We start from the raw sequence: 72,089 nt of genomic DNA, 5'->3' as shown, positions 1-72,089 counted from the left end.
TTTCCTCCCACATATACCCTGGCTGCATCTGGAGAAGCTTACAAGAACACTGAACAGCTAATTACCACTAAGAAGATAATAAAGTCTGTGGCAGTTGGGGCCATAAGAAAAGCACTGCGTCGGTCTATACTGTATGTGGTGGAGGACATGAAATACTGTCTTAATTAGGTGTCAAGAGGATTTCTTGGCTGTAACAGTGACTGAAGTTGCTGCACCCTGAAGGATGCATTCCTATGTTGGAGTTACCCTAGATGCCACCTAAGTGGTCCCTCATCTTCAGAGGGTTTCGTCTGCTAAAGTGAATGTGAGGGACAATTGTGCAAGTGACGCACAGTATACTGAACCAGTACAATTAGAATACATCACCATTAATACAACTACTCTGCTCTGGTCCCAACACAACAGGATTTTTTATTTTTATAATAAAATAAGCTCTGTGGCAAACACAAGTTTATGATACATACACATTTGAATCAGCAAGATAATCTTCACAGAGGAAAACAAACAACATCATGGTTGCATGACTCCATGTCACCACCACTAAGCAAAAGGTTTAGGCGTGATGGCGTTTCATAGTCTCATTTAGCCAAATAGCAACCGCCTTTTAAGACTTAAAAATTCATGAGTGGCAAATTTACCATAGATATCATGGTAAATATGATTTAACAAATGGACGTAGTCACCGTGACTTCACACAGTTGTTTGTGGACTACAGATTTGAAGTTTCAAGTTCGTCGCCATCTTGCTTTTTGGCCATCTTCATCTTTTTTTTTCTGAACCAGAAGTGACAGGAGGGAGTGGAGTTCAGTACAACCGAACAATGAATAAGATATTTGTAAGCAACCAAAATTTCTTTCTTTAACCGAAAACGCACTGTAAAAAGGGTTACATTTGTAAGCACAGACCACTCCCAGACCATTCAACAGTGTAGTAGAGACCTGTCAATCACAAGGTAGCCCCGCCCTAAAGCATTCTCTGCTTTATGGTCTATTTGAGTCTAAATGGACCATAATTTACTAAATGAACATTGTGTATTGAAGAAGACTTGAAACTAGAGATTGAGACCATAAATTCATGTTTACAATGTTTACTGAGGGAATAAATCAAGAGAGAAGTAGAGTCATTTTCTCATAGACTTCTATACAACCAGAGGAGTCGCCCCCTGATGGACATTAGAGAGAATGCAGGTTGAAGGCTCTTCGGCATTGGCTTCACTTTTCAGATCCGGAGGTACAAAGTTGTAAGACGACAAAGAGGTCAAAACTTTTAAGCTGTGTATACCATAGACCTTATCCTTATTTTCCATCTAACCAAAGTTAATGTTAATATCCAATTAAAATAAAACCATAGACCTTAAGACGAAGTAACGGAATTGCAGTTCTTGGGACTCATACCTGCACCTCTCTATAACCCATGTGATTACAAGTTTTTTGTTATTCTGAAATGCTGAGAATTTTTCTCCAACATTGAACATCCTCTATGCAAGTAATTAGTGAAAGCCATCTGGTCACGGCATCATTTAGACTCAGCACATTGGAGTGCATGGCAGGATGTTCGGTCTAATGTGAAGAAGAGAAAAAGCATCCACAGTTTGCTGAAGTTGGGAAAAGTGGAGGTTATAGTATATTAGTCCATTTAATATCCCTTTCGTTCGAAAGATTCTTTGAAGTCAGATCAATCAAAGAATGGAAGTTTTCAACATCTTTAATTCTAGAACTTTTTAAATGTAATGCGGGATTGGATAACATAGTGGCAGTATTGCTTTAAGTTCACATAACTCATAAATGCTGGTCTCCTACACACAAATAAAATGATTGAAGATAAATATGTTGCACTACAGGGAATCTTTTCGGGAACAACGGTGGTGAGGTAAGGCATTCTTACTTCCTCTTTTAGTTTTGTGATTAAAACAGTGAATCGTTCATTTGTGGCATGCTAAAAATGTAGCAGTAGTACTTGGAGAAAGGGTTCATAAAGACAGTAAACTAATATCAGTTTCACAAATCCCTCTAAAGTCTTTATGCTAGTGGTCATACCAGACCAAGTAAGACTCTAGTAACAAAATCCCTGAATGTATTGAATTGAGGGCGGGAACATTTTATGACTCATGAATTTCACTCTTCATTTTTAGGTGGGTGAACCACTTCTGCTTTCAGAACATCACTTTCATAGTTCTGCTACGAATGAAACTAATAAAACAAACCTTGAGAATGTACTCTCGATGAAAACTTATGGCATTTCTCTGCCACAAACAGTTTCACAACAGAGTATGCTTTGTCCAAGTTCTTAAAAAAGAAGACGAAAGTATGCAACCCTAAAACTAACTTGACAACTTGGCGACTTCCTAATTGCTTAGGGCCTGAGAATCGTGAGACCTAAAGAAACAAGGTCAAGGGCCTGCAACACTTAAAGAGATCTTGCACAAGAGTGATGTGAAGTTCACGCATAGGTGAGGGCTTCAAGTGAATTGTGACTGTCAGGGCAATGTCAAGTTCCAACAGCTCTCAGGAACTGTGTGCAGTGAAACTGTATCACCTCGTGTCTTTAGTTTGGACTTGCACGTTACTGTAACTCTATCCGGTCGGACACTTTAAAATTTCCAAACATTGAGTTTATTTTGCGAAAAAAAATAGAGCGCGAGTCTCTGCTTGTTGCTCGATGACTAAGCTCAGTCTGCCGTCGGTTTTGACATTTTCCAATAACAAGCTCCTCCTCAGGTGTGCTGGTGAAAATATCATAATTAAAAAAAAAAAAAAGGTACACTTTACCGAAAGCTTATAGGTCTTAGAATTCTCAGAGGTGACTCACAAACCTGGGAACATGGCTTCCTGAGATCTTTGTTGACAGCAGCTAGAGACGGATGAGGACATCAAAGCACAGGTGGAGAGGTAGCAACATAGGGGCTGAGCAGGATGAAGGGATCACATCACCTGAGATAAAAGGGCAGGCATCACACACACACACACCAAAACAAGACCACCGTTATCACCCAGGCCCCAATATCTCTCACCTGTTACACAACGACCTTCAAAAGGTCTTGTTTTATCTTTGGTCTACAAAGTTCGGAGTGAGGAGGGATGTGTGCTTCCTGCCAGTGACTGTGTGTGTGTGTGAGTGTGCTCGGGCCCGGGTGTTACATGTGCAGATAAAACAAGAAACAGGAGAGCTAGCAGGCTTGTGTTCTCTCAGAATAATCGGCGGAAGGCTCTCGCTCGCTGTTTGTGCGTGTGTTGAAACCTTTGGCTCTCCCATGCTTCGTCTCTGAGGCTTTTCTCATCTCTCTCTCTCTCTGTTTAAGGTGACTCCACAGCTCAGAAGCCTTTGAGGCCAGACAAAAGCGGCCATCACACAGATGGGGATAAGCTCAGAGCCATGTGTAACCAGATTTGATCTTGCGGCATTGTCTGAGCTGCTCTACTTTACATAGCAGCCCGATCCGTGCAGTTCTTCTCACCTCTACCTTCCCCGACACTTTGTCTCGTGACTCTATCTGAGCACTTTGACGTTCCGACAAATACAGTTCCAAAATGTTCGGATCATTTGGAATTCTGAACCAGGCTTTTCATCAGTTCTTATTTTCTAACCCTCGCCAGCTCAATCTGGAAATGTATTAAAGTTAAAACCCAGCCTGGCAGGTTGATGAATTAATAATAATGTTCACATGAAGGTCTATTCAAAGTGTGTGGGGGGGTGGGGTGTAAAGAATCAAGGTATCCCTGCTGCTATCAATTTGGATTTGTGAGATGACTGTGAAGTGTCTGATTAAAATATTAACTTGGGAATGTTTAGCGTGGATCAATTTACTTATGTATAACTGGCTGGATTACATCAAACACGCATTACTTTGAATGTATTTTTGAAGTGTTTCAAATGTTATTTTCATTTGTTTGGAAGCATTCTGCTTTGATTCTGCTGTGTTTCAGTGGATCTTGTTCTCTAGCCATAGAAAAGTTCAAGCAGGGTCACTGCAAAAGGGGTTTTTATGTTGCAGAGTTTGAGCCATCTGGTGCTGTTTTTCATCGGCTCCGCATTACTTCCGCCAAAGAGGTTACAGTATGTTTTTTGCTCGGTTTGTTTGTCTGTTTGTCAGCAGGATTGTGGAAAAATACAGATCCAATTTGCATGAAAGTTGTTGGCAGTGTGTAACATAATTCAATTTTGTAGAGTCTGCGTCTCCACTGTTGGTCAGGACGGCTGTAACTGTGGTATGAGCGCAGTGCGGAGCAAGGGATGCACAGAGAAGCTCAGAATACAACACTCAAAGAGGGAGAGATACCTCATTCTCTGCTCAGGTAGATATTACTTCACTATATCTTTGCATAGACTATAGCTGTTAGCGACTAAATGAATGCTGATCGTCTTATTTAAAACCTTTGCAAGATTGCAAAAGGCATTTGGTGTTGGCGGAGATCTGTGCTCCCTATAGTTACAATATCTTCTCCAATCATAGGGCACATAATAGCTTTAATGTATGTGTAGTACGTCAGCACGTCAGCATTGATGCTGACGTGCTGACGTACTACGGTAAGCGTATTGCCTCACTTCCGGTTCCCAGCGTAGTTGATAGCGTACTTTTCGCAGCTCCAGCGAAAACTAGTCAATTGTGTGACATTCTTTATTATAGCGGCTAATTACCTGCTTTACATTTAAAACATTTGAACACTCATAGCTTACATCTTAATTCAGCGACTTTTCGCTTAAACCAACAGCTGTTTACACGTTGTTCAGTTCTGCTAGCCTCATTTAGCTTAGCAGCTAGCGATGGCTCTCCTCTCTCCTTCTCTCTCTCCTTCCCTCTCTCCTCCTCCCTCCTGCTCAGTGTGTCTCATGTTTAGCCATGCCTCTGCCTCCTTTACTGATAAGGGTACATGTAACAAATGTAGTTTGTTTGTTAGGTTGGAGGCGAGGCTCAGTGAGTTAGAGGCACGGTTCCGCACCATTGAAGCTCAGTCGTTAGCTACTGCAGTTAGCCAGCCCACCCACGTAGCCGGTGCGGGCCAACCAGACGTAGCTCCTGCTAGTCCCCGGTCCCCGAGCAGCCGGGAGGCTGGGTGACTGTCCGAAGGAAGCATAGTTCTATGTCGAAGCACACGGGTCACCACCAACCGCTTCACGTTTCTAACCGGTTTTCCCCGCTCAGCGACACACCCGCTGAGAAACCAGCTCTGGTGATCGGCAGCTCCATTCTGAGAAACGTGAAGTTAGCGAAGACAGGGGCCATAGTTAACTGCATCCCCGGGGCCAGAGCGGGCGACATAGAATCCCATTTGAAACTGCTGGCTAAGGCTAAACGTAAATACCGTACGATTGTTATTCACGTCGGCGGTAATGACACCCGATTACGTCGCTCGGAGGTCACTAAATTGAACGTGGAATCGGTGTGTTCGTACGCAAAGACGATGTCGGACTCCGTAGTATTCTCTGGCCCTCTCCCTAATCTGGTCAATGATGAGATGTATAGCCGCATGTCATCATTCCGCCGCTGGCTGTCGAGGTGGTGTCCTGCAAACAATGTGGGCTTCGTAGACAATTGGCATACTTTCTGGGGAAAACCTGGTCTGATTAGGAGAGACGGCATTCATCCTACTTTGGATGGAGCAGATCTCATATCTAGAAATCTGACCCAGTTCATTAGTGGACCTAATCCATGACCCAGAGTTCAGACCAGGAAGCAGAAGCAGAGTCGCAGTCTTTCACACTTCTCTGCGCTTCCTTTGGAGCAGTTACCCACCCAGTTACCCACCCAAAACCCTATAGAGACTGTGTCTGCCCCACGGCCACTTCAATTATTTAAAGTCAACAGAAGAGGAGTTATACAAAATAACTTAATAAAAGTTAAGGTAACCAATGCAACAGTGCATCAAAACAGGACAATTAAATGTGGACTAAACTTAAACTTAAATATCAGATCTCTGTCATCTAAGGGTGTACTTGTAAATGATTTAATATCAGATAATCATATTGATTTATTTTGTCTTACTGAAACCTGGCTGTCATGAAGAGTACGTTAGCCTTAATGAATCAACTCCCCCAAGTTATATTAATACTCATATTCCTCGAGGCACAGGCCGAGGAGGTGGAGTAGCAGCCATCTTTGAGAAACACCAGCACACCAGAATGTGTGCCTTCTCTTTTCTTTCTTTCTGATCTCTGGCCGGGAAAAAGACAGAATATTAAAGAAGCGTGAGGGCCCGAGGGCTTTTACAGGATATGACTTTGCCCAGCTGAAGTGCATCAACAGGGACGCCCTGCACAGTAAAGCCGTTGCCCTTCAACTTTGTGTCTTTCACATTTCCCACAAACTTGCGGTGAATCTATGGCGGACTCGCTCCCCCGCCCGGCTCCTCGGCAGCAATTCAGCTTCACAGCATTGCTCATCAGCAGGAACAGGAGACACAGGGTGTGTCTGCTAAACGGTGGGTGACCGACCGTAATGATGCTGCTTTCAGAAGCTCTGCATGCGGCATGGGCCCCACAGCTGCTACGGCCTGTCTCAGCATTTCTTCTCCATCTGTAGGAGGCGGTGCGACCTGCCGGGCTGTAAGACTGAGCTGGTTGAGATGAAGTAAGAAATGAAGGAGAGAAGCAATAAGAGACGGAGAACTGTTTATGTCCAAAGTTGGAGGATGGCTGCAGAAAGGATTTGTCAAGATCCTAACTAGTTGCACGTTTTTCAAGTACAACAGTGTTTTTTTTTCTTCTTCTTTTTCTCAGTTAGCATCCTAACAACGTTTTTTTTGTGTACTGTTGCTATTGCAACCGTCGTAGCGGACTAACTTCTTTTGACACTAAACCGACTCACTAAGTCACTGATTCACTGAGGTGAGGTTTTGCAGTAACAACTAAATGTGTAGTAGAGTAATAACGTTTGGAACCATAGAGAGCCAGAGTAAATGAGTAAAATGTGACGACGTGAAGGGATAGTTTGTGTTTTGAAGTGGGGTTGTATCAGGTACTCCTCCATTTTAGACAACTAAAAGGAAACAATATCAGTTTAAGTGTACGCTAAATTTAGAATATTTCAAAAATAAAATATAAAAATGTTAAACTGATATAGATCTTTATAGGTGGGCCTTTCTCTTAGGTGACTATAAAACCTTTTGCTGCTGCCCCACAGCACTGCATTGCTTTGGTCTTGTATCTGTAGGCCTACTGTGGTTCTCCAAACTGGGGGGCGTACCGACCGCCATCTACAATAGGTAATACCTTGAATATGGATAAGTACAACCCCTTCTTCAAAACCAAAACTACCCCTGTAATGCTTTATGGACAAACTCCTGTAACAGTGTAGGAAAGCACTTGGTTATCACCAGATACAGGGAAACTTTGTTTTACTAGTTAGCTAGCTAGCTTATTCCCCCATGCTTTAATGCTACACTGGTTACTTACAATGAGCTGAACAACAGCCTGGTGGTTAGCAGCCCCACTGATGTGTGTTGTCACCATAACAACTAAACGCAATCGCCATTTTGTTTTGTACCAGTCAAATAACCACAGAAAACTGTTCATGTAATGTTCGTTCTACTCCTATTATATCACGGTTACAAAGTCTCACTGAATAAGAACTTCTCTAAGTCTTGGCTCTCGAGAAAAAAAGTGGTTTACTTTTATTGGTATAGACTAGATTGTCTTAGACATTGAACATGTCATGCATTCCAATCCAGAAAGCAAAAGAATAAATACAAAAAGGACAATAGAATAATAAAAGCAAAAAATCAATTCAGAATTAAATGTGGCAGAATAAAGATATGTTAAAGATGCATTCTCAAAATGGGACAGCTGTCCCTTTTCATTTCTTTGGGAAAGTATGATCCATAAAGCAAATTTCAATAACAGTACAGCCGTTGTCTGAGTCGGAACGTTTGTCAATTATGTATGTACTGCAGAGAGAAACTATTTGAGACACACTGTTGTTCTACAAAAGGCTGACAGCTTTCAAAAACCTATTCCCACACTTTCATCTGGTAATAAGATGCCTGTGTGAACCAATACCTCAAGATGAAAAGAGTGAAATATATGTGTATTTTATTAATTTATCTAATAAAGACATGAAAATGGTCTGTAGAAAGTGACACATTACATAATAACTGTCTTGTCACTTTTCAAATCCTGCTGGTGATTATTTTACTAAATGATTTTGGTGATTTATCTTTGCAACTTAATTTGATCATTTGCTTTATCAGTAAAACAAGCTTTTCTGTGTTTTAAATTTTTCTTTTGTATTTGAAAGGTTAGTTTTGGAGAGTCACACAAATATTTCCAGTTGTTGTATTCTGTTAGAAAAGGGATCTGAATCAACACATGTGCAGAATTGTGTTTACGATGTAGAAAAATGTTCAATAATTGCTACTTTCACAGGAGCCTGACACTCGGACCTGTGTCATTTATCCTGTGTGTGTGTGTCTGTGGCATATCAGAAGTTCTTAAATTGTTTATCAGGGTACGAAAAGTGCAAAATGCTCAAAACAACTGGGAACAATGCGATGAGTGAGATAATAATGCACGAAAATCTGAAAGAAGACGCGAGTGTAGAGGATAAAACAGGAAGCTTGTAAAGCAGAGCCAAAGGCCTAAATAAACCAAAATAGGCTGCTTGTGGAGAGCCTCGTGCAGCCCTGCAATAAACAAAATTACAGAACAGCTTGGCTTCGTTCCACATTCTCTGGAACCGCGGACGCTGATTTCCTGTTTATCTAGATGGGAAGACGGGGGAGAGTTTAGACGTAACAAGAGGTTTTTCCTGACTTGAGGTTGGCGTGGTGACACACACACACACACACGGTCGGTCATATGACTCATTGGTGTGTCACGCTGGGTCAGGGGTCACGCTGTGTGCGTGATGTATGGTTGGATGTTTGTGGACATTTTTTAACACTGACATTCACGGTTTATGCGAGAATGTGCAGACAGGAAAAGCTGCGGGGCACTTTCTCATAGTTACCCCGATGAGCTCTGCTGTGAGTAAGATGGAGGAGAGTGATGGGAACAAAGGGGGAGCAGTTGTCAGGAGTCAGAGTGAAAGGAAATACACTGGTGAGAAGATAGGAGCCCTGATAGAAAACAAGCACTGTACTTAAGCACATCCAGATGAAATACTAATCAGAGCAGACGTGAACCTGTTGAGCAAGGTCAAGGCGACGATAACAACACGCTCAGTTTCAGCACAGATCCTCGACAACAATGGGGGTAGGGGGCCCAGAGAAGGACTTCATCACTTAGAGCGGCTATACAGTAACAGTACAGCCATTCACATCGCTGTGTTGTTTGCAACCCACGCTCATACTCGTCCTTGCTGCCGAATCAAATGTTTTCATCAGATCTTTAAAGTAAAAGTCTTGCAAACTGCTGCCTCGAGCTTGTCTTGCTCTAAAAAGAAAGCGACTGAAATTATCTGAATAACTTTAACTGTCCTCGTTGGATGCTTTCCAACCTCACAGGATGGGCTGTTGTGCAAGTACATGTTCTAAAGGCATAAATCATACGCGTGAACCTCATTAATTAGCACCGTGCGCCACAATATTCTTTAAATTGCAACCTTAGAGCTCATGTAAAAATAATCTGCCCGGGCAAAGTCAGAGTTAATTACAGTGTGCACGGCAGGACCTCACAGAGCTGCTTTTGTTGTGTGACAGAGGTTTACGTAATCAGTCAGAAATGCAAAAGGTGAGCGTCCCTCAGGCTGAGTCTTTGACAGCTTCAACTCTCACTGCTATCAAAATACATGGGCCTTTTCCTGAATGCCGGCCGACGGCTAAACACAAGGCAAAGTCACCCAGACTCCTGCGTGAAACATTATACAATAGCCAATAAATGTTGAACCTAAGCCTTGGCCTTAAAACCTTAACGCATAAATGTAAAACGACCTGACTTGTCCCTTTTAGCGCTGGCAGGATGGAGTGGGTGGGTGGGAAGGGTTGTTGAAGTCAATCAAATGGACTTGCTGAGGATTAGGCCTTTCCAAGGAGGACTACTTAGAGTTCATTAATAAGTGGGTCAGTCAGTCTTACGCCGTTATTTCTTAAAATATATTTCAACCATTTACCCATTATTTTAGCAAATTATTTTAACCATTTACCCATTCTTTTTACCTGATTATTTAACTATTCACCTATTACCTTTATCTGATTGCTTTTACCACCTATTTAACCATTTTATTTATTACTTTTAATATAACAATATAAAACTTTTACAATAATAACATATATAAAAACAATAATAACTTTTAGTCCTTACTTCTAGCTTGCTAACTAGCTTCTATATAATCTCTATGGCGGCAACATATTACTTTAAGGTGTTACATCTGACTCAGATCAGTAGGAGGTGTGTACTGTGCAGTCAACCTATTATAGCTGCTAGCTTACTGGTTATTATGACAAAATGCTTAAGATGTAGGATGTAATCTTATTTGGATGTTTACTTTTCTCCTTAATTCAAATTTAATGAAATCATGAATTCAATTTTTTCAAATGTGTTGAGCTACTCCACAACGTACCCCTGGTTTAGTACTTCCCTTACTAATCCATCCACCAACTGAGTAAACGGAATATGACTCTCAGCCTCACCCTCTGGGAAGATCAGTGAGCATCAAATCGCTTCATGCCACATGTTCCATGAACTTGACACCATTGATTGGTTTATTAGACACAGCCGTCTCTTAAGACTTTAATATGGGAGTAGTGCAGTTGTACACTGCCACAGGGCGACATTCTCTGTGTGAACAGCAACAATAAATCAGCTGGCCACTCTTCATCTCTGCGCTGCTGCAGTTAACAGGGTTGGAGGGTGACAGATTCCATGTGGCATAATTACATCATTCTGATTACAAATGATGCTAATCCTATTACAAAAGAGGCTACTTGAGTAAAATAGAGATACTTTACGACAGTCATTTGACATGGTTGAAGAGCTGAAGGCGTACTGATTGTGATGTTTACGGTTGCAGACTTTCAGATTCTAGTCTGAAAATGGGAAAACTGTAATGATAAATCTCTTTGCCTTTTTGGATAAAAAATTCATTCAAAATACCTGAACAAAAAAATAATAATACCATGCTCCTGAGCTGGAGTGATCCAACAATTGTTGGAATATTTCAGCAGGTAGTAGCGATGAGCTGCATTCTGAGAGTGACCTTGCCCCGTTTCAGCCCCACAGCTGCTCAGTCTGTCAGGCTTTTCTCCCTGTGCCACCGCGGCAGCTGAGGAGCCATTTCGGGGCCTGATGCATTCAACAGCTGGTGGTGCCAAGCCCAGGGTGGGCGTTGGAGGTGGAGGGGAGGAGGGGGCAGCGAGTTCGTCTGTCTTATCGGGCCGTGGAAACGTGGGACACGGAACATATCAGACATCGGGCGTGCAGCCAAATGGCAAGACGGTGTTTGCGGGGACAGTACTCTGCCGGCATCGCTCTTCACAGTGCTGACCTGAAATCACATTTAGACTCCCATCACACTCAAACTACTGTGTAATGCATAGCAGAATAACACTGTGTGGAACTCGCCCATATGCTGCATGTTTTAGGAAGGAGACTCGGAGCCGGCTTCGGTTCACTCCTCCGTTCCCGCTCTGGGCCAGGTGTGCATGTGTGCGGTGAGACGGTGCACCACTTGTGCCTTTCTGAGACATGAGCTTTACTTTACAACAGTGTGAAAAAAGAAAAAGAGGACAAAATCAAATTTTTCTTAAGATCCCAGGATGCGTTTACCTAAAATCAACCTCAGCAGTGCCAGGGGATGGAAAACTCTGTGCCGGGTGGAATGTCTGCAGACACTAGAGGACATGAGAGAGGGAATGGTTTCCCAGATGACCTTTGTCTTGAAATATCTCAAACCTCTCCCTGCTTTTCATAGCGACTATACTGTAATGACGATACTCATCCACAGCCAGATGTTGTAAACCCCCCCTTTCCGGTGCTGTTTGGAGTGTTGCGGTGTGCACAGAGGATTGGTTTGGTTAAACTGAAGTAGAGAGTGCGCCACATGAAGATGGAGTTTCCTGTAAAGTTGTTTTTCTCACATGTAAATCGACCTGCGTCTCTGCTGTGTGTGTTTGATATTCCCCATCTCCTCACACATCATGCGCTCTGTGTACTCTCTGTGCTGTCTATGTGTGTGTGTGTGTGTGTGTGTGTGTGTGTGTGTGTGTGTGTGTGTGTGTGTGTGAAAGGAGAATCTGCATGCAGAGATGTCAAGACAGCTGAGTAAATGAAGAAAGAGATAAACATTTGGACAGGACGCACCAGGTGGACGGTGAGTGGTATCCAGACAGCACTGGGACTAATCCGACTGAGACATTGAAACAGTTTGATGAGAGTTTCTCAGTATTGTTTGCATTAGACTCTATGCAAGAACGTAGAGGAAAATGTTGGAAAGGGTATTCGATTTTTTTTAAAAAAATGTTTAAGTTTAATAAGACCACGTATATTTCAATAAAATGCACATGCATGCCGTGGTTGTATCGCACACATCTTTTCGAGTGATTATCTGGGGCCAAAGCCCGATCAATAATTAAGCTGATAATGTCAATACACAAACCAACCTCCAAATAAAACACACATAAATGTATTTAAAATCCAGATCAGTGACTGCTGAGCACCTCCATATAAATCATCTGTTGCATTACTTCTTTTTACATGTTTTTCATGCTCCGTGCTAAAAAAACTAAACTTAAATATTTTACATTGGCGTTGCCAAAGGTTGAGGGGGACATATAACGACTGAGGGATTACTATGTACTAGCAGCACACTAAGACCCATGATTCTTCTGTATATTTGTGTGTGCCTTAATATAATGCTAACTGGAAAAACATTGAATTATAAATATCATGTAGACCTGTATGGTCTTTTGTTGGGCTGCCCATCTAGTATAAAATACTTCAATGGGTTTGTTTTTCTCTAGGTATATGGTTAGACTTTGTTAAGAAGCTTCAGATCCAAAAAGAGATATGTGATAATTGACTTAGGTAGCCAGCATGCGACCAAAACTTTGAAGCAGCATTCAAGATTTGAGATATACATTGAATATATCATGGGATCACATTAACTAGTCAAATTCCAGTCTATGGCACTTTAATGTAAAAGAGGGGGAGAACATCTGGGAACTGTGAGTATATCATTGATGAAGAACAACTCAACAGACTACACAAAGCAAAAGATGGAAAGAAAGCTGGTGGATTCTCTCATCATCCACACCCAGATGACAACTAAAAGCTCAAAGTTGGACAGACTTTTGCCATAAAAACTGGGTTAGATTTCACAAAATATTAAAAAAGAAAAATTCCACGACAAGTAATATTTACCCATACGTTATTGTACATAAACTAGGTTTTTATTCAACACATTCTCACTCCCAATTCATCAATTCACTTTATTTTGTAAAGCCCAAAATCACAAATTACAAATTTGCCTCAGAGGGCTTTACCGTCTGTACACATGCGACATCCTCTGTCCTTCCCTCACATCGGCACAGGAAAAACGTGACAAAGAAGGGATCCTTCTCCCCGGATGGACAGAATGCAATAGATGTCATGTGTACAGAATGGACAGCATAACAGAGATTCAACACATTCAATGTATATGACATTCACAGTATTAAGGAGTAAAGAAGGAAAAATTAAGAATACTTATAAAAGCAGCAATAACTATAGTGGAATTAAAGTAATGATATAGGGAATAGTATTAGTAATGTAACTAATAATAATAATCGAAGTAGCAGTGGGTGTCAGTCGGCTCACAGCAGGAGGCACGACTACGGTCCAGGTACCACAACGATTCGTGGAAACCTGCGACGCGAGAAAGCAAAAGGGCTTCAGGGTGGAAGCAAACCTAATATGCGTAATGGTACAGGTAATAGTAATAGTAATGTGACTAGTAATAATAATAATGGTGGTAGCAGTCGGTGTCAGCAGGGCCGTAGCAGGAGGCACGACCACAGTCCAGGTGCAGCCACGATTTATGGAAACCTGCGAGGCGAGAAAGCACAAAGACTCCAGGGTAGAAGCAAAGTCAATAAGCGTAATGGTACAGGGAATAATAATAGTAATGTGACTAATAACAATAGTGGTAGTAGCAGTGAGTGTCAGCAGGGCCTCAGCAGGTGGCACGATGACAGTCCAAATATAACCCCGATTCCTGGGAACCTGCGAGGAAGAAGCAAAATCAGTCATCACCTACCTCTCCTTGGTCAGCCGCTCTACAGATCAAACTATGATGCTCTAGGTTCCCCTCTAGTGTCTCTAGTCTTGGACGTGTCAGGGACAGCCTGTCAACTTCCCGCTCATTACATGCATGTCTTTTTAAACTAAACTTCTGTGTTCACAGGAAACATACATTTTTTGCTCATTACTTGCTTACAATCTTACAACAGTTCCAAAGTAGGTTTACTTAGTTTTTATGTTTACTACGCAACAAAACTACTTTTTAGGAACAGATAGTGGTTTGGGTTAAATTACTACATTTTTCCAACGTTAAATAAGTATGTGACATATCTTGCGTTATTAAAGTACAGAAGTTACATGAAAAAAACTAAAACAAAGTAAGTCATTGTTGACTTGGTTTCACACTGGACACAAACAGTTGTCTCTTTGGTGTCCTGTGTTTGTTTGACCCATCCATCTTCCTACGAGGACTTACTCACCATTAATACTGCTTGACTTGCTCAGACCATTTAATGCTGGTGCAGACAGGTTTTATATTGGAGTTGGTTGAAAGCGTGGTGGGTCTCATACAGACTCTATAGGATGCCTCGTGTGTCGGTATCAGAAGCTGAAGGGAACTGGACAAGATGTGGTACTTGACGTTTTTGGAGTGAGAACAGGTTGGTTTTATTATAGTCTCTTTCAAATGTAGTTTGAATTAAAAAGATAAGATGATCTAAATACAACAGATAAGGGGAAAATAATGAGAACAGGAGAAGCCAGTCAGAGTTACGGTCTGCTCCACATCCAATCAGTACCAACCGTTTTGTTAGCAAATACAGTACCTATTTGTATACATGCTTTGTGTTTGTATGAACCATCACATTACCCCTCAAAGCATCATTGAATCAACAAAAAGCTGTGAAAAGCGTGTCTCTAAATTTGCAGCTTGATCAAATCCCTGTGTATTTTCTCCATGACAGATGACTCAGTGGAGGCTCTGTTTTATGATGGTATTCTGCGATTAGCCTGCATTTCCACGAACGCTGCTGCCCCATATCCTTATTTGACACACTATACGCCTCCTCTGGGGCACCCAAGGTGTGCCAATGAATATTTCAGCGAGTCAAAATGGATATTACTCCTGAGTCAGACGTGCTGGCACAGGCAACGGTGCTACAGGTGGGGCATTAGTGCCAGGCATGCTCTGAGCTCAGGGTAATGCATCGATACATTACTGGCCCGGGTCACTTCAGGTCCCGTTTCTGTTCTGATCAGAGAAGGTCACACAAGGGAGAGCCAGGTGCAGTTAAAGGGGACTTCAGAAGGATGACAGCTTCCTGCTCAGCTGCCACAAGCATCTTTGTTTTGTTTCCATCATTTCATGTTTGCTTAAGTTTCTAATGAACTCAGATTTAGACTCTATAAACTTTAGGATAACGTTAGCACAGTTTTGCTTTGCATTTACTAGCATGTGTGTTCCCCTCCTAAGGCTGGTGCAGACCTCTGTTGCTTCATGGTAATATGGGTTGTCCTCGTTTCACTAAGCACTCGAAATCCCATCCTTCCGCCCACCTGCTTGTGTATGATTAAAATATGGTGTAGCCAGCGCTGACGCCGACTTGAAGCTAGACGGAAGGTTACTCATATTGTAGCTCCAGCTGCTTGTGTGTCACCCAGAGGGTTTCAGGCAATAGAGTCCTCACAAGGCTCATCAAAAGATAAGCTCCTCTTTCAATTCCTGTATTCCAGCTGAGACCTCCCTTCCCACAATTAGAAAGCGGAACACAGAAATTGACTTGAACCAGTTGCTGTGCAAATACTTGTACGTAAACCACGCATGAAAGAGCTTACTTCTTCCCCCGGCAGTATTTCTTTAAAAAAAAAGGAAACGTGACACTGTGCTTTTGTATAAATCTCTGAAATCAACGCAGGCTTAACAAGTGAGAACACTGGACTTGGTAAACTGTGTAGCCGTGATCTTATATGGATGTGCAAAGCATAGGAGCCATTATTTGGACATTAGAGGCACGACATCCTTGGCTACAAGCCCCGCTCAGGGTTTTACACATCCCTTTCACTCTCATTCATAACAATATGTCTTATCGTCGGGTATCCATCTCTCTTTCTGTCTCTCCTCGGGGACCCAACCGGCATCGTGAGTAATATGCCAGGCATCAATTGTGGTTCTGCCCATTTATTTTCCATAAGACCATCTCAGTCAGGCTCAGAAGTAATAAGCCAGCGCCGCCGGTAGAGACATCTGCAAAGTAAATAAGGGCTCCTTTCTGACACCGCAAACGTACGCCTGTGACTGCTGTCGCCATGGTATCACCCGTCGTCATTATTGTCGCCGGTGTCGTCATGGCAGTGTGGGCTGATGTTAATCTTTTCTGCGGGTGTGACAGTTTGTGGTCGGGCAGAGTGGGGACTCCAGCGGAGGGGGGGTTGGGGCTCGTGGTAAACGTAAATGTCAGCTACTGTTTAGGCAGAGGACCAGGACAGAGTCAGGATGGATACTTGAAAAAAATCTGATTTTAGACTTGTAAAGTTAAACTTTCATTCACTAACTGAATTTCTTCTTCTGCAGAAGTCCAAGTCAGTCCTCTCCCACTCATGACTCAAACCCGTTGTTTACCTGTGTCCCTCTCAACAAACACTAACGCCAGCAGCCTGTAATCCCCTTCCTTTAGTTTCACTTCCTGCAATTGGGTCGTATTATGATCTCACTGCAATCTGACATCAGTAGGGTTCACTTAGAAACCAGAACTAAAGTAACCAATTGGACACCGCTAGCGAGAGGAACCACCAAGTTAAAATGGACAAAATGTCGGCTTGTGAAAGCGCCTTTAGTCCTGTAGGAGCCTTGAACTAATGTGATTCATCCACTCCCTTGTAAAGCATTGATAGTGGTCAGTTGGTGTTGTGTAAGAGCAGAATATGAAAGCTGTCTTTCTTTTCTCCACCTCGCTGTTTGTTCACTTTGGTCGGTTTCTCTCTCCTCTGGAACCAGACCTGAGCATGGGACACATCTGGGACTGGACAGCCATGTCTGGACTGGTCTGTGTGTGTGTGTGTGTGTGTGTGTGTGTGTGTGTGTGTGTGTGTGTGTGTGTGTGTGTGTGTTGGATGAGGGGCACCTACTGTAGTGTGGACTGGGTGCTGGAGAGAATCATGACTGTTTTCTTTTTCAGTAGCGTGCCCAGAGCAGGTTTATGTTGTAGCCGTGCCATATGCTTTGTCGGAAATGGGCTTTATTAATATGTTTAAGAGCACGTCGGGCTCCGTTGACTTATGGGCAAAGTAAGCCGATGTGAAGGTGCATTGTCGGCAACCTTTCACAAATAAAGCTGGGGTAAATGGGGGAGAAAAAAATAAGAGATGGAAAGAAAAACATTCTCTAGGGGCCTCTGTGGAGCCGGGGTGGGGGGGGGAGGAGGGGTACTGGTTCCAGGCCTGCCACGGTGTGGGAGAGGGACCGGTTCAGCTGAGCCGCCGCGTTCCAGGTGTTGCTTTTTAATTGGCAATTCCGCGAGCAATAAAGTATTTTGCGTACTTTTGCTTGTAAAGTGCTTTCATTCCGTCTCCAAATGATGTAATTACCCTGGCGTCCCGGGTGAGAGGGCAGCAGGAGAGGGGAGGCGTCTGCTCTCGGTGCGGCTCGCTCACTCAGCGAGGAGCCTGGTGAAGGGTTTTCCTCAAGTGTGTTTTCATTCAGGAGGCCAGACACCATGAAGTCAGCTAGTTGTGTGCACAATAAACGTGCACTTTCATATCACTCCCCTGCTCTTTGTGTGTGTCTAATATTTATGAAAACAAAAAAATATATATATTTTTTTTATATATATTTAAAGGTTCACCTTGATATATGAAGTGCGGCGGGGTTGTTTATTTTTTGTTCTTGATAATGTTGAGAGATGAGATGATATTTACTTTTTTTTGTCCAACATTAATTACCTTTTCCTGGTTTTCATAAAGCTTTGAGATGCTTTTAGAATTTTTGCCGTCATTGCGGCTTGTTCACAACATCTCTAGCTGATCCAGTGCCAATGCAAATCATTTTCAAAACCTCACTGCCCTTCACCCTTTAAAGGACCGTTATTTTTTTATAAGTCAAGGAAGGGAGGTTTACAATTACAAGTATGCTAATGAAGTCAGCTAAAGCATAGAGTGATGTTATCATTTGAATTTCTCTGGAAAGGGGATATTTAAAAAAAAAAAGTATTTTCCTGTTTAGTCAGCGTGGAATTCCCTCTGAGACGCGGGGGGTAAAAAACAAAGCCAAGTGTCTGTCGGCCCGAGCGTGCGGAGACGTGTAACACTAACCCAAAGTCATTCGACTAAAACGGATCTCGTGATCCACCTGAGGATTGTGAACCCCCGAGAACAAGTTCAGCCTGTCAGCTTGTGGCATTGAAACCTAAACTCCACTTGATCAACATCTCCCACAGATAGGTGCATTCCTCTGGAGCTGTAGGACCAAATAGCTCAGTGTGAATGAAACAACAAGGGGAGAGTCAAGGAAACATTCTTTTCACATAAAGTCTACCTGGCAAATGTTTTTGCATATCAGACCTCCCCAGTGCCTGTCAGTATTCCAGCAGTGGCAACATTGCCAAAAAACACAAAAAACAAGCTGTTCGCTATCACCGCCGTTCCCATGGGAACAGGCCCGCAGAGGGTGTGCCCGCTCTGACACTCATCTGCACAAACAGTACGCCACCCGATTCCCCAGTATGATGCACAAACCAGGAGGGGTGTAAACAGAGGAGTGGTGGGGGAGGTGGGGGGAGGCCTCCACCACAGCCGGCCTCTTTCTCAGAGAACTGGGGGCCTCATGCAGAACCCTGCTATCAGTGTAAGCGATTAGCTGGCCCCGCTTGTGAAAAGTACCACGAGGGGAAAAAAGGATCAAGATTCCTGAGATGTTGGGCCTGCAGTGCTCATTCGCACACTTCCTCTCCTTAATAAAGACCACACATCGCCAGCGGCTGGAGCCGAAGCGGGCCGGAGCTGGAGGAGAAGAGGGGGAAAGTAAACAGCAGGAAGTCGAACGGCTCGACGGTTGACAAATAAATGCCAGGCCACTTGGACCGGCCACGGTAACTTTGGTAAATCTGCGGGTTGAGAGAGAGAAAGTCAGTTTGACATTGGTGTCTTCAAAGATATTACTTCGTTGTCTGCCTTTTTTGGGGAATTGGCTTGATCGTCAAGTTTGCCATCAGTGGGATTAGCAGCGCTCCTCACACCTGCTACACCGCCACAGGTGGCACGGACACCATATAATTAGTCTAGAGTGAACCTGCAAATAGTTTTGCAACGCTTTATGGAAGACAAAAAAATAACACCACATAGGTGTAAGTGAAAGGTAACAGTTAAGCATATACATAACATACATAAGAATCCACAGCTCCAAATGAACCTTTATGGTCAAAAGTTCACAGCTATTCCTAAAAAAATGAATGCACTGTAATTTGTAGATATCCTACAAAATAAATTAATATGTAATCCATGCAATCATGAACCAGGTTGTAAAAAAGGGCACAGAAACCCCCAGAGGACAGGTTGGACTGGAGAACAGGTCGAACAAAACCAGATCTTTCACCCAGGAGACCACGTTCATGCCCCACGGGAAACAAGAAGTCACTGTAGATTTAAGTGTTACATAACTTCAATACTTTAGTAATGCCATAATAATAATTCTGTAGTTATTTGAAATCAAACAATGATCTTTTTTTAAACCTAACTAAATTGTTTCCTGTGAAGACGGAAGTTTCGATTGTAAATTGAACTTTTGTGGGAAAACGCACCAAAAATTGTAGTAAAGTTTTTCGCATGATATCATATGAAATTGTATGAGGACACGTTGCTGAGGGACCAGTCCAGCCCAGGGCCCATTGCTGCACGTCCTCCCCTGCCTCTCCTGTCTGTCTCTCTCACTATCAAATGAAGCAGAAATGCCAAAAGAATCATTTGGAACTTTAGTTCACAACACAGAAACTGCCTGCTTAAAGTTGGTGGCATTGCTTTAACAAGATTGATTAAAGACAATAACATGTGGATGTCAGCCTTGGAATATGAAACAATGACTATAGAAAACACATATTGTGAGAAGCAGTGTTTCCCAACACTTGTTTACCGGAGACACACTTTATGAAAAAGACAAACGAGGCCCAATTCACAATGAATGGCTGCTGTAGAATGTTAGCACAAATACCTTACAATATGACACAGTCCTAAGAAACACGTGAGCCAAGTGCCACTGTCCCCCTGTACAAACAACAGAGCACACTGTCAGCAGTGTCCATTGAAGGTAGATTACCAAAGAAATAGTCCCTTTTTGAAATTGTTTACAGTGTGGTTAACCTACAGTCACAACATACACTCTCTCGCCAGTTTATTAGGTCCACCTAGCTAAGATTAATACACGGAAGTCCTGCATTAAATCCTGCCTTTATAACTAACTAACTAGCTCAGTTGGCTTGTTAGCTTGTTTATTATTCAGAAAGCAGCTACTGGGTGATTCAGAGGTGTCTTTGGTGCGCTTCCTAATGGGAAACATGGATGCACAATGTCTTGGTAATTTTTTACCCAGCAGGCAACCTTTTTTTGCTTTATGCGCCACTGAGCAGCTTTCATAGGAAAAAAGCGGGGGCCCCGCCTGCACCGCTGTATCCAGTTCTCTTTATACATCCATGGTTTAGAACCACCAAGAAAATCTCTGTGTTCCTTCAAGGTACTTTTACTGTCGTCCTTGACACATTCTTGCTTTTACTAGGGACCTATTTGTCTCTCTTTTATAATTGCATTTTATCTAATTATCCATTTCACTGCAGTTTTATCGTTATTGCAAAGCACCTTGTAACTCTGTGCTAAATGTGCTCCATGCTAACAGCAGTATAATTATGCCTGTGATCGTGTTTACCCTCTGTAGTTATGTACCCTCTGACTGCTAAAATGTGAAAACTCCACCAAAGAAAAAGAAAGATTTTCTCCCAGAAGGAAAACACCCCGCTCTCTAAGTGAGCAATAAATCTGGCACTTAGGAGAGATTGTGTGTGTGTGTGTCTTTGAGCGTGCAAATGTACTCCATGTCCTCAAGTCCATAGCCTCCAGAGCTGTCAAATGTTGCCTGGCCCTGAAACATCCGTAACCCGTGACCCCCGTGACTCCTGTTTTGTTCTCAGCACTCCGGGCCCCTCAGATACCCCTTCCACTGGAACTCCCCCAAATGACAGACGCTCCTCTCCTCTGTGTTCCTCCACACTACCCCGGTAGCCTTTGACCTCCCAGGCACCTCTGCATCTCCGCGTGGCTGCCCTCGCATTCCAGCGAAGGAGCTGAAACCTGAGCCCCGCAGTGAGCTCATCGGCTGGGCCGCCGAATCAAGAGTTAAATGATACCAAAAAAACTGAGAGGGGTAAGAGAAAACTGAGAGAGAAGGGGGGGGCAGCCGTTGGTGCAGGACAGGTCTGGAACTGGTTCTGTGTGTCTGCTTGCCGGCTCTCCTCAGGGGGGTTAAGTTACACCAGAGAGAGCGAGGAGGAAGAGGAAAGAAGAAACTGCTGGCGTCTTTGATTCCTCTCCGCCTTTTGTCTTCCTCGCTTTCCTCCTCGCGCTGCGTTCGGCGGCCTGACTGGTGCCTGCAGTTTCCTCTCGACACACTCCGACAAGCGCGCTGACGCCCCTCCACCCGCGCTTTTTTAAGTTAACGAGCCCCGTCGGCCTCGTCCTCGTGTCCGGGAGCCGGGATGGAAGTGTAATGCCCTGAGGTTGTGCTCTCTGTCTCTGTTCTTCTCTGACACTACCATGACCACCAAGCGTCCAAAGACGGTGAGTGTCCCTCTTTAAATTGTCAGTCAGAGTGTGTGTGTGTGTGTGTATGTGTGAGAATTTTTTGTGTGGCTATATCTGTGTTAAAATGTCAGTAAAAAAAAAGGACTGCTTGAGAAAAAAAAAAGTTTTCCAAAGCTGTAGCTGAAATGACACATCACAAAATCATTATAATTCACATCTCATATTGTGATGAGTACCATTAAGATGCTTAATCACTGCAAACATAATTAAACCAATCAGTGTCTCTCTCTCAAGCTGAGTTTGGAGGATGACTGCAGTCAGTTAGGGAGGGGGGCTTTTAAACCAAGAGCATCTCCAGCTGGAAGCAAAGATCAACTTTTAAAGTTTAACAGTGCCATTAGATAAACCTTTTAACCATGCATTATTCATGAACGCCATGTTTCTTTCTAGGTCACTGCCTGTTGTTTGCCGTGTCTCTCTCTGACCTCGTGCACTTGTCTTGTCAACCTTTGGGGTTACAAATCCCTCTGAAGCACAGTTTCAAACAGGGTGAGGATTTTAATGGGCGGCCTACAGCAGACACAAAACAAAAGGTTGAGTACACATTATCATTTAAAAAAATAATAATGTGAGAGTGCGGCGTTGTTTTAAAAATTCTGGACGGTGTAAGTGCCAGTTTACAATCTGAAATCTGCCACAATGTCCCTTTTTTGGGGGCAGAAAGCATACAAAATAATTCTGAGCGTTTCCACCAATAACTTTGAAAATGTCTGAGGTGAAATAGAAACAATTATTTCTAACACCTTTTGCAACGGTCTCATTATATAAATGGCTGTGAAGTGCTCTCTTGCTCTTCACAGGTAAACACACCGTGCTTCTTTGGAAATAATGGATTCTCTATGATCAAAAGCTTTAAGGAAAAATACTGCCAGGGAACAGTGCCCTGAATGCAGCCTCAATTTACAAAGCTGGTTCATTCACACGTGTTATTAACACACTGCCAGAACACAGAACCCAACACTAGGACTGCCAATGTATGGAATAATGAGTAAACATTTTAAATCAATGAGAACAAATACAGTTATTAATATTCTGTATTTTCGGGGCTTTAAGTTTTTTTTCCCCACAGCCACATGCAAAAAACAGGATTACAGATTTGATTTCAATTTCAAAAGTACAAAGTACAAATCTCTATGGCAACATAAGACTTTAATGTGCTTCAAATTTACTGAAGATCAGCATCAGTCCCGAGCAGATCAGATCCTTTTCTTACTTAAAAGTAACAATACAACAATTTTAACTCATTTAACCTCCAGTAAAATTCCTGCATTCAAAGAATTTAAAGAAAGCGTTATCAGCTATATCTGTTCTATCATTGTAAACCGTATGTCTTTGGGGTTTTGGACCTTTGGTCAGATGAAACTAGACATTTGAACACATAACTGTTGTCTCAGGGAAAATGTGCTGGACCTTTTCACTGATCTAGGTTGTTTGATAGATCAAACAATTAATAAGTTAAATAAGAAAATGATTCACTAACAAGGAATAGACTTGGTTGTAACTATAATGTATCACATTTTGGGGATAGAATCTCAGATAAATGTACTTCAGTGCAGTATTTCTTTTTTAAATGCAACTGAGTAGAAGTCTGAATTATGAGGCAAACTGAGGAGACGTTCCCAAATCTGTCATGTCAATTTCATGCATTATCATTCGGGCATCAATTCTGAAAATATGCCACTAATGTGTCAGTGAGGGCGACAGCTCAACATGCACCTTTTTGGAGTGTAGGGATTAAAGTGCTGAAAGTGAGCTCGACCACGTCTAATTGCTTTAGGGGACAGGCAGGTAGTCAGAAACAGTTTTATATAGAAGTACAAGAATGAACGTATGTGACAGCTGGAATGTGTTTTTGTACAGCGCTGTGGGGAAGAAAGAGGCACAGACTCAAGCCTCCGCTCCAGACTGTCCATTTTCAGACATTTAAAAGCGTGAAAGAAAGTCCTTTTTTGACTCACTATGTCTGAATGTATTAGAAATAAATTCAAAAGATCGTTTTTTAGGATACCGTGTTAATAAATTATTCTTATTTATGCACGCTTACAGTCCACTGGAATTGATCAGCATCCTAGAAGGATATTGAATCAATCCTTTAACGAGCCAAATCCTATAGTACTAAATAGTCAGCTGACCGCAGCAGCCAACTGAAGGCATGAATCAGACGTTGTCTGACGCTGGACACCGCCCGGGGCCAGAGCTCCTACATGAGCAGAAGGAGATGGTGAAACAGAGAGGGTGAGGAGAGCGTTGAGAAAGATCTGAGGGGGAGGAGGGGGAGACGCAGAAAGAGAGAGAGAGAGAGAGTAGACCAAAGACTGGTTCTCTGGCCAACTGGGAGATCCAGCACAAGGAGAAGCTTGTTCCTGCACTGCCTCGCCGTTTTCTGGGCGTGTAGCAGGAGGACACGGCCTCTCTCGGATGAAAGAAAAATAGACTCAAATGCCAGAGGATAATGTGATTACAGGCAAATAGGAGAATGAAGGTTAATTGGAGTTAAGTGTCTATAAAAAAAAATGACCCTATATATATACATCTGCACGTCAACCTACATTCTGCCAATAGTGCTTGGATTCTTACTCCCTCCTGTAAAATAAACACAGTCAATAGTTCAGGAGGAATGCTGCCAATGTATATTTTCTAAGGATAATACCTGGACATTTGGAGTCCAATCATTATCAGATTATATTCAACGGCAAGGACATGTGAATAGAAAAACATTAAGACTGATGTGAAAAACATTGAGCTGCAGCAGTGACCTCGCTACAAGTACCTCATGTCTGGAGGTAAAATGAAGCCGGTCAGCGCCACCCATGACAAATCTCAGCATAGTTGTTTTCATCAAACACTTTGTTCCCTTTCGACATGAATTAACGGTTCCACTCCCGGATCCCACCGGATATCTGAGCTCCTCACCCTGTCTCTAAGGCTGAGCCAAGCCACCCTACATAGGAAGCTCATTTCTGCCGCTTGTATGCACAATCTCATTCCTTCTGTCACTACCAAAAGCTCACGACCATAGGTGAGGAGCAGAGATCTCCATCTCACACTTCATTTTAAACAAGTTAAACAAGACCCAGAGATACTAGATCTCCCTCGCTTGGGGCAGTAACTCACCCTTGACCTGGACAGTCAATCCATCATTTTCCATGTCCTCAGATTTGGAGGTACTGACTTTCATCCCGACTGCTTCACATTAATGCTGCAAGCTACCCCAATGCATGCTGAAGGTCACATTTCAAAGGAGCCAACAGAATCACACCATTTGCAAAAAGCAGAGATGCAGTTCTGAGGTTCAACACCCACTGCAAACATGTCTTACTTTGTGCCAAATACATGGACACAGCTCACAGAGAGCGAGAGAGAGAGCTTGTTTGGTGTCAGCGCACCAGTAGAAAACAGGTTATTCAATCCAATCAATCTGATTACCACACAATGAGCACCAGGAGAAAGAAAACAAAGATGTCTAAATATATAAGGGCTGTACCAAGTGACATTTTTTGTACTGAAGCTTCAACTTAAGTTTTCAAATTAAGCTTTGAATGTTTGTCGTCATATTTTATGATCACCCTGAAGAATGTGAAAAATATGATCTTTTAGTTATTTGTGTTCTATAAATATAATTTATGATAGTGTTAAGTTGCTATAAGACACTTTTTCTGACTGTGGTAAAACTGTCGTTTTTGAAAGGCTAAATTCCCCCAAAAATCGAATATTTCGTCAGATAAAAAACACGTTTTGAATTTTGGATGTGAATACAGCAACGATGATTGGGCGCCTGTCGCTCGCTGTGTATGTGTGTGTGTGTGTGTGTGTGAGAGAGAGAGAGAGAGGGAGAAAGAGGGTGCAAGAGAAGGTGGAAGCTACTATTGCAAATAATGTTTCTGTAAGTTATTAACAACGATAATTTGAATAACAATGATATTGATGAAGCTTCTAATTATTCGATACAGCCCTACTTAGTAAATATGAACATATTTTCAGATTTTTTTAAAGGCACTTACTTTGATTGTAGACAAAGTCCATGCACAGATCACTCTGGACCAAAAATGCCGATGACTTTATTGTAAAAGTCCTCTTTGTGTAGTCCTCAGTTTCATAAGTCTCTTTTTAATGAAAATATGAGCCAAGGATGTAAGCCTGTTCTTTTCCATTCTGGTACAGCTGTAGGTGTTAACACTGGAAAGGTCTTCTCCACAGGTGGTAGAAGGTAAAGTTAAGACCAGCTTAGGGTACAGTCTCCTGCAGATCATTAGCAGTTGTTTGGGTAGGCTCTTTAATTTGGTCTCATCAAATGTGGCTGACATCTCGGCAAATTCCTTTTGTTCAACAAAGACAAAATCACTCTCTTCCAGACGGTGATGTTGTCAGGAATATTTTAGAATATTCTTGTCCTCTCATCTGTGACATGGGTATGCTGTCTCATTATCCGTTTTAGTTCACTACTCTTGTACTGTTCAAAACAATCATAAAAACTGTAGAACTGCTCTGCTGATTGTTCTTGGCACACATGGTGCCTCTGAGGTGTACAGACCATATGTCCATAGCCTTGGTTGGGAGATGACCAAACAGCGCATCTGTCAGGTTAAAGATGCCATCACATGACATCAGGAGAAAACAGGTGGATGCTTTTGAGAGCCAAAGATCAGATCCTGAGGCACTAGCAATGGTCTCGCCAACCCAGCCATCTGAGTTTTCTATCATCTTCTGCCGAGGATCCAGTGTTGGAGGAAAGTCTGTACCAACCTGAGAAATGATGTAAGAAAAAAACGTGGGAAAATGGTAAAACACTGGCAGCAACTCATCCAGATATGACTGTAATCTTAAATTATTATTTGTGAATATTCAGACATTCATTGTTTTATGGAAGAATCTGTACAAAAAATTATATTATTTTAATATATATATTTTAATGTATGATTTTTTTCCCCCAATGTTTCACAACTTCATTCTAGTAAATGTGTGCGTTTTGAAGACGTTTTGAATTCTGAGAGCCCTTAAACAGCCTTGAAAAAAAAATTAAGAATCTGGAATGAATTTAGCTGATTGTGAACTCACCAAATTTCAATGTTTGCGCATATCAATGCATAATTATGGCTTCAGGCTGTTTTAGCCTGTACCCAATAAGCTCTGATGCCATCACTGCAGCTACATCATATGTCTGAGCAATCAACTTTATCCACACAACTCTACTTTTGTTATCCAATATATACTCTGATATTACCTTTGCACTTTGGACATCAAATCCCAAAAAGCATTCTTTTACCTCACTTGAGCTCTGGTCATATCTCAACACCAGTTCTATTTGTGCCCTGTTCGTCCCTGGTCCCCTGGTCTCATCCACTTCCACTGCAACAAAGGATGCTGCTTGTACTCCTGCTAGTCTCTGCAAGGATTCAATTGAATCTCTGAGTCCGATTAAATGTGCTTGTTAACATAGTGTTGAGTTTAAATCTGTAGCTTACTTGCAACTGTTCAATACACTTCCATGACTGGTAGCACTACTGCTCTTATTGTTTCCCCGACAAAAGCTAGCTCTTACTTTGCAAGCAACCGGTCACATCAATGGTGCTTTTTAATATTTCCCTGTTTTCTTTTGCTTTTGCATTGTGCGCCTTGATGGAGCCTGTGCCGCTCACCCGGGGCCTTGTCACTGTGGTTTTTTAACGCTTTAGCGGAGCTCTTGGTCATTTTTTTTAGATCACAGTATCACCCTGTTATCCACAAGCTGTCGCTGCTGCAGGAGGAGAGTAACGTTAGGCTCGAAAAGAAAACAGGCTTGCTAGGCTGACTGCAGCGGTCAGCCAGTGCTTCCACTCTGTTAGAAAAGTCCGTGTGACCTTTAGCCCCTCGCTGGGCAGCATCCTGCAGGTCAGGTGTTGGTTCACCATCAGCAACCACAGCTCATTAATCTTCATAACACAGGTGATAATCTTTTTAAATGAGAAATATCCATGTTGGTCACAGCCTCTAGCTTTATTCTAAAGCTCATTCACATGGACAGAAAAAAACTCTGGGTTCAACTATAAATGCAGTTTAGAAATGTAAGGACCTAATGGTTTAAATAATGCTTTTTCATGTGTGTTTGTACTGGAAAGTTGGTTTACCTCAAAATATCAGCTAAGTTACAGGCATCTCTCTCCCAATGTAAGTCTTTTTGAAAAATATTTTTGGTACCCATTACATCACTCGATGGACCCGTAAAATAAAGTTAACTTACAATCATTATGAATATGAAGAAATGATCAATAAATACAACTGATGCAATCTCAATATTTCTTTTTAGCTCTGGTGATGTACTGCCTATTCGTACCCGACATCACTGCTCCCTTGATATCTATATTATTTTTGACAAGTACCTTGACGTTCATGGCACTTTGATTGGTGTAGTAACAATATTATGAAAAAGACCTGCAATTCAGAACACAAAGAAGCCCAGAAAATCATTTGAAACAGCCATTAAATTCTGGCTCGCCAAGGAATCAGACAATACAGTGAATACATTGGCATGGTACATTGAGAATGTTAACTCCTCTCACTTGAAAAGAGTCAGCAGTGTTTCTCAGTGACTCTACATTCATGTAGCTGTGTATCTCTGGACTGACTGTGTTCAATGAGCTGAGGATGGCAGCAGCAAATTCAGACGACAGAAACACGAATGTGATGATTTTCACTATTTTGTAATTTAATCACTTTTTTTAAGATACTTAAAAGTCTCAAAATTCACCAAAGGAATATTTACTTACCTATTTCATAACAAAGAACAAAACGTTCAAATCTCTTCAGCTTGTGTTAACCACAGACCTTACTTCTACATCGACATCTAACATCTAACCTAAAACACACATTTAAAAACCCATAGACTTTGAGAAGAGAGAACTGAAAGCGTGCAAATGCTGACTATTCTAGGTTTAAGGACTCATTCCTGCAGCACTCGGTATAAAATGTTCATTTTAGTTTTTTTTACTTTCATTTTTTTTTATCTTGTGATTATTATTATACCTTTCAGGTTTCTACTTTCCAAGTGATTTAATGGGATGATGCATGTTTCCACACGTTTTAATATAATGTCGTCAATGGCAGCCAACACTGTGGGCTGTTAAAGGGGGAAACTCGTCCTGTATCCATCCTCATAGGCTATACAGGGCTATGACGCACCACATATCATATACATATGGAGGATTAGTCACTGTAGCCAAAGTTTCAGTACAGTTTAAAAATGAGACTTTATTGTTTGACTTTATAGAAAATTTGAGAAATTCTGAAAATGTTTTTAAAAGTTCCTCATCATAATTTTAAATCACTTTAATATTTGGCAAGAGCTTGATAAGAAAATGTAAAAAAAAAAAAAAACTTTCTGCCATTTTGTGGCGTTAGCGCTGTGCATGGTTGTGTGGGCTGACGCTCCAGTTTGACGGCCTGTAAGCAGGACCCTTGTTGTTTGCTTTGGAGCCTTCTGAAAGCAGCCAAAAAAGACTGGGGAATGAAAGGCAGAGCGGCTGCCAGCGGGCGTACAGCACACAACACACAGCCCGCTCCTTGATCCTCTGCTCCAACCACACTGAACTTTAAGGAGGTTTCATGCTGCTGACGCATGCTGGACCCGACCGTCCCCCACCCCTTCCCTCTTTCCCCTTTAGCTTACATTTTATGTTCACACCTCATAAAAACTCAATTTGTCTCTTAAGTCTAGTCTCTGGGACACAACTCTTTTTTCGTTGTCATTTACAAGCGATGTTGCAGTTTGTGTTCAGGAATTGAGATTAGTTTTTGTGACAATGAAGCTGCTGCACGTACTGTTACTCATGGAGCATTTTCCTAGAATGAAGAGATGTGCAGCCATACTTCCTGTGGCAGTAGAGGAGGAAAGAACTCAACTCAACTCTTTTACTCAAGAACTGTACCGTGAATGTGTACTTGAGTGTCTACTTCTAGTCCACCATTACACTTTTCATCAACCACATGTATGGGAATGATAAAGTTGCTTTTCAGGTTCCCAGATTGCATTTCGGCAAACACATTCCGTCTCTTTTGATCCGTTTAATCGGCATGTAACTAAATCCTGCTCAAACATGATTGGTCAATAGTAATCGGACAACAAACGCAAACCAGAACGTTCCAGTAGCAAAATCTTCCTACAGATTCTGTATTCAAATGCAGATATCTGTTTATAGAGAATAGTGCTCTATTGATCCAAAACCCAAATACAATATTAAAACAAGTGAATATTTAAATGATCTCACGATCCCTCAGACATTTCTTCTGATCTTTGGGAAGGTGTGCAATCCTTAGGTTGGGAACCACTTCAATAAACAACCTGACAATATGTAAAGTAGTTCAAATTAGGTCCACCTCGACCAGATACAACAGTAAATTATCAGTATTAAAAACCCAATAATGTCATACTGTAATTATGTATCATTCATTTTTCTGCAGTCTATAACATTTTGACACTGAGTATATTTTGCTGATTAAACTTGTTTGTACTGTTATTGACTGAAAGTAGGTTTTTGAATGCTAGACTTGTAGCGGAGCAGTTCTACATTGCTGAACTGGCACTTTTGCTTGCGATTTACCGTCGGAACCTTTTCCAGCGCTGCACAGCGGTGAAAGCCAGGTGTGATGTCACCATCATGTGTTCCGTGTTATGCTCGGCGAGTGACGTAAAGAACAGTCTGAGATCTGATCAGAGCGGCTCGGCTGAGACGTTTCAAATTAGATTTGAGTCAGATTTCAAACCACCTACAGAACCACTTCTACGTGTTTCTTGCCAAGCTCACTTGATAAAAGCAATCTGATTCCAATCTGGATATGCACAGAAATGATATGCCAGTCTGAACATATTCTTTGTTCCTCTCCGTCTTCACTCTTTTCCTGCTTTGTCTCTCACCACACACTGTGACATCATCCTTCAGTTTTGTTGTTGCAATACCAAAGCTTGTGACTTTTGATGCAGGCTGGATCAAAATTCTAGTCTAGTCAACACAAAACAGCAGCTACCGCTTCCAAACCAAAAAAAACACACAGACATGATGCAACTCCCTGGACTTCCAGTTATTGCTCAATGTAAAAGTCTTCCTCGATCAGACTTTCTCACAGCCCGATAACATGAAATGAAATAATCCTTTCATATGAGAACGAGGCTGTTCTCAGTCAGATCAGCTTGTTGACGCAATCAGCATATTTCAAGCTCATCCTTTAAGAAACAAATCTATTAAAGAAATTCACTAGTTGTTCCATCACTAGTGACTGATTTCTAACATTAAGATTGTCTGAATGTAACATGGATATATGTTAAACTCTGCTGCAGACTGACCTGACCAAACCCCATCACTGTGATGGATTTCAAAGGCTTTGACAGGAGAGTGTGTGCATGTCCGCCTCTCGTAGGATATGTCGGTTTGTTTATGTAAGTTCCCTTCGCCTGTCTACACAAATAGTTTTTTTTACCATCGTTGTGCTGCCTTCTTTTTCTTGTGTATTGGATGTCCCTGTGTCGTATGGATGATCTTCTCTTCTGGCACTCTACACCATTATTTTCTTATTTTGCATGTCGCTTGCAGAGTTAGCTCCTGCTGTCAGCTGCCTGCTGAGTGATCCATTCGCCTCCATCTAAAAAGCATTGCAGTAATTGCTAGGTAATTGTTTGTCCAGTAAAATGCGGCGCGCAAATGCCCATCTCTTATTTTGTCTGTTGAATTTTGTCGAACCGATACTCTTGTCAAAGAAAAAGAAGAGATCTCTGCCTTGTGAGTAGACTCTGTCACATTCCATTCCCAATTATTCAAATAACCCGGAGTGTATTGAAACACGGAGGAATAATCTCTCCCAGGTGGCGTACAGTTTTCACTGTGTTTTAAGAAAAATAAGCTTTCTTGACTCAAAAGAGCCTCTGGCAAGCATCCAGCTCAGCCGCATTCCACTTTCACATGACCTCCTCACAGACCTGGCCTGGAGCGGGAGCGGCTCGGTCCGTCCCCAAACACACCTCTGTTTGACTGGCCCAGATAATTCAAGACATGCTTATCTTTTCTTCTTCCTCCTACGCCTCCTTCTCCTCCTCCTACTCAGTGTTTACAAGTTTGACTCGACTCCAGAGAAGCAATTGGCTTGTAAATTTCATTTATGTGTATTTACAGTTTTATTTAACGAGGACAGATGCATCCCCGTTCAAACGCTGGAAGCCTTTGAAATCCATCACAGTGACGGGGTTTTGTCAGGTCTGTCTGCAGCAGAGTTGAACATATATCCATGTTACGTTCAGACAATCTTAATGTTAGAAAGCAGTCAATAGAGCTGGAACAACTAGAGATTTCTATTAATTGATTTGTTTCTTAAAGGAATAAGCTTGAAATATGCTGATTAGGTTTTTGCTGAGGGTTGGATGAGAAGATTAAAACTTGTCTGTCTCTTCTGCCCTGTCTCCTAAAAATGACTGTTCCAGAGAACACAACTGCATCGTCAGTGTAACACACTATCTATCGGTTATGTTTGTTTTCACAATGTTTCTAATCATAGTCCTTGGAGGTTAGCGTGGAGGGGTCAGTCAAACTAGCTTTCACCCAGGAGACAGCAATTTGTGTCCTAAACTGTGGCCTCTTTTATTTTAATCTTTAACTTAAATAACGTAAAAACTCTAAGCCCAACCATGCTGTTTTTACTAAACCTACCTACATTTTGTTGGGTTCCTTTTTTGTTTTGTTTTAAATCTACACTAACCACGTGTTTAAAACAGTTTTTCATCCTGGAGGAAATAGGTTCCCCTTGAAAAACATGTATGGGGACCTAATTTTGTAGAGACAGGGTTAGTCTCTTATTAATCAATCTACCACCTGCAGTTGGTAAGCTGGTTAGCCGGGCTCCATTCAAAGGTAACAACCACCACCTTAAAAACTCACTCATGAACACATCATATCTTTTTTCTTCTTAACAACATTCAGTGATTTCAGCTCCCTTACATATGAGGCTTTTCAGCTTCTCTCTTTGAAAAATAAATACTTTATTGTTTTGGATCTGAAGTTGTCACCTTTTCTCTGGGATCTTGACATTTTATAGATTCAATAATTTAGCGGAAACATCATCAATAGGCTGCTATGTAATGGACATGAAAGTGATTATTATATTTTCAACCGCACAATTTAACTGCACCAGCAAGCCTCCGTCTGATCTCATGCTCCCCGACTGACTTTTTATTTACTTTCTAAATAACAGAGGGGAGCTGTGAAGCTAGCTTCTCAAACAGGAAATGGAATTGGCTCTTGCAAATGTTGGTGTGTTTGTGTGTGTGTTTGCATTAAGGAGTCAGAGAGACAGAGCTTTAATATCCCCAATAACGTTGGAGAGACGGGGCATCTGTTTGAGAATCCCACATCAAACGAGACGGCACGTCAGCGGAGGGTTATGCATATATTTCCCTTGTTCTTCCCATCCGTCAGGAAGAGGCAGCATACGGGGAGAGCGGAGGACTGGAAGGAGATACTGTTTTGATCAAGACTAGAAAGAGAGGAGAGTAGAAACCAAACAGAGAGAATTCTTGAGTAAATACATAGATGCAGTCAAAACAACTAAAGGAGAAACTCGCAAATCAATTATGTTATCAAGGGTTGGTGTTGTGTTCTTGTTCTGTGGCGGCGCTGGCGGGGACGTTGTTTTCCCTGCGAGGGGCATCTGGAGGAGATTAGGGTCCAACCTGACACTGCAGCCCCAGTGAAACATGACTCAGGGATACAGGGAGGCTCTTAGCCCGGTGTCTGTCTTCCCACACGTTGTCCTGCTATTCTTTATTTGTCCGTCACTCAATAAAACATGCGTGCCGTTATCTGATACCCGCATGCTCGCAGAGCAAACAAGCTCCCACCGATCCCGATCTTGTTTGTTTTTTTAAACAGGCCTTTATTGGCGCTTTTCTCGTCAGATATATATATATATATATTTTTTTTATCATGCCTCGGAAAAACAAGACGTCATTGGAGATATTATTAATTTCAAATCAGCTGTCTGCGCAGACTGTACATCATTGTAAGAGAATGTAATTTGTAAGGTCAGCAGATGTCTGTTTTTTCTCAAGATGGAGCGGAGAATAGGAGGCAGCGTGAGGGAATGTAACAGAATAGCACGACTTTAGGCCCGGCTGAGGCCGAATTACCTGAAAGAAGAAGTCCGTGTTCGCAGTGCGTGTTTTGATACAGTCTGCGTTGGTTGGTCTCTTATTAGATCAGGCCTGCGTTTCCACTTTTCCCTCAGACGAGGCCCTCCGACAGCCTCTATCCAGTTACGTCTGGGCCCGGCGCTCCGGGGAGCTCACGTTTGCTCCTCTGTGATGGACTAATGCATGTCACTGATGCCTCCTGCTGTTAGAACAAACCGGTCCAACTCAGCTGGGCACAAAGGCAGCAGAAACAAAGGGGACGTTAGAGCATTTTATATATATATATATATATATATATATATATATGTATCTATCTATATATATATATATATTTCAACATTGAAAGGACTTCCCATGGCTGTTTTGTGCTGCAGTTAGACTTTCATATATCTGTGAAAGCTGTTTTGTTGCCTCCATAATTGCCAGACTAGATTGTGCTGCTGCCAATTGTATTTTTGCTTTTTATTGAGGGAAAATGTGCGAGTCAAGGTAGCGAGTTGACATGTTAATGCCGAGGTGTTTTGTTGGTTTGCCTGCTCAGAATTACAAACATTTTCTGTGGCCCTGAGGATGTGTGTGTGTGTTTGAGTGTGTGTTAGAGAGAGAGAGATTCAGGAATCGTACATTGTTTCCACTTCTTCAGCTAGTCAAAGGCAAGACTGTGTGGCGCTGTTCTCTTTGAGAGCATGCCACCGTCTCTGCATGGGTTTAAATTTCATCCACCTCAGCACATCAGCGACGCAATTGCTTCCTACTGCAATTTATTACGGGCAAATTGAGAGATTCCAAGGTGTGAGTCAGTTTGTGTTGGCTGCGAATGTGCAGGCCGGTTACTCACGCCGCTCTCCTCCGTCTCTTTACGCAGCCAGAGCTCCGGCTCGGCCCCCATCTGGGTTTGTGAGAGCTGTAGTTATTGTAACCAAGAAGAGAAAGAGAGAGAGAGAAAAAAATATTTTCCAAGCAAAGAGGGAGGATGGCAGTGGTCCCATTAGTTGACCCCCCAGGCGAGCTCTCTGGAGGCATATAGGCTTACCGGCATCAAAGCATAAGAATATGCAATGGGCAGCATCAAAGCACAGCACCGGGGCAGCAGATAGCTTGTGGTGATATTGTGCTGTGGGACAGAGCACTCTCCACCATCATTGTCCCTCACTTCGTCTATTTATAATCAATTTTCCATTCTCACACATGGCGTCGAGGACAGAAAGAGACGGGGGGACAAAGAGGAGGAGCGGGGTTGAGCGGGGAGCCGGTGGAGCACCGAGGAGCGGCACATAAACGGACCCAGACGTGTGAAACTCAGAGGAGATTTAGCGAAGGCCGTTTTCTTTAAAAACCAGAGCTCTGTTCGAGACATAAAAACATTCAGTTCCTGCGGGGTCATACTTCAGAGCGCCCCCTTTAAAATTAGCCAATAAACTGTTTAAAGCCGCATCGTTATTCCCAACAGAACGGACTCATTTACAGGCACACATATAAGCAGCCAGTCAGTGAGGGAGTATCGTTCCGTGGCTTCTATTCTTACCGCATTTATCATCAGTGGGGCTTTTTACACTCTGATTACTCACCGTGGTATAGTTTTACACTTTTGTGTGTGTGTTGAAAATGCACTCATGAGTGGAATTTGTTTTGATTTGGTCAAATGTCGAAGGAGCCACACCGTCAAGGGAAGAAAGCTGCTGAGACATCCACATCTTTGTCTGCCCAGATGAAAAGTAGAAATGTAGCTATGTGGGAATGTGTGTGTGTGTGTGTGTGTGTGTGTGTGTGTGTCGACTCCCTTCCTGAAAGCATTCTTGATGGAGGTGATGAACCCGTGTTGCAATGACATTCTGTCTGAGTGTGTGTTTCTGCGTGCCTGTGGTGTTATGTTTAGTCTTTGACACACTGATGTGCTACAGGAAGTGAAATCCAGCTCATGACTGTGACAGGGAGATATGACCAAACACAGAGACAATAGGGGTCAAGTACCCCCCTCTGCATCCTAATACCTAACGCTCCTTCAGGGACACATGGATGGGGCCCGTGGCCTTGCGGTGCCACTTTCTTTACACCCACATCCCTGCGGCGGGAGTAATAAGTCACACAAAGTGGCGTTGCCGTGCCCTCCGAGTCAGGCTGCGATCAATTAATGATAAACTAATAATCTGTGACATTTGCTGGTAATCTGCTGCTCTGTTTTGAATAGAACAGGAGCTTTCTCTGATTTAAACACAGTATGACAAGGTCTGATTCTGGTGCACAACATCACCAACAGCAGGTAGGAACTAATGTTATGTAGGCAAACTGATGAGGAAAAATTTGTAGTAATCGATTGGTCTATTTTCGATAGATTCATTTATAATTTTAGCCATATTTCAAAAAAATATGCAAACATTTTCACCACTCACTTTATGATTTCCTTGTGTTATATAAAAGTTGAATGACTATTTTTGTGTTTGGGCTGTTGGTTGGAAATGACAATCGTTTGGCTTTCAAATTATGACTGATGATTGAGCTCTAATGAGAGTTAAATAGCTTCAAATGGTGAAGAAAAAAATAACAATTTAAGTTATTGCTAGTGTTCACTAGAAGGTGTACTTGCTGACAAAAAATGTGCAGATGTAAGATTTGAAAGAAAGTCAAAATCAAATTACAGAAGCTGAGATGGCAGTTAAAGTGCAAGTGCAGGGAGAAGCAGCATTTTCAGTTTAACTGTAAGCACTAAACGAAGTTGAAGTGTCAGTTTAAATGAAAGTTATCAATTGAAGTAAAAGTGTATAAAGTGAAAGACGTCATTTAATGTATCAACACTGAGAGCAGTTGGACTGAATTTTGTATAGTGTGATACAAAATAAAAACTGAGGTCATAATAACAAATTCTGCAAGTAATATGGGTGACATAAAATACTTATTTACCACATGTATTGTACAGTTCAATTACACAATATAAATAGGTGGAGATAAACCCAAAATGGAATAGATTCAGTGTACACTTTGAACTGCCTAGTTAACAGTAGTAATGATTACATCTATGTCATATAAAAAAGACTCAAAAGTCAAGAACAGAAATAAAAGGCACAAAAGACGTCAGAGTATTGGACACATTTGATTGACTGACAGGTAATCTCAGGGGAATTGCAGGGTAAAAACAGCAGCTCTTTAAAGTAATTACAAAAATAAAACACAACAACAAATATAAAGAATATTATTATTATTATTTCAAAAATTGTGACAGTACTGTCAATGAAGTCCATCATCTACAACTGGGCATGATAGCTGTTACTTCTGGAAAGTCTAGAGACCAAAGCAAACCTAAATCTAAGTAGACATTTAAACACTGAAAAAATGAATGAGTGAAGACGTCTGCTCTGTTAACCTCACCGGCAATTTAAAGAGCCGAGGGGTTTGTAACAAAGCAAAGTTAGAAAGCACAAAACCTTCCTAAAGTTGTTGAAAACATTTAATTAAAACAGAAACTAACAAATTTACAATAAATGTTTCTATGTTTGGGGAGTATTATTATCGAAGAGAAATGCAGAAAAACATTTGAAGAAAAAATTCACGTATGTGTAAATCTACTAAATGCTGAAGATTAGTAGAAATATTAAATCTTCTCTTGAAAGTTCATGACTGAACCTGGCAGTTAGAGAGAATTAAGAAATCCACATTGCTTTACTTCACTGAAAAACAATTAGAAAGCTTTCATGTGACTTAATACAGATTCACCACAAATTACTCAGTTATAGGGGATCATTAATATTTTTGACACGGCACTTATTATTCATGGTTTACATTTGCATTAGCAAGGAAGAAGCTTGAGAAAGACATTTTCCTTGGAATCTCTCGATCAGGACATTGCAGGTTTTAGTACAAAATGTTCAAATAATAATGATAATCAATAAAAAAGCCAGCTGAGACTTTTCACAGGAATGAGTTTGAGTGTAAGAGGAGCAAAAGAAAGCATCAAATCAGCATGGACTCCATCTGCTAACACTCGTCGTGGCCTGGCTTCCTGGACTCTGAGGCCCCTCACGCTCTGCCTATACTATAGAATTATGTGACTGGTTGATGAGTAGTGGTGTCGAGTCGGAGGGTCCTTGGCAAGAGGCCTTGGGCACCAGAGGAAGACTATCAGAGTGCAGAGTCATTAGAAATCCCTCATTCCCGCTGCGCTGTGTAAACGGCCCGGCGTCCTCCATCTGAACATACCCCGAGGAAGGATCACCTCCGTCGGGCTGAAATTGGATCGTGCACAGAGGAGGGGAGCTGGGACCTGAGCAGGGGGGAAAGTTATGTGTTCCTATTTATTGACTTGGCTGCAGAGATCACTAAACTGTTTCAAGGGAGAATGAAAGTTTGGGGAGTTTTTCCCATGAGCACTGTGGGCATTAGGGGAGTGAAAAGTTGCTTTCACAAGAGCCCTAAATGACTATTGAGAGGAGAACTCTTGGATATGTACTTAAACCAACATCAGCTTGACTGTTTATTACGTTTGCTTATTTTTGCCTTTGATAGTAGCATTTAATCCCAGCACAGCATGTCCCTGAACACAACTGTAATGAAACCATACTGTTGTAATAAAGTTTTCTTTAGTGTATTTAAAAAAAAAAATCAGAATGTCCAGAATAAATTCAATTTAATATCAGAGCTGCAGCAAATGTACTACAGACTCTGTACTTTATATTCACAGTAAAAGTTTGGGAATAAAAACAAAGATATTAAACCATGATTATTTGAGCCCTTGTGTTTCCCTGAATCAATCCTCTCCAGTCTTTAAGTATATCCTCCAAATTATTATAATAATGAAAATGATGTCATATTCCTCAAGGCAATTCTACATTACTACATTAACAAGAAACCCTTCATTGGCAGTAAAGAGCAAAAAAGGTAAGGAAAAGTCTGGACTGAAAAATATTCTGTACCTCTGCAAAATAATTTAATTTATTAAAATCTTTACTCAAACTTGGTAGCTTGACACTTACATAAATATTACAGTATTGAATTTTTTTATTTATTAACTTAATAACTTTAAACAACTCTGTAGCCTCCACATGTAGAAATATAAAAGCAGACATTACAGTTTAACAAACAGCCAGCTGAACGTGTCCAGGTCCTTACTGAACACCGTTAGCTTAGCCCCGGTGATAGCACTCCAGGAGTTATGATGACACACACCCTCCAACTCTGAATAAACCTAGCTGATAAAAAAACTAACTGTAGGCTTACCAGTGGCTAACGTTAGCAAAACAGCTCAAAGTGGTGAGTGGCTAACGTTAGCTAGGCAGCTGAAAGTAGCCAGTGGTTAAGATTTGCAAACCAGTGGCCAGTGGTTAACGATGATAATAGTTATGATAATGATTATAACATCATGATTGTGCCTTTCAGGGGACCAAAGACACTCTACACAAACTGATAACAAAGACAAAAGAACTAATAACAGAGAATAGCAATACAAACCAATTAAAAGTCTTCTGTGGCTAATGTTAGCAAACCAACTTAAAGACACAACCCGTACACATGATAACCTTTGTCACTTGGCAAAAAAATGTATGTGGGCAACAACGAGCATTGTCCCAGTGTGATGAGAGACTTTGTTGCCATGGTAGAAGTCTAGGCTTGACATAAACGGGGCAGGCAAAATAAGGAGTTGCCTGTTGTCACCTGAACGACTTGTCCACATAGATATGAAGCTGTACACTTGATATTCATTTGTATGCTCTTCCATAATTGAAAACAGCCGCCTTGTGAGAGTGTTTTGCTGTGTGATCAATCCATTTAATTTATCTGCTTTTCTATTGACTGTTGGCGAGGGAAAATGTGGACATTTATATGACAAATATCATCTTTTGTTTAGATATCAAGTGACCAACAGTAGCACACCACTGTATTATCTCAGTTAAAACCATAATGTCAGTTGTACGTCCTCCCAAAGAACAGGCTCAGGCTCAGAAACTGATACTGTTGCAATGAATGTCTTATTTAATCCATCATTTACAGTCACACAACTACTTACGTGACTTTATGATTCCACAATTACTGCGCTTCATCAAACCCACGTCCATGCCGCAACAAAAGAACTTGAACTGGAATGTGCAGACATTGCGTGTAATTGCCTCCCACTTTATTTTTCGTTTTACCTCTTCACTGGAAGAATGTATGTATCGTAAAAGTGCTCAGTAATGGCATAAGTGAAAATAGTACTTGTTAAACACGATAATGAGCTGTATGATTAAGTCACATGAGGGGGAAAAATACAATACATGTCTTGTTTAAAAATGATGGAGTGTGTTAGTCAAGTCAGCTGTATGCTATATATTCCGCAAGCTGTTTCTAATGGATTTCTGAAAACAACAGGATCTTGTGACTTCCAGGATTGAAGGCGAAAAGCAGGAGCAGAACAGACAGTGGAAGCTTCCAACTGTGGCAGAGCTTTTAGACTTTTCCAGCAATGATAGCATGTTGGAGTAAAAAACTTTGTTCGGTTAGTGACATGTAGAGGGTGCGTAATGCAGCACTTGGCCTTGGTACTACTCCAAAGTGGAAGCTCTATTTCACACATACTGTATAGCTGGGCTGCTCTGTGTGTGTGCAGCGGGCCGAGCTAGAAACAAACCGAGGCTTTTTGTTGGCATGAGTGGAGGAGGCTAATTGCAGTGGAAGAGGAAGTGTGAGGTCTGCAGTGAAGAAAGCAAGAGAGACAGACAGAGAGACAAGAGAGAGAGACAAGTACCAACACGGTTTGCTAAATTACATTCTGCCAAAAAGCCTTTTCATTCAGGAAGGCCATGTTGAGAGTTTAGCGAGGCAGTGTTTGCTCTTCTTCACCCCCATAGCAGCAGCCAATGAGGTGACAGAGCTCTCCTCCTTAACTTCAATAAACCATTACGCTCCCAATCATCGTGTACGCTATGTAAGCTTAATACTTTGTAATAAATATACCACTGACCAATGAGCTTTAGGGAATTTGTGCAGCATTCATGCACTGTCGGAAAATTAGTTTCCGAACATATTCCACGGCTCACCTGATCGGTTTCCTTCGCTCTCCATGGTCACGCAACTACTGGAAATAGCTCTGAAGGTGTAGTTTAAATGCTCTGAGCAGTAAAATTCAACACATCTTCTTTGTAGCGTCCATGCTGTTTAAGCTCACGACAACTTCCAAACTCTGGTAATGGGACCATCAGAGGAGAACATGAATGCACCATTAACCTGCCGTGTCTCGACTCGAGTCCGATTCAGTCGGACCTCGCTCGTTCATTCAGTGAGCAATACCGATCGGGAGAAATCAGGTGATTCATGAGCACTCGGTCCGTTTGACAGGCTGACCTTAAACATACCAGACACTAAAAAGTAGTTTTATAGATATGTTTGTTCATTTTTGTACATCACCACTCCTTAAGGTCCTAAAATGGCATCAAGCCTCGTGAGAAGGCTTGTTATACATATATATATATATATATATATATATGTATGTATGTATTATTATTATTATTATTATTATATATATAATATATATATATATATATAATATGTATGTATATATATAAGGGAAGAATGATCCCCTGACTATGCATTTTCCCATTAACCAGATTAGAGCCAGATACTTCCAGAAAATAGTTGGTGTACACTAAAGACCTAAAGATTGGGCTTGTTGTATTTCCCCAAAGTAGAAGATTTTTTTTTTTAAATATAGGTTTGAGTCGAGCAAAACTACTAGAGGTAAAATTGGTATTACAGGTCCAATCAAACTGTTTTTTATAAGTTTTACAGCGGCCCAACTGGGTAGACAGTCTTCTGCATCCTGTGAGCTTGGTGGAGTGAATGAATGGGTAGCTAGCTAACTTGCACACATACACCTACTATTATGAAGCAAACAAACCAAAGCACTTTATTAGACTTTAATAAGGACTCTGACACAGACGACAGGCACAAGCTGAAGCTAGACCTCCAGAAGCAGACTATGAGATGATGTAATGTTAGTTGGTCGGGGCGGAGCTTCACTCAGATCACTGCTGATCTCCACAGGTGCTGAGATTCTAGTTCTCTTAGCAAGCAAGTCCATCCTCTGTGCTGTGGTCTGCTAAAACTAGCGGAGGGCAGATCAATACCTAGATTTAAAGCACCTGAATCAAAAGCAAAAACAATGCATCAGTCTAATGTTGGATGTGGTCTGTGCACATGGGCACGTGCGCTGTTTGCTTCTCTATCACATCATTATTTCAGAGAAGATACACCTTAAGCATTCTATACCCACCTAACAAGACACCATCACACCACTGGTACACTCCCATATCTACACACACACACACACACACACACACACACACACACACACACACACACAGACAGACAGACAGACACACACATCTCCCTCTCATTTCCCATCTTTTTTGTGTAAATCCTGCCAGTTGAAAGATTTTGTGTCTTCTTACTAAAAATAATAACAAGCGGGCGGTGTGTGTGTGTGTGTGTGTGTGTGTGTGTGTGTGTGTGTGTGTGTGTGTGTGTGCGTGTGTGTATGAGGTGCTGCGATGAGGATCTGGAGGTGCATTCCTGATGTCAGCGCTGCCTTTGTGTGTCCTTCTGTCCATCTTTGTGTGTGTGTGTGTGTGTGTGTGTGTGTGTGTGTGTGTGTGTATGTGTGTGTTTATTGGTCTCTTAGACTGGTTTATGTGTCCGTGTGTCTGTTTGTCTGTGAGCATACTGGTCACTGTGTGTGTTTGTCTGTTTGGCAACTGTGTGTAGACGTGTGTCTGTCTGTGATTTTATTAAAATCTTTGATGTTTGCATGTCTGTGTCTGTCTCTAGTCTGTTGATGTTTTAGTGTGTGTTTGGTGTGTGTGTGTGTGTGTGTGTGTGTGTGTGTGTACAGCAGGAATAAAGCAACCCATTGATAAGAACAAGTTCTTCTTGTTAACGTATCAGCAGAGCTGGCCCTGAGCCAGCACTGAAGTCCCAGGGGCGTATTTCTACACAACCCCCGCTATGACACGGCAGTTACTACTCTGCGGTCCCAGACTCACACATAAACACGCACACACACACACACACGCAGGGCCAGATAGCCCGGGAACACAACATGTGTTAACGCTCTCATTCCAAGAGATACATTGGCGAGGACGTTGAGCAATGTTTCGCCTTACATCTCTCCAGCGGCCCGCCTGCTCTGCAGCCATCTAAAACACTTCCATGTGCAGTCTCTGCATTCCAACTACCTTTCTAAGGCATTTCAAGACTCTCTCCAAAGATACCCGATACCCAGGGGAAAGCAGATAGTCATGAGAAATACCTGCTAGCTCTAAACAGTTTTAAATAACAGGAGGGGGATTTTTTTTTCTTTGCCATCTTCTTGGTCTTCTGTTTTTGCACATGTGCCAGGCATTGTTTCCCTCCTCTTATACACCAAGGAGATGGAGCCAAGGCTGTTTAATGACAGTCATAATCACCTCCCCAGCGGCTGCGTACGGACATCAGCTCCTATCGGCTGTTGCACCTCGTTGTCAAATAAAAGTGTCTGGATGAAGGTCGGGTGGGAGAACAAAGAGGTTCAGTGTGCGGAATGAGCACCTACAAACCGCACCGCTCCGGCTTGTGCACGCTCTGCCCCCTCGTCCACTTGTTTAACCACTGCAAACCAACCCATTTGGTGTTGCACCACTCTCTTTGACAGCAGGGACTATCACAGTAAATCCGTGCAGCGCAACAACAATTAATCAGTGGGTCAAAGGAGTGGTTTCGGCTTGACAAATGCATGTGGGCAGTGCATGCTGGGAGCCCAAACACAGCATTTAGTGTGAGAGTTACATATATCAAGAATGTATTTAACATAAAGCCAAGAAAACAGTCGACGCGTTTAAGGCTCATGAAGGGCCGTGTTGTTAGCATCTGTTTTTGTAGATAGATGAGGAAATGTGAGGGCGTTTGGGGATGAACACAACCACAATGACAGACGAGGGTTTAGTTTGCTGCATCTAAATTTAACGCCACCGTCCTGAGACGGTTTGAAGTGCAATAGCATAGAACATTTGCATGAAGTGATTCACTAACTTGCCCCCTCAACACAGGATGTAATGTGGAAATTCAAGAAAGGGGATTTAAAGAGCACGGAGGTGCTTTTTTTTAAAGACAAGCTGGGATTTTTATTTTCCAGATGGCTTTGATATAGATCACAGCCGTGTCACCACCAAAGCATGCTTTTCATTATTACGATTGTTTCAAGCCTTACCTCTTAAAGCAAATGCAAAGTGACAAATCCAGAAGGGTTCTGACAAAGAAGGGGGTGGGTCTTACAAATGGAATTGTCCCTATGGGCAAACCACACAATAGTCATATCAAACCTGATACATCCACCACTTGAATTTCTAACCATGCAATCAGGGGCTCTGCCAAGTCCGCCAATACACTCTGATCAGTCTGATGATAAGAAGGGACCAACGAGGCACTGTGGCTTTGTGAAAGACCGTGTTCTTGTTAGCTATCAGTAATCTGGAGTCATAGCCTGGGTTTGCAGAGCTCCAAAATCTCATTTAAAAGGCACAAAATAATCCCACGAGTGTTGCAAAGTCCACTGAGCTTTTGGTTTAATGGTCTCGTTACATGTTGGAGGAGCAAATGTGCAGCTATAAAATCTTGCTGAAAGATCACCTTTCAGGTGGCTTGCTCCAGGCATGTTAGTGGCAGAAAATTAGCTCTTAGCTTAGCATGTCTATGGTCGGAGTTTACTGAGAGAATTATATTTTTATTACCTATTCTACTGACATGGCTCCATGGATGGCAATGTTGGTCTGTTGGTTGGTAAACCACTTTGGTCCAGACTGAAATAATTCAACATCTATAATTTGTACACACATTCATGGTCCCCAGAGGATGAATCCTACTGACATTGGCGAGCCCCCTGACTTTTTCTCTAGCGCCACCACCAGGTTGACATTTGTGGCTTTGAGTGAAACTATTGGACGAACTGACGTGAAATTTGATGAACACATACATTTCCCCTCAGGATGAATGACCCCTTCACTTTTCCTTAAGCACTGCCATCCTGTCAAACTAACAATGTGTCCTTTAGTTTGGTTTAAGACCAAATACCTGATAAGCTAATGACATCCCCATCATCCTGAGCAATATATAAATGCTAGTATGCTAACATGCTCAGCTATTAAGGTGAACATGGTTAACATTATAGCTGCTTTACATCAGCATGTGAGCATGTTGGCATGATAATGATAGCATTTGGCTTAACACATTGCTGCTTTGACGTTAAAAACATAATCCGAACAGAATTGTGTAAATTTCAATTTACTAAATTAGTTTTACTTTCATTGGTATAGAAAGTATACAAATATTATATCAGTATGATTTTTCAGATGGATTATTAAAAATACACTGACTAATCACTAATCAGTCTGTGTTTAGAATACCATAAAGAAAAGATCTAGCTCTGATCATCTACAAAGAGTACACTTCTTATTAGATTACTTTTTTCTATTTTGATATGACTATTACTCATTTTATCTAACATAAAAACTATAAATATATATACACATAAAAAATATGTTTTTCTTCTCTTCTATTTTATACATAATTATTTTAATTCAATTCTGAAAAATGTATGCAGGTTGTTGTTGTAGTTTTACTCTGAAATGCTGGTATCATAATTACACTACCACTGTAGGATCAACTGAAAAAACTGTAATTGATTTTATTTTGGTGTTGGCCCCTTGATGAACTAAGTGCAAAAATGAAATGCAAAAAAAATAATTCCATGGCTTTTCTGTCCTACACTCTCCTCCTCCTGTTCTGCACACACTGCTTCATGAATGCATGATGTAAACATGACAACCATGCTGTGTCGACATGACAACCCTGTTGTTAATGTCACTTTGGCCAACATTTATCACTCTTTCTTTCCTCTTACTTCCTCGTGAGCCAAAAGCGCTGTTCCCGACTGCTCAGTCTGTCCCTTCTTTTAGTGCTGTTATTCTGGGCAGTGGGTCTTATAAATAACTAATAAAGACCAGAGCTATGACACATTCATCTTAATGCTAGGTGGCATCGGGGACAGGTGCGCTGGCTCATTCCCACCTTTTCTACGACAGCGCAATTAATCTGCTTTGTGCCGAGTTAAGAGCAGAGAGTGGACTGTGGAAAGAGACAAATGAAAAAACCAAAAGGGGAAGTCATGAATTTTACAGTGAACTCAAAGCGATGAGCTCCTGACCTTGACTACCTTTACACTTTCCTCTTCCTCCTCTCGCTCTTTTTTTTTGTTTGTTGAGCAGTACTCCCTTCAAAATAAGCAGAAAACAGTGAAGTTGTCTGTTCCCGGAATAGAATACAAACGATGATAGGTGGTGCTAGCATGTGCTGGAGAAGGGGAAGTGTGTGTGTGTGTGTGGGGGGGGTATTGGCCATATGTGATCCATTTACAACAGCATGCTTCAATTAATCTGGGCAGGGTGGCAGGCGCCGGGGTTGGGCCCCATGCCACCTGAGCGAGGGAGGACGAGCGATCCGCTGCTCCGTGAGGGATGAGCATGAAAACAGATCCCTCCGGATCGATAGGCCTTACACTATCACTCACACCTACCTACCTCATCCCCACCAGCTTCTCTCCTCTCTACCTCCGAGCCTCTTTTTTCTCCTCCTTTGTGGGACTTAAAGATGAGCACCCGAGCACCCTGACATTCTCATGTAGGCGTCCACCTAGTTCTGTGAGACTCCTCTCAAACTGGGTCGGCATGCTGCGGCAATGAGTGAAAGCAAAGAGGGGTGAGTGGGGATGGGGGCGAACTGGCGAGGGGCTAAAACCACAGTGACCAGATGGAACCGCAGATTGTTTAAAAGGGGCTACTGCCTCAGCAAAAACCATACGGGGCTAAAACTGCTATTTAGTGGAATCTCATTTATGTTTTTCACGACATGGTGAGCAGCACCGGAGGATCTTGTAAACTAAAGATAAAGTACTATTGCTGTCAACATGTGATGAGGGGGAGAAAAAAAGGAAAATAAAATCCAGCATCTGCATCTGTGTATCTCCGGGCCATGTTAGTGAGAGGAGTTTCATTTCAACTTGTGAGCAATATTCCAAAAATAAGAGCAAATGAACACTTGCCAGGCTTTAATAGCATTACGCATTAGGTTGCAGCAGTGCTTGCCAAGGCTAATACTGTGATTGTTGCTCAAATAAATAATATAAAAAATAAGCTCATGGTGATGAATTAACCAGAGGAGAGAAATGTATTTGAAGACACGGTATGAGAATATTAAATTATGCCGTTTGATAGGAGAAGACAAGAAATGGCATCATATGGCAAAGGATCAAACACTGTAGCTGAACAGTGTCTGACAGTGGCGTTGTATTTTCAGCTGTCTGGGATGTAAGCGGTTTCACCTGCCTTCTGATGTAATCTGGAGTTATCCAGATTACTGCCTCATGCATCAGGGGGGATTTCTTCCACGTAAAGACAAGGGGAGGGCTGAAAGAGACGATACAAGTTTTTCAAACATCCGTTGCTATGTACGCTTTCGGCCATGCTGCAAGCTAAAATGTCTCTTTGCTTCCCAGGCAATTAAAACTTTGCATGAGGAATAAAGATTGGCGTAGTATTTAATCTGAAAGTGAAGACACAGGAGTATAGAAGTAGAGCGAGAACGAAGAAGCCCCCCCCCCCCCCCTCAACCTCAGAGTCTGCTCTGGATAATCTAACTCGCTAAATTAAAGACTGATGATAATAATAATGATGATAATAATAATCGTCTCTTTAATTTATTCAGCATTAAAGCAAACAAGCAGGAATAATACTCCATATGCAACTACATTCAATGTACTATATTGTAATTACCTCTAATTAGAATTTAGCAATTAATATGTGTCTTAGGTCATGTGAGTGTAAATTGTTGTGAGACATTCTCCACTCCAGCACTAATTTGAAACGGTGCAATAATAAATCAGCTGTAGGGAGAGGCTGTCAGAAGGAGAGGGTTCAGGGGACCGTGGTGTTGTGGTGTTTCAGGACTTAGCTAATTAGTTGGAAGGAAAGCTGAAGATAAACACAGATTGTCATCCAGGCTCGGGCTGAGCCTTTAAACAGCTGTCCACAGCTGTAAGGGCTGATCAGACCAAGGTGGCCGTCACACTGGACTTTTCAGTATACATATTAATATTCTAAGAAAAGAAGTAATTGATTTTTTAATAACATTCTTTAGCTTTTTAAACAAATTAATATGCCTTTCAATTGTTTGTTCAAAGTCATCTGTTCTCTCATGTGTGTCTTCCTTTGTTTGTGTTTTTTTAACTGTAAAGCACTAAAATTAATTAATGTCTAAATATCTACACTGAAACTTTCATTTAAAATTCTTAGAAAGCAAACAAAGAGATTAAAACTAGATATTAAATTATAAAAATCCAAAATGCACATAGCAATACAAACATTTGAAAGTGTAAATAAATTAAAACATTTTAAAGAAACATTTCATGTTAATTCTTTATCTAAAACATGTAAAATTACATTTTGGCTGTTCTAATCTAGTTTGTTTGTTTTAACTAAAAAGTTTGTAATGCCAGGCATCTGTTATAAGTCATAGTCTTCAAGCCCAAACAGAGAGAACTCTTTATTTTCTACAACAAGAAAGTTGGACGAGTAGTAATTTTCTTGACAAGTAATATTTAGTAGTAATTTTCTTGACAAGTAATATTTCTTCTTCTTACTTATGTAGACCACTTTTTATCTTCATTGTAAAACATGTATGTAAATGTGTTTCAGCAATTTGATCAAAATTCATAGTTTTTAGCAAATGGCCTAGAGCAGTGGTTCTCCACTTTATTCTTTTTTTTTTTTTTTTGCTTGTGAACCCCTTATTTCAAAGCAATGTAACCAATGAGGTTTTTGTTTCACACTGATAATTGGACATGTTTCCAGGTCTGAAGAGGTGAAACAAGTGAAAGAAAAGGTTTGGAAGCCTCTTGACTAAAGCTTATGTAGAAGTCAATGTTAAAATATTACCACTGTGGTACAGCTAGTCATGTCTGAGGTGCAGTGATAACTCGTAATGTTTAGAGTTGAGATTTATAATAATTATTTTACTATCAACATTTGACGTCTGTGCCATCCTAGCAGTCATCACAGGTCCACCAGGGTCTGGATGTAGGTTTGCACAACCCCTGGTTTAGTGACTCATGGACATACAGTGTGTACAGTTTAGCCTGGGAGGCAGGAGCGGCTCTCAGCCCCCTTCCACCCACCCAGAAGACTTCCTCTTTGCTCAAGTCAGAAGGGGAAATGTAGCCCAGATGTGACTTCAAACAAAATAAAAGCTGCAGGGATTGGAGGTGGGATCAGGCCCATCTTTCGCGTGACCCCGAGACCTGCTCCTTCCTGGGATCTGTCTATTTCTCTCCTCTTCTCTTCTTTCACTGGTGATCTCTTGTAAGTTCCTGTCTCGCGGGTGCTTTTACTTTTACTCTCCAACAGCACGGCTGTTTTTCACAAATCAGGGAACTCTTACGTACTTTGGCTGTGTAGTTTTCCAATAACATGTATCAAACGATAAGTAGACCCTGTGTAGCAGAACATTTACACCAAATAGGGTGAAACTTCTCAGAACACATACGCTGAGCTGTTTATAGCTAAAACCAACCGTACAAGAAGTGCTTTTTTAACTTTCTCATAAATGTAGACGTGTTGACACAACACATTTTCAGGAAATTCTTCAGTGGCGATAAAGCTGAAAAATCTTTAGCTATTAAACAGCAGTGGTAATCAAACAAAAGGTTTTGGAGATAACACCACACAATTAAAGATACAAGGGCTTCTTTCTAGTCTTATAACACAGGAAGAAACATATTTGCATTTTTTTTTTTTGAAATACAAACCTTAAGGATCTTAAGCAGGCATGTCAGGACGTTGTTCTGTTGCCACTCTTAGTTTTTTACTCAACTACATAAACCCATATAGGTACAAGAAACTGTCGCCCCAGGAAATGGAGGAAATGACTTAAATGAAGAGTAAGTGCAGATGTTGATTACCAGTAAAAATGACAGAACTTGAGCCAGCCCGTCCGGTTCCAACGCAGTCAAAGACAATGCTTTGTTCTGGCAGGGTAGACAAAGGTCTGTCCAAAGAGTTGAAATGTATAAATATTAGTTGATTTGGGAGCCAATTAAACCAAGACAGTGACAGTAGTAACAAAAGAATGCCAATTTAATTTTTTTGTCCGACCGACCCCCACAGCCTGCGGCTCCTCGCAGCTCTTAAAATGTTGCCATTGAAATGATGACCTGATGGTGGTGCTAGAGGTAAAGTCAGGTGATTAATGAAGATATTGAAATTCATCCTGAGGGGAACATGAATGTCTCTACCAAATTACAAGGCAACCAATCAAGTCCATGTCGAGATATTTCACTGAAAAGGTACAAACTTGACCTTTTGGTGGCGCTACAGGAAAAGTGAGGGGATCAAAAACATGGTTAGGGTTCATCCTCTGGACACCGGGGATATACACTATGTGCAATATTTCATGGTAAGCAATCCAATGGTTGCCACATGTCACTAAAAAACACAAATGTCAACCTGCTACTGGTAACAGAGCAGAAGTCAGTGGGGTTCATCCTCTGTGGATGTTGAATGTTAGTGAAAGATTTCATCTTAATTTATCCATTGATAAAAAGGAGGTGCAACTGAAGTACTTTACATACTGAACTAAGTATGCACTGAACATTGTAAACTGGAGATGTAAAATAAAGACCTTCCAAGGGTGGACTGCTCCTTTAAGATATAATATGTTTCACAGCAGACAGCACACGTCAGAACAAAATGGCCTCCACTTATCTTAAAAATTATACGTTACTAAGTCTGAGGTATTAAATCAAGGGTGACATGTCAGAAACAGCAGTAATCCACAATCCTCTCTTCCTGTCCCCTTCCCTCACCCCTTTCTTCTGTCTCCCCCCCTCCTCTCTTCCTCACTCTGCTTCTTTCTCCCCCATCCCTCCCTCAGCAGAACTACAGGGGCTTGCTTGTTGTCACGTCAGTGTTTTTACAGCCTGGCATTTGCACAGGGCAGCATTCAGTCAGGACACTGCTTTCACTTTGCCTCCCCTATAATTCACATGCTCATGTGAGAGTGTGCTGCCTTCTCTCCCGCTCATGAATTGACCCTGATTGAGCATCGTTGGCCTTTTTGCAAGCCCAACACACCGTTTCAGTCTTCTTCTAAAAGCAACTTCAACCCTTGTAATTAAATCCTGTATACCCAAATGTTAAAAGCACATGAAGCACCTCAGATGGTCTTGTAAATGTTGTTTAATGTAACTCTACCCTCTATTTAGAGGGCTACATTTCATCATTTGAAAGATACCACGTATTTGCTGCGTGTGAACAGTTTATCGTATTTTGCAGTGTCTGTCAATCGTGACTTGTTTGTACAGAAACAGAGCAATAAAAGGAAAATCATAAAGTGGGAGAAAAAAAAGAATTTGGGTGTAGAGGGGCTGGGACTCATCGGCATCTCCTCCCAGATCACTCCTCCAGTAAAACATACCGCATGCTGTTGGCCGACTGCTTTTCTGTGCCGTGAATGCACCGCTCTCATGGGAGCCCTGCTGTGACATCAGTTACATGTAGATTGATAATTGAGGGGGGGTAAACATAATTACATCGCCTAAGAAATTAATGAAAGCATCGATCGCCCACTCTAAACATTATCAGCATATTTTTCCTAAAGCAACTGGAATCTGGAGGGGGAGGGGTAATGTATCACTGTGGTTTGCCACAGTTAGTTCCTTCACAGATCCAGATGTAAATTCATGCAGGGAGGAATCTGATAAGCTAATGATGTCTCTGTGGACTAGAAGGAATATAACCATGGAATAAACATTTTTGCATATCTGAGTGGACTTTCTTTCCCCTCTCGGTGCTGTAAAAGTGTTTAGAGGCCCCAGCAGGAGCAGATGGACAGGGCCGGCTTTGATGTGCTTGGGGGTCATGTGTATCTGCACTTTTATCAAGGTATACAAGCGTGCAGAGTAAATACGCCACACCAGAACTCTGGGAAGGTCTCTGGGCAAGGCAGAGAAGGGGAATTTCCACTTTGAGATTCTGGAGAGGGTGTAGACTGAAATATTTACTCTGTGATTGTGAAATACAGACCTTAAATATTTACCAAACTTAGGAGCATGGCTAGCAGAAGAAAGAACAATATAGATGTTTCACTTTTTCCAGATAAAGATAAATTCAGTGAAGCTTTATTCACATCGTTTAATCTAATGTAATCAGGCTTTTTAAAATCTAACTCCTGCTCAGTCATTTTGCTTGACAACAATGAGCAAATCAAATTAACATGCCGGATAATGGCTTGAGCATATTTTTCTTTACTCCCTCCTTTCACCCATTTCAGTGTCTGTCATTTTATCCCCATTTGCGTGCCAGAGAGAGACATTCCGCAATGCTACGTTGACTAGGAACAGAGCGCACTCCTGCAAAACATGTCCGTCAAGGAGAAAATAAAAATAGGCTGTTTCCTCTAAATTCACTCAATCAATAATTCATGACGCGCACAGAAGCTTGATTTATGGAGGAATTAAATGCTGCAGACTCGGCCTCGCAACGCCCCGTCCATCTCGGGGACGTGCCGGTCCAAATTAAACATGAAAGGAAACGTTGAGAACAACCACATCATCTCACATGAGTTGAGGTGTTGAGAGGACTTCGGTGGCACGCGCTCCGGCCGGCCTGATCGGACAAAAATTAGCCATTCGAGCGGGAGCTGCATAATTTGTTGGGAGACTTTTCAGGAGTTATCTACGTTGAAGTGGGTCACCAAGAGTCAAAGAGCTACATTAATATTATTTGGCAACTGAAGGAGCAGATCAAAGGCGAACGTGCACCTGCTGACCGGTGGGGATCATGTGACTGTGTGTGCCTCTCTGACCCCGGCTTTGGCTATAGACATGGAAAACACAGAACATGACAGATAAGTCTTTTTTGAGGCAACATGAAACTGAATTTTCCTCTCTTTTGTGAGTTTTTTTTCCAGTGTAAGGGAATATCAATTATATTGATACTATGCACACATATCTGCTTCAAGCCTGGATGGACACAGTTATTTGGTGTAATTTTGTACCAAGTAAGTACCCATTTTCATTCCCAATTCATCTCTTACTGACATTGGTAAGAATCGGTGGCGTCCCTTTCTAACACACTGAGTGGCCCAGCAAGTCAAACTATGGCGCTCCACTACGGTCTCAGTAAACGTGTGGTTAACTTTGTGGATTCAAACAAAGGCAGAGTAGAGGTTAAGTTTCAAATAACGTTTCGGTGAAACTTAACATTGTGAACACAAAGACAACAATAATACATGGTTTCAAATTGGACACGGACAGCTGTCTCCTGGGTGAAAGTCCTGTGTTTGTTTATCCCAATTATCCCCCCTCGCCTAAGTGGACTTTTTTTACTCTTTATTGTATGTCACCACACTCCTGCAGCACTAGCCCTGAGCATCTAATAATAACGCAGCTAGGTTTACATTGTAGCTACTAGAAAGCCCGCATGGTGCGTCTCACACAGAAACTAAAGGGTACGTAGTGTGTCGGTAACTGACGCCGAGCGGTGTGACAATGCGTCCGTATTTGACGCCCTGGGAATGAGAACGGCCTGTTTGTGTGCACAATTTATAATTCATGGCTACAGTTTGATGAAATTGTTCCCACTGTTTGATTAATTCATGGGCATGGTTTAAATAATGATATAATGTTGGCAGCGCACAGGGCCCAGTCATTGATTCCATCCGCCACCTGCTTGTCGTTGTCCTTGGTCGTAGATAGCTCCGGATATAGAGACTCTTTCATTAAACTTTTCTTTAGCTTGGGAATGAGTAATCAAGGCATGTTGAACACTTGCTTTGCACAGGATTATTGTTTATAAAAGGTAATTAACCAGGCTATGGAGAGCTTTTGGATTACATATTTGGCAATATGCTGACCTGGAGATAGTATTACTTGAAGCAGGTGCACTTCCTGCTTCTGGGAGGAAGGTTGGTCAACTGGCTCTCTGGTATATACACTGATCTACTGAGCACAAAACAAATCGTAGGAACGATTTCATCAAATTGAGGGTAGAAACAATTTGTGCACAAAGACTAATAAATTGCGGCCTTATTTTATTTTGTTTTTTTTCTCTATGGGCAGTCCTGGATGTAGATTTTCTGAGCAAAGGTGAATTTTTCTACTGCTTTTACCAAACAGCAGCAACAGTGGCCATATTTCTGAATAAAATGCTCAAACAGTAGCACAAGTAAAAGAAGAGTCAAAAAGTCCACACGTTGATTTGAAAATTTCAGCCATACAGCAATATTTATTATTTCCTAACCAAACCATGCTAAACGGGCCAAAGTGAATTGGGTCAGTGTGTTTTATTGCTTATGAATACAACCTTAAATGTGTACGGTTCTTCTTTCAAACAGTTATTAGACTCACTTTAATTTCAGTTCAACTTTTAAAAAATTCTCCTAAATGTGTGTTTGTTAATATATTTGAATGCTAATCTACAAGGATGCCCGTGTGATATTCTTATAATAAAATAAAATGGGGTTAGAGATAAAGTCGTTCAGAGAGTGGTGCTCTGCTGAATCAGTATTACACCATGCAATCACTTTGGCTGCGTCTCAATGTCTCAAATCACTGGAGGAAAGTCCGGGAAGAGAAGACGAGTCTGTTCACTCGGGGATAATTATCAAGCTCATTAAAAAGAACCGGGGTTTAGTGGTGTTACAGCGGGCAGGCCTGCACATATCCCCGCAAAACTACAGCTAACACGGCCCCTCAGGGACACAGTGACACACACTGTAAATAACATGGAACATGGATGAAAAAATGACTTTTGTCCTGTAGTGGTTTTTCATAGAAAGTATGTATTGTAAGCAATGATTTCTTTGAACGCTTTTAAATCTACGATGAGAGCATTTCAGACCACTTCTTTTACTTGTAGATGTTTTTTATGAATTTTAATTTACTTGTAACTGTTTTTTATCATTTTAATTTCTGTCTATATGTTGTGAGTGTAATATTGTGAGTGTACATATGTTATTTGTTGCTGCCTCTTGGCCAGGACTCCCTCGAAAAAGAGGTTTTTTTAATCTCAATGGGACTTTCCTGGTTAAATAAAGGTCAAATAAAAAAAATAAAAAAAGTATTTTGTGATTCAAATGCAAATGGAGGCTCGGACGTGGTAGGCCGGGATAGAAGTGTGTTGAGAGACGAACTATTTTCTGCAGTGTGAGGGCAGCAGGGAGGATCTGTGGCTCACAGCCATCACGGAGCTGCTGGAGGAGACATTCTTTACTGTGAGGAGGGGAGGAGGGGAGAGAGAGGGAGAGGGAGGGAGAGAGAGAGAGAGAGAGAGAGAGAGAGAGAGAGAGGGAGGGGAGGAGAGAGAGGAGAGAGAGAGAGAGGGAGAGAGAGAGAGAGAGGGAGAGAGGGGGAGAGAGGAGAGAGAGAGGGAGGGAGAGAGAGAGAGAGAGAGAGAGAGGGAGGGAGAGAGAGAGAGAGAGAGAGAGGAGAGGGAGGGAGAGAGAGAGGAGAGAGAGAGAGAGAGAGAGAGAGAGAGAGAGGGAGAGAGAGAGAGAGAGAGAGAGGGGAGAGAGAGAGAGGAGGGGGGAGAGAGAGGAGGGGAGAGAGGGAGGGGGAGGGGGGAGAGAGAGAGAGAGAGAGAGAGAGTGGGGGAGAGAGAGGGAGGGAGAGAGAGAGAGAGAGAGTGGGGAGAGAGAGAGAGAGAGAGAGAGAGAGAGGGGGAGAGAGAGAGAGAGAGAGAGAGTGAGAGAGAGAGAGAGAGAGAGAGAGAGAGAGGGAGAGAGAGAGAGAGAGAGAGGGAGAGAGAGAGAGAGAGAGAGAGAGAGAGAGAGAGAGAGTGGGGGAGAGGTGAGCAGACACACGTCGCACTATCAACTGGATCCATCTCAGAAAACAGCTCGTCCGGGCTCTGAGCGGCGTAGGTAGTTCGACCAAAAGGCAAGTTTTGAAGCTCCGCAGCACAACGGACGCGGCTGTCCGGCATGGCCCGGGGAGGCGAACACTTCGGCGGGCTCGTCCTCACCGTTTCGGGGGAGAGACGGATCACCCTGCCGCCGCTTGCGTTCGCTCCTCACACGGTGTTGTTGAGTTAAAAGCGGAGGAACACGCAGACACACACACAGAAAAAACACAAAAAAAGTGTGGACGGACGCTCAGACCCAGCATGCTGTTCCGTAGACTCACCGGGTCCACGCTGCTCATCGGAACCGAGTCGGAACCGAGCGGACCTTAGCTCCCGGACCGCATGAAGGACGGAGGCGGAGAAGTTGAAGGCGCTAGCGGGGTTTTTGTAATGGAGAAAGACTCGCCAAAGGTACAGTGGATGTTTCTCAATAACGCACCACGTAGCTGGAGAAAATAGAGAAAATAAATGACAGGCATAAAAAAAAAAATAAAAAAAATGACATGGATATTTTCGTTAATCTTAACCAAAAAAAAAAACACACCGACATATGTTTCCACCCATGTAAGTAGCTCCACGCACCCTGCAGTATTAAATGTCATAAACTGACATTTCATCTCCAATTCACATATACTTTTTTAAAGCAGTTGGACATTTTTCTTTTTGTTGGTTAATGAGACGTTTCGTGGAGTTGGAGACTGCTGCACCGCTCCACAGTTTCACCCGAGAGAAACCCGGACTTTCTTTTCCACTCTCAATGCATTGCACGGTGTTCAATCCTCTCTTTGAAATGATTCATCCGGGTGAACAGGCTTTGAAGTCTACCTGATCTTAAACACCAGATCCGTTCTTAAACTTTTAATTGCGTTTCTGTCGCTAAATCCACTTCTAATCGGATTGTTCATGGCCACACATCTGCAGCGTTGAGAAAGTGGGCTCTCTAAACTGGAAATTAAATCAAAATGAAAGAAAAGAAAAGGGAGAAAAGAAAAATGTCCCTCACTCGCTCTCAGTGACCTGTCCATGTCCACCATGTATCAGGTCCTCTGTTGTCCAGTAAAGAGCAACTTGATGTCTGCGCCTTCTTTAGGTTATTATTTGGATGCACGGTAACATTTTATTTATGAAGCTGTAATAATCTTGATGCTGCTGCCTTCTGCTGTTGAGGCAGCACATTTTATCGCCTCATGTGGTCGCTTATAACCCCCCCTCACCAAGCTTATTTGATTAAATTTAGCCCTTTCAATTTAGAAAAGTAGATCACAGATGTGTGTCAAAGAATGATTTCTCCATCTCTGCCACAAAGAGCCTGCGCAGGCTCCATCTCATCAACAAACAGCATGGGGAATGTGAAGAAGCAGGGCTGCCAAGGCAAATGGGGAACTATATTTTGTCAAGAAAGGCAAAACTAGTAAAGGATCCGTCATGGCTGCCAGACATGACAAATCTGAAATCATTTTCTGACTACCTGCCCTCTCCTTTATCTTGACAAACCCTGCAGGACTCATGGCCGTTCCTGTGCTAAACATTCCCGTTATTGTGTGTCGTCTAACATCGCCCTAGGGTGGAGCTTCAGGGAAGCTGAAAACCACCGATGACAAGTATCTTTCAATCACACTGGGCAGAGGGGATAGTTGATGGGTCATAAAACTTGGAATAATGGATCTGGGGGTCTACTGTAATCCAATGGCCTTGTGCTTTACTACAAGCCTCTCTGTGGTGAAAAATAGCCTGTATTGATCATTTATTGCAGGTGGAGGGACTGAATTATTCTCCAATCCCGTTCCATTTAACAGCTCATGTATGTCACTCCAGCAAGAGCCAAAGCTGATATGCAGGGTTCCTCGATGGCCTCTCTTTAGTTATGTAATTCTACTCTTCACGGCCTTAAATCTGGACCTGGTGGTGTGTTCAGGATGACACGTTATTAAGAGCTCCTCCTTAGGCCACCGGCAAAACAATCAACTGTGTTTACTGTAAGCACTCGTGTGTTTACTGGTGTGCCTCTGCCCGAGATGTTGTCACTTATACGCCGTCCTGTATTTTTTTTTCTTTCGAGGAAACATCTTGTGCGTCCATGTTGGCACACACAGATGTGATGTCTTCATTAGCCTTATCTCTATTTAGCATGTTTTCCATTAAGCCGCGTTAATGTTGCTCAGAACCTCTGTGAATCTGTGAGTGTGTGTCCTTGCAGTGCTCCATTACCTCCTTTGATACAGCCGAAGGGATAAAAGCCTTCTTTATGTCTGTGAAACCGGATGTGCAAGAGCTGTTCTGAATATTTATCAGATGGTTTGGCTCTTTTTTTTTTTTTTTTTTTTTTTGGAATAGCCCGTGCATAATTTGTCATCGGCATGAACGATGTGTTTGAGACTCTGTCTTTGTGTTTTGGAGAGAGGGGGAGAGAGCGATGGGATGGAAAGACAGTTGGTATGTGTGTGTGTGTGTGTGTGTGTGTGTGTGTGTGTGTGTGTGTGTGTGTGTGTTCATGTTTGTATGTCAAGTAAAGGGACATAGGAAGAGAGGGAGAATAGAGGCCCACATTCTTTTTCTCAGAGATCAGGCCACCCCTAAATATACTGATCCAGTATTTCTTTGTTTTCCCACAGGTCTCTGGATCCAAATGTCACCCCCCTTGGACTCTGCCCTGGTCGGGGACCAGCAGTGTGTGACGGACAGGCAAGTGGAGCCTGTGGTGGCTCTCTACTGCGTGGCTTCAAATTGGCCCTGGCTGAGCTCTGCATGGAGCAAGGAGTGAAGAGTCCTGCTATGGTCTGATGTCTCAGCATGGATGGAGTCAGTCAGAGGACTGGCCACCACTAATGAGACCCTCGCTCTTCAGCTGAGGACTAGCATTTACAGGATTACTCCCACGGTTTCCCGTTCTTTTCGAGCTAACTGCATCGTTACCAAATTCCCCTAGTTGGACTGTTCTTGGGTCTGGTTTTTGGTGGATATACACGTCATTGCCTTTCCTTTCTGATTTTCATATTTGTTTATTTTCTTCTTTCGTTCTTTTTTTATTATTGTCGGTTTCCCTTTTGCTGTTTTGTTTTTCCACTATGGAGTTTCTGGCTGGACCCTGGAATAAAGATTGGGCTTCATTCTTGCAATTTTGGTTGACTGTCATCCTAAGCCTCCAAATGCAATTCAGCCCAGGTGCCTCTTGCCCGGAAGAGTGTCGTTGTGACAAGCCGTTCGTGTACTGCAACGAACGCAGCCTGACATCAGTGCCTCTGGGGATAAAGGAGGGCTTCAAGGTCCTCTTCCTACATAACAACCAGATAAACAATGCTGGTTTCCCTCTGGAACTTCACAACGTTGCCACCGTGGAGACCGTGTATCTCTACGGCAACCAGCTGGACGAGTTTCCCATCAATCTGCCCAAAAACACCCGGGTCCTGCATCTCCAGGAGAACAATATCCAAACCATCTCCAGGGCGGCCCTGGCCCAGTTGACTCGTCTAGAGGAGCTGCACCTCGATGATAACTCAATTTCCACAGTGGGGGTGGAGGAAGGGGCCTTTAGGGAGGCGATAAGCCTCAAACTCCTCTTCCTCACCAAAAACCACTTAAGCAGCGTTCCCATTGGCCTTCCTGAGGACCTGAAAGAGCTGCGGTTGGATGAGAACCGCATCGCTCACATCGCAGAGGAGGCCTTTCAGAATGTAACACGTTTGCAGCGCCTCCTGCTGGATGGGAACCTTCTGACGGACGAGGGCATTGCACCAGGGACCTTCCAGGACTTGGCCACCCTCCGTGAGCTGGCCCTGGCCCGCAATTCCCTCACGTTCCCCCTCCACTGCTGCCCAGCCAGTCACTGGTCAAACTCAGCTTGCAGGAGAACCAGATCGACCAGATCCCCGTGGCAGCCTTTGCTGACCTCATAAGACTGGAAAGACTGGATATATCCAGCAACAAGCTTCAGACTCTGACACAGGGTGTGTTCGATGGCCTGTCGAGCCTTAGGCATCTCATGGTGCGCAATAACCCCTGGCGTTGTGACTGTTCTGTGAAGTGGGTGGTGGTGTGGCTCAAGTCCTTGCCCTCCTCCATCAACGCCCGAGGGTTCGTGTGCCTGAGTCCAGACAAGGTGCGTGGCATGGCAATCAGAGAGCTCACGCTGGATATCATAGAGTGCCCAGTAGAAGCTGACCAGCCGCCCTGGCCCACCCTCCGCTCCACTCCCCCTCCTCCACCCACAACCACCCCCATCACCACCATGACTTCCACCCTCATCACCACATCCATCCCTTACTTCTTTGACTCACCTTCCCCTCCCTTACCCCCAGTCCATAACAACCCCCCGGGGCCATTGCCTCCTTACGAGGACCCTCTTCAGATCTCCTTCCATGTGGTCAACGCGACCAGCATCGAGGTGAGCTGGGCTTCCTACTTCACCGTCACAGCCTACAAGGTCACTTGGGTCAAAAGGGGCCAAAGCCAAATAAACGAAGGAATGCGGGAGAGGACAGTGAGCGGGGACCGGCGGCACATTAGCCTCACCGACCTGGAGCCCCGATCCGTGTATCGGATCTGCGTGCACGTGCTGGACACCCTTAACTCCTACAGGCCCGGAGAGGATACTATATGCTCCGAGGCCAGGACCAAGGCTGTTGTGGCTACTAAGCCTCCCGGCAGAGAGCAAGCTCCCCAGGAGAGCATCAACTCCACGCTGCTAATGGCTGGGATCATAGGCGGGGCGGTGCTCGTCATCCTGGTAACGCTGCTCAGCCTGTTCTGCTGGCACATGCACAGGAAGAGCCGGTCGTCTTCGACCAATTGGAAATACAACCGGGGAAGGAGAAAAGATGACTACGGCGAGGCCGGAACCAAGAAGGATAACTCCATTCTGGAGATGACTGAGACCAGTTTCCAGATAGTGGCGCTGAACAATGAGCAGCTGCTCAAGGGAGATTTCCGCATCCAGCCCATCTACACGCCCAACGGGGGCATCGGATTTAGAGACTGTCACCTCAGTAACAACAGCATAGCCTACTGCAAGAGCAGCAACGTGCCCAGTACAGAGTTCTGCCACACGTGATGCAGCAGCAAATAGTACTGCGGCACACACACACACACACACACACACACACACACACACACACACACCCTCATACTAGAAACACTTATTACATGCATAAATTCACACACCCCGTTTGTGAAGACAATAAAAAACATAAAAATTCTAGTGAAATATAACTGTACTATATATATTTCCAAGTTCTGTCTACTATGTAATTTATACTGTGGATAATAATGTGGGATTCTCTGCTATCTTTTTTATTCTTAGAAAAGAGATAGAAGCGTTTCTTTTTTATAACCAGCAGGGTTTTGAAAGTTGTTTTAATGGTCAGTACTGTACATGAACATGGATTTGTACAATCACGGCACCCTGGGTGTAGCTTCTGACTGTCAGCCTTGGAAATGTCGGGGCGCTTGGAGGGCTGGGATCCTTTGCTAACCACAGAAGCAAAATATGGCCTTTTTGCTCTTTGAAACACTGCGAACCGTCCCCAGTCCAACAGAACAGTAGTAACGACAACACAGCACAGGGGAAATCCAAACACAGCTGATTAGAGCGCTGTGGAAATATAGCACTGGTTCATTGGTGGTATGTTGTAAAAAAGGACTGAAGTGCACTTTCTTATTAATGGAAGCCAGGCAGGAAATGAGCAGAGGTGGTGATCGCATGTGAGGGATCGTGGACGGCTGTGTCGGTAGAATGTCATCGATGCTGTTGAAAGACCTCGACTGAGATTTCCCAAAAGTGCCTTAACACTAAAAGCGTCTTTGTTCTCCTGGTTTACAGTTGGAACAAAGGTGGGCTTAGTACGAGCGACACTTTTTTTGGGAAAACTCTGGAAAGGATGTGTCAATTTCAACACATTTTAGTGAGGAAGTGCAGTCGTTTACACAAGTTTAATATGGAACAAATGATTATTGTCCCTAATGAGGTGTATCGATGTGCTGACACTCGCAGATCCTTTTGAAGAAATTCCCAAATTTGTTCAGCTTCTTTTTTTTCCCCCTATTTTGACAAGTGAGGCCACAAGGGGGCAGTTTCCCTCAGCGTTGTGTGTGGGACAGAGGAACACAGGGCGAGACAGACAGAAGGACAAAACAAAAGCTGCATAGATCACTTTACCTCCACCATTTCCCCAGGAGTCCATTACTCATGCTCAAACAGCATTGTTTAGAGTATTCTTGCTCATCTGGCTACTTAATGATGTGGAATTATTCAAACTAACAGTGTTTTCTTTGTTTGGTGGCTGAATGATATGGATTTTCACTACTGTGGTCCGTCATGAGGGGAAAGCCTCTGTCCCTCCCTCTGTGTGTGTGTGTGTGTGTAGAGTGTGATGAATTTTTTGAAAGCACACATAATGACAATCATACACCCACTCATTTCGCTGTGTCCTGGCGTTCATTAGGCTCTGTGATTAATGAGGAAATCACAACACGATCCTCACAATGCTCCCGTCCAGTGTCTCATCGCTCACCCCTTTGTGCACATTTATGAGACTGTCTTCTTCATTTATGGCGCGCTCACCTGAACAATGCACCTATTCACTTAGCACCATCAGTCCCTGCAGGGATGATCCTCACCCTATCTCCTCTCATTTTCTGTCTCTCTGTCCCTCTGTCTGTCTTCTGGTCCTTCCCCTTCAGCTCTTACCTACGCTGTGGCAGCAGCTCTTTGCATGCGAGGTGCCAGTGAGAGGTCTTCATTATGCACTTCTTAAGCAGACTTTATTTGATTTGACAAGATTTTATTTTGAAGGGCCAAGCTTAAAGAACCCCCCCCCCTCTATTTTCCCCCTCTCTTCATAATCCTCGACCAAAAAAGGGAGAAAAATATGTAGACCTTATTTTCACTTGGCTGCACGGAGCTCACGCTGGGAGACGAGAGTGTCTGTTAACTCTTTGCGAGGCGCACACAGATTGCTTAGCTGCTATGTATTCGGCTGTGTAGAGAGCAGACGCAGAACTGGGCCGAACATTTTTCGGGGGAAGTGATTTTTAAGGGCTTGTACTGGAGTTAGTCCCAAGTATCTCTGAGAGGATTCACCTCAGTAGTCAGGATATCTCTAAAGTAGCTGCACTTACCGTAATTCCAGCAATAGCTCTGATCGCAATCACCTGAACTTTAATTTGAGGTGGTGCCCAGACTTCCACAGCCCCAGTGTTCAACGAAGATAACATTCCCCAAGTACAAACACAGTAAATGAATGAAATCTGTAAGCATCATTTAGTGTCACATTATGTCTTAGAATCTTGTTTTCGTCAAGACAGCTGACAATTTATTTGCTGGATTTTCATGCTGAAACGACAAAATCTCTTATCAAGGAAACATCAAAAGCAATAGTTAATTTCTGGGAAATGCTCTTATTCACTTTATTTCTGTGAGTTATATGAGAAGATTGAGACCACACTGATATCTGCACCCTTAATATGAAGCTAATGACAGTAGCGCGTTAGGTTAGCTTGTTATTAAGACTGGGAACTGGGGGAAACAGCTAGCCTGGCTCTGTCCAAAGATAAGAAAATCTGCCGTAAAAGCACAAAGTGTCACTTTTACATCTTGTTTTTTGTACGGATAAACAAACAAGATATACTGTGTTAGTGTGAGTTAAGATATGTGGGATTTTGTTTCCATTAGACAGAGCTGGGCTAGCTGTTTCCCTCTGTGTCTTTATGTTAAGCTAAGCTAACTGTCTGCTGGTGGTAGCTTCATATTTACTGTACAGAAGTGGGGGGGTATCAAACTTCTCTTCTAACAATAAAATATTAATATTTGGCAAAAATGTCAACCTGTTCCGTGAGGTAAAAAACAAGTAATAAACTAAAATAAGTTGATTTGCATTGCAACAAAATGAACGATTGTAATGACGTTCACTTTCACTTTTCAGCAAAATAAGATTTAAAGACTCAGTACTTCAATATGTGACATGTTCAAATGGATCTATTTTCATTTCCTTCTGTGGTTATCAAGCATCTCCACTTCTTATTTGAACCTTTTTTTTTCGCAGAAACACTTGAACACTTACATCAAATATTATTTAGTATTCTTTGTTAGAGATCGAAGCCCTGTTTGAATTCACATGCTGATCAAACAAGGGGGGGGGCTGAAACTGTTACAACATATAGCATCTCCCCCTGTCTGTGAATGTTTAACAGAGACCCAACAGATATTTGCCTTACCTTTTATGCAGGACTGAATGATTAGCTCAGAGAGTATTTAGGTGGGAGGAAGAAAAGATGAGACCCGAACAGACGGCGATGAGGACGCTGAAAAGAAAGCACATTTCTCCAACGTTTTTGCAGCCGGGGCAGATGACTATAACAGTATTAACAGGAAGAACAATAATAAGAATGTACACGCTGTAGCTAACGAGAAACTGTTCATCCTGAGTGCCAGACCTTGAGCGGTGCGCGGCTAACGATTCAGTCAGACGGGAGCTTCCGTGGCTGTTTTGCAGAGTACAATGCTCTTTCATTTTCTATTTGCTTGATGAAAGAACGCGGCTGCAGAGGCGTGCCTAATGGAATTACACAAAAATGTATCACAGACCGCTAGCATCAGGTTATTACTGTTTTTAGGGTACAGAGTAATTTCCCTTAAAGCTCATTGAATCATGTTAAGATAATTATGTTTAATCCCTGAGAGGTCAACTCAAAGAAAAATCTTGAGAGGTTGAAAGCAGTTTAAGTCGTCTTTTCTTCCTGCAGGCCAAACCTTCACTGCTAATATCCATCAGAAATGCATGTACTGTATTTAGCTTCATAGCCTTTCTTTTTTTTTTTTTTTTTTTTTTTGTCATACCTGGTCTTAGACTTCTTTTTTCAAGCAATCACCCAGAGGTCGAGGTACATTATGAGCAGCCGTACAGGACGGTTTAGAGGGAGAAGGCTGGAGACTTACAGTGCATGTGAAACGGCCGTGTCGGGAAACTTCTCCTCATTATCGAGACTCTGCAGTGTCACGTTAGCCACCCACAACCAAGTTTTCTTAGGAACCAAAGTTAAATTTCTGTTCTCATGATGAAATATCGATGTTGTTCCATGTATGTGCCTTGAGGTTGAACTTACAATGTAAAGTCCTTGAAAAACCTTTAAATGTTTTTGCACAAACTGTAAATACTTAAGTGAAGCTTTTTGAAAATAAAAGAGCCATTGGATTTGAGTGATCACTCCTTCTTTGTTTCATACATGGAAATGAAAGTTTATATTCTGTTGTGCTTTAATGAGTGATCCTACGTTTTTTGTCTTCTACATATTAGCTTTATGAGAGTTGAACACGAGCCTGGCTAAATCTATTTCAGGTCAGAAACTAGTTATTCTGGATCAAGGATTTGTGCCGTACCACACTATGCCAAGCTATCCTCTTATTTCTACATGGCAAGCTTGAGACATCTTAGCGTAACGACCGCAGCTTAGCGTTCAGCTGGGGAAAATCAAGGATACTCTCTCATTCTACTTGTATGACACAACTAAGTCCCAGACTGGGCTCTTTCTCCAAATCCCTGCGTTCCACCAAAGTCCAACTTTTCTTCCTCCCCATGACCACATCCCAATGTTGCCTCTGCAACCTCCAGCCCGCTTAAAAACCCACATTAGCCCAATCTTAATTCACTATGACAATCAACCACATGCATTCAGCTGAAACACAGGAGGGTGTGCCACTCTGGTATTTTGAGCGGGAAATTGATGTTTTTCTCAAAATCCCCACATGCCAAAATGTGATTTGTTGTTGCACAATTGTAGGCTTTTTGGGGAGGCTTTGGCACTTAAATCATCTACTTTGCTCTTCTCTCCGTGCGTTGTGTTAGTTCGTAATGTTCCCCTAACTACCCGCTAGTTTCAAACCACTGATTTGTAAGCTATTGTTGCACCATTAAAACTGAAAGGGGACACATCATGCTTCAACAATAACATATTTTACCTGCTTAAATGTTCAGAAAACACATTATTCTTCTTAAACTGCCTGTCTGTATATACCTGTATTGACCGTCTGTCTGAAACGCTCTGTTTTAGCGCCTGTCTCTTTAAGCCCCCCTTTCAGAAAAAGCCCCCCAGTCTGCTCTGATTGGCTTGCGAGAAAAATATGGTGCACCTTTGCAAAGGTAGTTCTCAAGCTGTGGGCAGTATATTCTAATGAGCCTGCATGTGACATAGGAAGGGGAGCCAAGTCTGATTGGATGGTTGAATCACATGTTTTCTGATCTAGACAGCCCATAAAAAACTGACTGGGTTGTGTTATTTCTGTGGGTTGGTTGCACTCCAGATACCCAACTATACATGCACAAGTACTGAAAAAGTTAGTTTTCATGATATGCCCCTTTTGAGAAATGTCTTATGTAGTGAAGACTTTATTAATGTGAAAAATCAACTGATAGAAAACATCTGTAACAATCTCCAATTAAAACCAATCAACTATGTCAACAGGAAGTGACTGTAGCGTCATAAGCTCTAGCATAGCTTCCAAAACTTACAGTGAAAGGAAGCATGATATATGTAGTTCAACAGTACATGTTCCTACGACAGTGTTTTATTTCTGAACGATTCATGGACAAATATATGACTCACAGTTATTATTATTAATGGGAAATATTAACTTATGATAACTTAGCTCACATTATTATGGCAATGTTGTGTTGATATTTGTGGCATGCCATTTAAAAAGCTCCAAGTCTACATCATAATCAAACAGCAGTTTATCAAGTGTCAGGTTAGATGTGTCAGCCATGTTTTATTTGACCTGTTTTATTCTTCAATGCAAATGTGTCATATCAGCAGGCTAATAATGTTTTTTTTTTTTTTTTTACAGTTAATCGGGTTAGCTACTCAACAGTTCTGTCTGCCAGCTGTAGATATAAAATAATATATAGTAATAACCAGTGGTGGGAAGTAATTAGTACATTTAGTATTGTATTAAGTATTGTACCTAAGTACAAATCTGAGGGACTTGTACTTTAGTGTTATCTTTTTAAGCTACTTTATACTTCTACAGCACTACAATCCAGTTGAAAATATTGCAGCTGTAGATATTTGTGACTTCACAAATTATCTTATGTTAAAATTGAAGCATTCATTTATAAAATATGATGCACTGGGACAGATTAAATAACCAATAGTAAGAACTAGCTGCACCTGTATCAACCTAAACAGGTAAAGGCTATTTCGCAAAAGTAACAATAATACAATAATAGTTACTTTTGCGTATATAATAATAAAGCATCGATTTCCAGCACAATTTGTGTTCCAACATTTGTGAATGTTGAATGCTTCATTAAAAGAAAAAATATGGTTGTGTTTGTCATGTTCCATATGGCAGAAACGAATGAAATGAGAATTTTCGCCTTTGAATTATTCACTGAACAGGTGTTAGCTGTATTTTTAATCTCTCCTGCCAAAAGAACTTTCCATTTTCTGCTCAATGCCAGCTCTCTCAAACAGCTTCACTTTGTGATCCTCGTTTAAGCGTCTTCTAATCAGCCTCAATATGGAGGAAGAGTCATTAAAGGATGCAATTTAAAGCAATCTTATTTCAGGTGTTACAAACATCGACATCTGGTAGACTGAACAGTGAACTGGTTAAAAGCAGGGCTCTGCTGTTATTCCCATCTTTCATTGCCCTCACTAGCCTTTAATTAAAGACTGATTGCAGGTGAGACCTCTGCCTCTTTCACAGTGCTTCAGGCTAATGCGTGTCAGGATGGGTCACTAGATGTCTGCCCATTTGCTCCCAACAGTGAATGCCATGAACATTAAGTAAAAAACATGACTATCAATTAAGGATCACCTTGCTGTGCTTTTCAATTATAATAATATAAATAATAAATCGGTCCAACAAGCAGCAGGGCTCACATTTATTCATGTGTGATGGTGAAAGAGAAGACAGCCTCACAACTTCTCATTTGTCTTTTCCTGAGAAAAGATGCTGTTTCCTGAGAGTTCTCACTCTATTTGATGCTAGTCTTTTAAATTTGACTTTGTTAGTGACCAAAAGCACAGCAGAGACTCTTAGGAAGTCCTCTGACAGCATTTAAACATTTGAACACCAGAGGGTATTTTAAGCAATCATCAACCAGGACACTGTTTGCAGATGCAAATTCTATTTGTCCTCCAGTTTTAGATTACAAAGTTGAAGATTACCATGTGAGGGTAAACTGCAAACACAATCCCTGTCTGTTTCTCTGTTTCTCAGATAGCCAAGATATGTTCTGTACCAAAATGAACACTCCCTGACAAGTCTCTAGTGTAGCTAGAATTGCTTTCAAAACAAGAAAACCACAGCACTTTCTTTAAAAGAATGTCCATAATAAACACTCTTTTCTTTTCCTTTTACAAGTTATCAAAAGTAGATGGCCAGCTGTACAGAGCCTTAATTGGTGATAAAATGAGTTTTTACACGAAAAACTTTTGTCAAACTGCCTGGAATCCTCTCAGGCCTGGGAGGCATTTAAAGGTGTGGACACAATAAAAGCAACTCCTTCTGTATACAGTGTGATGCAACCTACTAACAGGGTGCTGCGACAAATACTAGCATTGTGAAGCTTGCAGCGGTCATTTTGTGTCGACACCACGTCCTAGAGGCATTGATTCTACTTGTGTGTTCCTTTTACAGGCAGTAGCTTTTTATTAGATTCCATTCTATTCCAAAGTACCTAGAATATCAGGTGTATATACTGTGATACAGGTGTAGCCGTGGTGGAAGAAGTATTCAGCTCTGTTACTTCAGGATAAAGATAAATACTATACAAAATACTGGGTACAGCATTCAAAATCCTGCTCAAGTGAAACTACGGAGGTATTATCAGCTGAATGTGCTTGGTGGCTCTGCAGAAAAATGGCCCCTATTTTTACATCATCAGCTGTTATTATTGGATTGTTAGTACTGATGCATTAAGTGTGTCAGAAGTATGTAGTTATTATGAAGATATTAGTTATAGCAGCTTAAAGTACGGTGCCTGATTAAGCATAGCTAGTGGCGTTCAGCTGCGGTGTAGCATATTAGCTTGAGCATTAGAGAACAAATATGATCCCGCCAATAAGAAACACAGTGGTTTTCTAAAAGCTCCATATGATCAGTTTTAGATATGTTTAAGTGTTTTGCATCATAAATTGGACCTGCCTGGTGCTTTGAGCTGAGTCAGGGATATTTTTTGCTAAGATAATGTGTTATTTCCCTCATCTGTTTTTGCAAAAGCTGCATACATAGATCTTAGTTATCGGCATCCATAACTGAGTGTCGCTGTGACTGAACAGATTCAGTTAATTAGTCGTATAAAATATCAAGAAGTCCAAACACTTTCTCTTGTTAAGATAACAATGTATATGTCCTCGCTGTCTGCGACACACTTTAGAATTCATCTTCAGTTGTTTATACATGGAGCTCCACAGGATGAAACTCTAATTGGCGATTCTCCGTCTAGCATATGTTGCAGTGCCGGGTGTCTCAGAGAGGCTGCTGCTGTGGTAAAGGTGATTCCTCCAATCAGCATTGAGGAGTAATTGGGACGGATCTAAAGAACACTTGTCTGTGTGCTTCCCTTGATTGGAAGTAATTGTGTTTTCACCAACACCTACTTGAATTTTAAAAAATAAACAATATTAATGTTGCAGAAAGGCGAGCTGGAGCTGATGTTTATGCATAATAAACACATAACGGCAGAAACATCACTTCACATTTGCAACATAATTATGGTTCTGGCTACACGTCGTTGTTCCTGATGAGAAAGCCATTTGTGGTATAAACTTAATATGAAGAGAGCGTTTTCAATAATTAAAACACCACCTGTCGGTTAAACTTATAGCCAGTTCCCGGGGATGTGGCCAGATTAAAGTTTGACTTTCTCCCCTGGACCACGTGCAGCACGGCCGGGCCTCCATATGTTGGGCCAGTGGGTCACAGGAGTCACAATTCCAGGCGGAGCGGAGCAGCTGTGACCCAGAGCCAGACTCAGCGTCTGGTAGGGCCCATAATGAATGAAGACGCTGATGAATAGGGAAAGGCGAAAGGCTCAAGGCTTTCTGGAGGTGACCAGGAGGAAACTCGAAAATGTAAAATGGTGGATTATCAGGTCTCTGCTCCTTTTTAGAGACAAAAGATCTGAACATTTCCAATGTTAAATAATATGTTTCAGTGCTTTTTTTTCTAATGCGCATTTCAAAAGCGGCAAAGGGAAAGTAAGTTGATAAATAATAGATGCCGATAAAATGACTAAGATCAAAATAGACAGGAATAATTCCCCATTTGAGAATGAAACTCTGACCCTTGACGCCTCGATGGAGATGCAACTTGAACCATTAGGGATGTCACTCGAAACAAGTTACTACCATCACAAGGCCTTAGGATGTATTTATGACACTGACAATGACTTGTCAGTCAGAATAATGGATTGCTCATTGAGGGTCAAGTTCTCCAAACATGAGTTATGAGGAACCTTGATAAAAGGCAATGGAGTCTGTAAACTGAAAATGGCTGTTGTTTACGACCAAGCTAGTTTTTTTGTTTGTTGTGGGATCAAGGAAAATCATCTTACACAGTCGACTTAATGTTATTTTCTACCAGATTTCTCTGCAAAATGTAGTTGTGAATTGTATAAAATCAACTATTCTAATTCGATTTTGTCACTTTCAAGGCAGTTCAACTTGTGAAAAAATGTATGTAATTGCAAATCAGGCCTGATGGGTATGGCAAGCATGTACAGTGTACAGTGTACAATCTGAGTTCCTTAATTTTGTTACAATAATAATAAATAATTAGTAAATAATTCTAAATTGGAAAAAAAGGGTTTCTCAACTTCATTTCTACAGTTCATGAAGGAGACTTCTGGTTAGGTATGCTTTAGCTAAAGTTTCAACATTGTTCTATTGTTTCAGTAATCTCTTCTGCCTTGAGTTCACAGAACGATATGCGAAATCCTGCAACTGTAATATAAGAACAGTGTGAGGACTGTGAAGTCTCCTTGAGTCATGGAATCCTTGTTCACAGCTGCATTTTTTGGACTGAAGTCTTAAGTACCCTCCTTAGTGAAAGTAAAGTCTGTGGTACTGCGGGCTCAGAACGAAGCTTTATGAGCAATCATATTCCCCCATTTGTGATGGAAAGACGGCTAAGTGTTTGTTTGTTGCCGGGTAAACATTTGCAGTTGATGTAACACTGGAAAATAGCTTTTGATGTGCACTCATTTATAGTCAGGCGGAAATTAGAATTCATCTTTGGTAAGAAATCTTTGGTGATTGTTTTGATCTTGTGTTTTTATTTGCTGCAAATTGTACCCAAAGAAGACTTTCTTTTTTCTCCTTCTTTATAGCACCCCGTACATTCTGGAGGCTTTCAATGATGCAATCATTGAATTAATGCAATATAGTCGAGGGGCACCAAAACAGTTTGGTTCACTGTATCAGTTAAATTCCAAGGGTGTTGTCTGATTTGAGCTTTCCTGTGCTCCCATGCTATCCCCTGCCCTGTCAACTAAAAAGGAGAATTCCACACAACAAAACTGCACTACCATTTACTTTTCAGAGGAAACATATTTTGTCGCGGATAACGTTTGTGTTTGATGTATCACAAATCGCTTTTCTAATGAAAGCCTGCGGTAGGAAGTCAGGGGCAGTCGGGTCGGTGGAATATACACAGGACTTAAACCCAAGAGACCGCTGAAACCAAAAGTCAACGTTCACCTTTTAAAATTAAAATCCGTAGTTTAAATAATTTGACAAACACGATTCAAATTGTTTAAAGATCTGACCGTAATCTAGGAGAAAGCGTGTTAACTCCAAAATGTGGAGGGGAATGGAGTTAAGCTGAACGAACCTTATTTTGTAAGAGACCGGTGTAATTCCGTGTGTTAGCTACCAAATGCTGTGATTTAAATCACTTTAATCATTTTAAGGGAGTAATGTACATGAACTGCAGTTACAGGTTTCTACTTGTTCACGTGAGCTTTGCCATAATTGGATCCATGAAAGAGAGACGGCTAATGCTAGTAAGAAAAGTA

At 42.0% G+C, this 72,089-nt stretch overlaps 1 protein-coding gene across 1 annotated transcript; it reads left to right on the top strand.

The window, feature by feature from the left end:
- Positions 1 to 21,663: 21,663 nt before the first annotated feature.
- flrt2 (fibronectin leucine rich transmembrane protein 2) lies at positions 21,664 to 65,266 on the top strand. The gene is given in 3 exon segments (XM_054618747.1): positions 21,664 to 21,960; positions 58,689 to 59,868; positions 59,871 to 65,266. Coding segments are annotated over 2 exon segments (1,980 nt in total). The 5' UTR covers positions 21,664 to 21,960; positions 58,689 to 59,141; the 3' UTR covers positions 61,124 to 65,266.
- The last annotated feature ends 6,823 nt before the right edge of the window (positions 65,267 to 72,089 follow it).

Source organism: Anoplopoma fimbria, chromosome 18, assembly GCF_027596085.1.
Source record: "Anoplopoma fimbria isolate UVic2021 breed Golden Eagle Sablefish chromosome 18, Afim_UVic_2022, whole genome shotgun sequence".
Classification (NCBI taxonomy): Eukaryota; Metazoa; Chordata; class Actinopteri; order Perciformes; family Anoplopomatidae; genus Anoplopoma; species Anoplopoma fimbria.
This window is presented reverse-complemented; position numbering and strand designations above follow the sequence as displayed.